Here is a 72,089-nt window from a genome sequence, read left to right on the forward strand (position 1 = left end):
TACTCTATGGCACCCTACTCTTTGCCACTAAAAGCCATAATCCCTTACACCACTCTACTTTATTCATGGCACTCTACTCCACTCCACTCCACTCTATTCTACGCCCTTCCATGCCACTCTACTCTATGCCACTCCACTCCACAACACGCCACTCTACTACAGCTCCAACTTTATGCCACTCTACTCTATGCCACTGCACTTTACTCCACTCCACTGTACGCCACTCTACGCCACACCACTCTACTCTACAGCATTCAAGTCTACTCTACGCCACTCCACTCAATGCTACTCTTTGGCAATTTACTCTATGCCACTGTGCTTTACACCAGTCCAGTCTAAGCCACTCTACCTCTATGCCTCTCAACTCTACATCACTCTACTCTATGCCACTCTATTCTAGCGCAATTACACTCTATGCTACTGCACTCCATGTTACTCTACCCTACACCACTCTATGCTGCTCCATTCCACTCTACACCATACTACTATATTTTACTCTACCGTATGCCACTCTACAGTACTCTACTGTACTCAATGCCGCTTAACTCTATGCCACTTTACTCTATGACATTCTACTCTATGCCACTCTACTCTATGTCACTCCATTCCACTCTATGCAACTTCCCTGTACGCTACTTTACTAATTGCCACTTAACCCCACTCCACTCTATTCCACTCCGCGGCACTGTACTCTAAGCCCCGCCATGCCACTCCACATGTCTCTATGCCACCCTACTATATGTCGCTCTACTGTACACCACCCACTCTACTCTATGCCCCTCCATCCCACTCTATGCTACTCTACTCTATGCCATTCCACAATGCTCCACTCCACTCTATGGCACTCCACGCCACTCTACTCTACATCACTCTACTCGATGCCACTGCAAGCCACTCCACTCTACGCCACTCAAGATCAGTTCAATTTACACCACTCCACTCTACCCTACTCTACTTTACTCCACACTACTCAACTGCAAGCCACTTTACTCCACTCACCCCACTCTTGGCCACCCTACTCTATCCCACTCTACTCCACTCTACTCTAAGCCACTCGATTCAATGCCACTCTACGTCACTCCATGCCACTTAACTCTAAGCCACTCCACTCTATGCCACTCTATTACACTTGCGTGTATCAAGAGGGAGAGAGAGGACCAGAAAGCTAGTCCTTATCCCCCGAATTATATGTCAATAAATCAAAAATGGACTAGCTAAATAATCAAAAGAAAATAAATTATTTTAATTTATCAAGGACTCAAGTATGCTTTGTCAATGGTTTGTGGCACCTGGTAGGTGTGCTCATAAAGCCCTCACCCACCAACCTAGTTGGTGGCATGCTTCATCATCGGGCCCACCCAGTGACACCTAGCGTGTCCCGGGTGTGCTTCGACGCCTGAAGACAGCGGAGCAGGTATGTCGCTGTGTGTGCGGTGAAGACTGTTATGGATTGTGAATTTAAAACGGATTGGCGGGGATCCCAGTGCCCAAGGGCAAATACACTTTATTAGCTGGGTCACCGTCAGCGGTTAAAAAATAAGGCTTATTGGATGTTAGAGGCGAGTTACGACCTCCCACATCCTGGGGTGTGTCAACATGTTTCAGCCAGTGCCTTATTACTATGCTGGCTTTCTTCAGGACGGGTAAAAAAGGTGTGTGCAATTAAAATTAGTGGGTGTATATCCAGACTATGTGTATACACGCCCTAAAGTGTTTTTCTATGTGTGAGTGGGGAATTCCCATCTCAAGAAAACACCTGTACATTAAACATATAGGACAGGGACAAAACATACAAGGGAGAAGGTTAGAGTCACTTGGCTGTATACTATAAATACAGTAGGTTGCCGGCTCTATAGCGGTGTAGGTGCTGGCTATGAGCGGCTAGGGTGTAATGGCACTGGTGGTACCATTAGGGTGGGATTCGCACTGGATTACGGTAGTGGGGTGGCTAAAACACGAATTGTACAAGTTGGTGCACAGTGGTACAAGAGGAAAAACATAAGAATTCAATCTTACGCTAGTTAGTCAAAAGTGCTACTTCATGGTTTGAGAAGTGGCATGGGTTGACCCTGTGGAATAAAAAACATAGGTTTTGCCACAGTTTTTGGGAGAGAGAGAGACCTGTAGGGGAGAAAAACGCTTACCAGAGATGAAGAACCGTCTTAGTACTCACTGAGTTCTTGGTCAGAGCCTGCAGTGGACCTGTACTGCCTCCTTCGCTGCACCGGTAGCGAGTGGCCATGGGAGTGAGCTTTTTATACTGCAAGCTGATTGTTAAATTATTGCCACCTGTGTTTTTCGAAAAAAGGGTGAAAAGACTCGAAATACCGGGTCAGAGCGCTCGCAAGCGCTAGTCATGGTTGGGGTGGCGGTCTGCGCATGCGCGTAGTAGTGTGCTGTTATCGCGCATGCGCATTAGGGTGCTTGTTCTGCGCATGCACGAGTGGGAGGGCCGGTACTACTCGCTCGCGCGTGCGCGGTTAAGGCGGCGCGAGTGAGAACCATCAGGTGCTTTTAACAAAAGAGGTGGGGCAATAGGAAGCTGCTAATAATGGAATTACTAAAGCAGATGTATGCCTCATTGCAACTAGGCAATGGTCTTGTTAGAGTACATGTTTTCATAGCGACCGGGCGATGGTATTACACTTCACACCCCTCTACGTCACTCGATTCTACTCTACGCCACTCTATGCTATACCACCCTACTCTACACAATACCACTCTGTGTAATTCAACTCCAAGCCACTTTACTCTAAGCTACTCTCCTCTACGTCTCTCTAATGTGTGCCACTCTACTGTATGCCATTCCACTCTGCACCACTCCACTCCACTCCATACCAATCCATACTATGCCACTCTACTTCACTCCAGTTTGTGCCACTCCACTCTACGCCACTCCACTCTACACAACTCCACTTAATCCCACTCCACACAAGGGCGCTCTACAGCCCTCTATGACACTCTCCTCTACACCACTCTACTCTACCCAACTCCACAACACTCCACTCTATGCCACTCCATGCCACTCAAACTCTATGCAATGCGACACCATCCCACTCTACACAACTCCACTCTATGCTACTCCACACCACTCTACGCCACTACATTCCAGTCTACTTCACTCAACTCTATGCCACTCTACTCTATGCCTCTCTACTATATGCCACTCAAAAAGTTCAGCAGTCACTTGCTGTTCAACCTCTCCAGAATCACAGCTTTGAAGATCCAAATATGGTTATCTATCTTCCACAGGTATTGATCATCCAGGACACTGCCATGGATTTTATTACAATTACAACTGCCCCAAATAGAATCATCAGTGCTATGAAGTGGCTTCATCACAAGTCAGTGCTTTACAACACAATTTATTACTTAACATTAATACCAATTAAGGAATCTCGAAGACACATACCTCAATTCATCAAACTAGCAGCGGTAATGGAAGTGACACCTTTGACTTCTGAATACATTACAGAATTGACCACAGTGACGGCCGACATGGTCACAGGTGGATAGGGGGCTGGTGCGGAGTATTGTGGGGAGGGGGTCGCGGGGTGATGTCGCAGGGGGGTGTTGCGTGGGGGGGGGAAATAAATAAACTTACCTTGAGGCCGGGACCCGCGTCTCTGCTCCTGCTCTCCTGTCTCCAGGAACAGGAAGCAGGCAGCCAGGCTCCCTCCCCTGAGCCAATCACAACGTTTTGATTGGTCTGAGCGCCATGACACTATACTCAGCAAGGGGCTGGCGGGGTGGTCATGTTCTCCATGCAGCCTGCATGGAGAACGGGGATAGTGTGCATGACTGGTTTGGGCGGCCCGAGAGGATAGACCAAACAGTCATTGTGCACTGAGGAGTGGGCAAACCACTCCTCCCCTGCACTGAGAGCAAGGCAGCAGGACACGAAGCATAAAATGATAATAACTGTAAGTTATTAACATTCTATGGGGCATATTACCAAGGGCATTAATGCCGCATTAGCAGGACTTTTTCCCGCTAATGCGGCGATAATTTTATCGCCCTATTACCAAGCTGTCTCTTGTAGGCAATAGCGGGCATTTAGGGGCCCACTTTGCATGTCAGCGATAATTATCGCTAATGACATGCAAAGTGGGCGTGCCAAGATGTTAGCGACTGAAAACAGTCGCTAACATCTCTAACTCCTATTAACAACTTTTGGAAATATTCGCGCTAAGTGCGAATATCTCCAAAAGCTAACGCCTGCCCAGAGCAGTTCTTAGCCATGTTATCCAATGGGAGGTGGATAACATGGCTAAGAGCATTGTCACGATAATGCATGAATATCGCTGATTTTTCAGCGATATTCATGCATTTCGCAGGATTTTTACCGCTTTTGAGATAAACCTTGATAATATCAAGGTATCTCAGCGGTAAAAATCCTCGGTGCTCGGCGATATTTTTTTCCCGCTAACCAAGCAATAGCGATAATTATCTCTATTGCTTGGTAATATGCCCCTATGTTTCTTCTTGGCACTGCTTAAAAGCAGTGGGGCGACCACTGATTGACCACGTGTTCCACTCAACAGCCTACAACTTGCTGCTCAAGGTTTGTGCAAATCCAAGGATTCAATGCTATTGCAGCCATCTTTTCTTTCTGTGCAGCTATGTATGGAGTACAAAAGGGCAAGCCAGAAAGAGCTGCTGCGACCCTTGATTACGCTGCTAGAAGTCCATCTTCCGAAAAACGTGTACACAGAACCCAACAAAAAAGTTTATATTTCTAGGCTGTTTTTAACTTTCTATTCTGAAGATGGGTGTTCTCATGAAGGCTGTCTTTCAACTACGGTTGCCGCTTCCATACCACACAAGTAAAGCAAGCAAAACCTGTCATATAAAACACCCACAAGGTGAATATATGGGAAACACTGTGCTATACATTTAATCTCCAGAGGCCATTCCCTTTTTTTAGTAGTTGTATAAAACATAAAGCTCACCTGCATTACACTTTTGTACTGTGCTTTTGCTTCAACATAAATAAGGCTATTTCCTCAGAATTGTGAAATCTTTTTATGATTTAGAGAATAAATGTGTGCTACTGTTTGGAACATGAAGTCTATGCTTTGCTAATACAAAGTTGATGGAAAGCAAGAATAAGAATAATACACTGTACCTCTCAAGGCTGCTTGACTACAAAGCACCCATTTAGTAGAGACAAAAGGAAATATGTATTCATTAGTAAACAAAAATTATGTTGTCTCGGAAAGAAGTGGAATTTTTCACCCTGCAGTAGCAATTTCCACTTGGAACCATTCTTTTTGCAATACATGTATGAGCTGTCTCCAGTAAGGAGTTCAGGTAGTGCTTTATTTATGATCCTCGGTGCAGAGCAGGGGCTTCGTTAGCTGGGAAGTAGCCGCATAAGGATCTCTGGCTTCTGCATGCCTAGGCTGGGTATAAGCTTCGTGCAAAACAAAAGGAGAGTGAGGGAAAGACACTCTTAATCCCCCTAGGAATACCATTCATAACAACAAAAGAGTGGCTGAATCCAAAAAAACTACAAAGAAAGTACAATAGAGAAATACAGAATATTTCTTGAAGGACCCTCACTCACCACCTGGGGTGACATGCTTCATCATTGGGTCCCCACCGGAACAACCGAATGCCGTTCCGGTGTGCTACGACGCCTGCAATTGCAGCGGAGCAGGTGATGTAGAGTGAATAAGTGTAAGTGCTATGGTGCAAGGTTAAGAAGTAACCAAAAACTACCTGTAAACAGTATTTATTTCAAGGTGTTCTGGTTACTGATTAAAAACGAGTGACAGATCTAACCCAGCAAAGTTAAGAGGCTGGAAAATCGTCTGTGTGTGGTGTTAGGTCGACATGAACATGTTTCAGCTTATATGATGGTGCATGATTTGCTAAGCATTCATCAGGACCATTTGATCAGTGCGAATGACCATGGCGGTGGTGCACAGACATAATATCGACTCCAAAATATCGACTGGAAAGAATATCGAGTTGTAAATATCGTTTGGAGAAAATATCGACTAGACAGAATATCGACAGTCAAAATATCATTTTTAAGGTAAGTGAAGTAATATCGACTGTAAATAATATAGACAGTGAAAATATCCAAGTATATAATCTAGATAGTAAAAAATATAGTTTTTTAAATAATATTTAATTATTTATAGTGTTTTATGTTATATTATATGTGAAAAGTGTCTTTTTTTAATTATTATTTTTAATTAATAATTTTTTTAAATTATTGTGTAATTTTATTCTGTAGCGGGTTGTGGGTTTATAGGGGAATAGGGTGGGAAGTAATTTAATTATAATAAATTAAATATGTAAATTTATTAATTGGTAGTAATAATTAATTAATTGGTAATTAAATAATATATGTTAATTATTTACAATTAAATTGGTAATTAATTTAATTTAATTGATTAATTGCTAATTATGTAAATTAAAATAATGTATTTTCTGTAGCGGGTTGTGGGTTTATAGGGGAATAGGGTGGGAAGTAATTTAATTATAATTAATTAAATATGTAAATTTAATAATTGGTAGTAATATTTAAATAATTGTAAATTAAAAAATATTTTTTAATTAATTAAAATGTAATTGGTAATTACTTTAATTTAATTGATTAATTGCTAATTATGTTAAATTAAAGGGGTATTTTTAGGGTTCAGGGTCAGTTTTCAGTTTTTGGGTAAAGGGGTATTTTTAGGGTTCAGGGTCAGTTTTCAGTTTTTGGGCAAAGGGGTATTTTTAGGGTTCAGGGTCAGTTTTCAGTTTTTGGGCAAAGGGGTATTTTTAGGGTTCAGGGTCAGTTTTCAGTTTTTGGGCAAAGGGGTATTTTTAGGGTTCAGGGTCAGTTTTCAGTTTTTGGGCAAAGGGGTATTTTTAGGGTTCAGGGTCAGTTTTCAGTTTTTGGGTAAAGGGGTATTTTTAGGGTTCAGGGTCAGTTTTCAGTTTTTGGGCAAAGGGGTATTTTTAGGGTTCAGGGTCAGTTTTCAGTTTTTGGGTAAAGGGGTATTTTTAGGGTTCAGGGTCAGTTTTCAGTTTTTGGGTAAAGGGGTATTTTTAGGGTTCAGGGTCAGTTTTGGGTTTTTGGGGTACATATACAATATTGCCTATTATTTAATTAAATTTTGTTACTATATATATATGTTTTAAGAAATATGATGAATTTTTTTTTATTTTTTTACTTTCATTAATTATTTAATTATTAAAAGTTATTTTAAGTATTGTTAATTATATTTTAGTAATTAATTTTTTATATTAATGTAATTAAACATTGTTTTTAGTAAAGTCGATATTTTTTACAACGATATTTTTGTAAACGATATTTTGTACTCGATATTTTTGTACTTACCTGTTTGTAGATTGGAACTCGATATTTTGACTGTCGATATTTTCTCAACGATATTTTGGGTAGTCGATATTCTGTCAGTCGATATTCTGTCAGTGATCCCATGGCGGTATACGCACGCTAAGGCGTATCCTAACCTCTGGCCAAATATGGGTGATAAAAAACTCACAGTGTTACCATGAATTACGGTCAGCTGGTGTTCTCCAAGCCGGTAATAACCTGTCAAGGAGAGAGTAACACTGAACAAAAATACATCTTCTTGAACAACTCATTACTTCCTCACTTTGGTAACTGCAGGTATGTCTCAGCATTTAGCGTGTTTCAAACATATTCTGTATTTTCTATTCATGTGCATAATGAGGGTAGTAGGTAGAGGGGGAGAAAGGGCGGTCGCTGGCTGCGCATCCCATCCGGGCACACAGTTCTCCCACACCACTTTTAGCAGCCTACTCGGCCAACCATCTGATCTTTATACCCAGGGGCCGCCCCCACCATTGGGGGGAACGAGGATGCACAATCGCACACACCCCCCTTATTACAAGCAGGCATGTTTCCAAACATTAACACCCACTGAATCGTTCTCTTTCAGTGGCTGTTGCCAAACACCCTGCGGTCAAATTTAGCTGACCACGCAAAGGCTGCGGCAGGGTAGAGCTAGAACGTAGAACAAAACAACAGCAAAACGGAAAAAAATTGGCTTACGTGTATCTAGTATTACAGTTACTTCATGGAACACAGGTTGGGGAACCCCCTAGGAGTTCTGGGAACGAGAGAACAAGAGAGGCGTGAGGGGTCACTAGCTACATAGGCACAAAGGTGACAAATATTAGCGAACCCCCCTCCCCCCGGTAACCCGCTCCACTTACTTCCAAAAATGAAAAGGTCCCGCGATGTGCCTATCTGTACGCCTGGTTCCGAATATTGCCGATACTGCGGCAAAACCCGGAAGAAAAGCTTTACTCCCCGGTCACGTGGGGTAACGTGATGAAAACGTCACGACATCACGTCAATCATGGAAGAAAAAGCTAGAACTCTACCAATCAATCACAGCGTAAGACGGCATTGCTAAGCAGTCAAGTTATACTGAAACTGTTCGTAATCTTCAAGCAAACTCGAGTGGTGATGCTCGCCAACTAGAGGTCGTGAGAGGAGCGCCAAGTGATGTTTAAACAAAATCATGCGGAAAGAAACCACTAACCATATTTGAGCCCCCGTTGGGTGACCGCTATCAAAGGGGACGTTTGTTGCCATGATAGAACAAAAAGGGGGGGGAGGGGGGAAGGGGAGTGTAGGTGTAATAATGTATGGAATACTCGCGGCTAATAGCAGCAAAGATATCAGACTGAGGGCTTCGTGTTGATTCTGTCCCCATGCCAACTTCTACTGTTGGTAGCCTGATTGACCTGGACCACTAATCGGCCTACACAAAATCGCTTCGGTGTACAATACTTGGCCAATACACAGGGTCAAATACTACCAGTCAGTATCGGAGCGACCACTGGCCCCTAGTGGAGTTTGCTCTCTATTTGGTTCAACAACGCTGAATACACTACACCAAAGGCTATTCATTATAAGGCTCAGTAAGCGAGAGAGACCGCACAGGATCACTTCAGGACATTAAATCCAGGTAAGCCCTAGAGTGACCAATAGCCCCTAATGGAGTTTGTTTCTAGTGGTTCAACGGAGCTAAGTACACTGCACCAAAGGCTCTTCAGACTAAGACTCAGTGGACTGAGCAGACAGCACAAGATCACTTCAGTACACTGCCCCAAGGTATATCATCGTTCAATCCCTGTTGGTTAGTGGATAAACGGTATATCCACCTTTGTTCCTTTTCGAACAGGGCCTGCTGAGTGTTGGGTCCTGGTCTCAGTTGTTCTATGATTGTCCAGGAAAGATCATCACAGTTGTGGTCAAGGGCTAAAAAATGTTCTGTTAATCTTGTGCTCGCCTTTCTGCACCTGATGTTACTCCTATGTTCCCCTATACGCTGTTTAATCCTTCTTGTTGTCATGCCCACGTAGCGCAAGCCACACGGGCACACAATGAGATAGACAACATTTGACGAGTTACAATTCGTGTGGACTCGCTGGTGCCACGTGCATCCTGGTTCCAGGTTCAGATGTTTGGTGGGCTTCGTCAGGTGGCATACACTACACGACCCGCAAGGGTAGTGTCCTGTAACAGGAGGTAGTCCCCATACCTCAGTGATGGTTCTGTCCTGATTTTGAACTTGTGTCTTTGGGCGAGTGTGAACAAGTGAGTCCTTGAGGCTTCTAGCTCTTTTATACGAGAACAATGGTTTCTCCCACCGATGGTTATTGCTCTCCAGTATCTTCCAGTTTTTTCGGATTGATTTTGCCACTGCGTGGGAGGCGCTGTTGTAAGTCGTTACACAGGTAAGTGGAATCTCATCCTTGTTTTTGACCGTCTCCTCCAAAAGGGCTTCCCTGTTTTGATTTCGTGCGCGCTTACAACTTTTCTTCAGAATTCTGTCCGGATAGCCCCGTGCTTGAAGTTTATTTGTAAGGTCTTCAGCTTGTTCCTTAAATACCGACACTTTACTGCAATTGCGTCGCAACCTCAAATATTGCCCATAGGGGAGATTCTCCCGTAAGGGACGCGGATGGTAGCTTGTGAAGTGCAACAAGTTGTTCTTTGCTGTGGGTTTGTGGTGTGTCTTGGTCTGTAGGCTATTTCCCAATCTTGATATCACCACGTCTAAGAACACCATCTCTTCCTGATGGTAAGTGTGTAAATTTTAGGTTGGGGTCACAAGTATTGATCCAGTCAAAAAATTCCAGTAGTTTTTGTTCAGGACCCTGCCAGATGATAATGACGTCATCAATATAGCGTCTCCAAAAGTTCAAATAGAATAAGAAGGGGTTGTCTTCCGCTAGGATGAATTTTTTCTCGAAATTGAAGAAATATAACCCCGCCACACTAGGGGCAAAGGTGCTGCCCATCGAGGTCCCTCTAATCTGCAGAAAGTGGTCTCCATTGTATTCAAAAAATTTTTGTTTCAGAGCAACCGAGGCACAGGAGATCACGAATTCCTTGGGAGTCACATATTCCCAGTCCGAGTCCTCAAGTGTAGCTTCCAAGACCCTGATAGTATCGTCTTGGGGAATACAAGTATATAGACTTTCTATATCAAGAGAGACCAAATAAATGGGACCCTCCTCAAGTTCCATATCCTGTAAAAGAGCCAACAGGCTCTTGGTGTCCTTCAGATATGTGCTCGTTGCTTGTACTAACGGTTTCAGGAAGAAATCACAGTAACGTGATAACGGCTCAAGAATTGAGCCGATATCCGAGACGATCGGTCTCCCTTGAGGAGGTAGACGGTTTTTATGGATTTTGGGTAAAGTGTAAAAAAAGGGGGTAATTTCCTTGGTGGTTGTTAGGAGATCAGCCTCATATTTGGTGATGTAACCACAAATTTCTGCCTCCAATACCATCTCCTGAATAGTCGCCCGCAATGTGGGTGTTGGATCTTGTGAGAGGCGGGCGTAGCTTCCTTCATCTGACAGGAGGCGACGACACTCCCTATCATAGGCCTCGATATCCTGCAGCACGATCCCTCCACCCTTGTCGGCAGGTTTAATAACCACACTGGTATTCTCCTTCAGGGAATGGAGTGCCTGAAATTCACTGGTGGTCATATTTTTGTGTCTTTTCTTCAAAGGCTTCGATCTCATGAAAAACCGCCTTTTCAAAGGCCAGAATTTCTGGGGGAACACAGTGTGGTGGTGGAGTAAAGGTCGATTTTAAGTGTAACCCTGTGTCACCCCCTACTGTTGACATCTTCTTCGGTAGTTGAACGCTCAAAGAAGCTCTTCAGCTTGAGTTTACGGAAGAATTCCGCCAGTTCGCAGTGCAATTTAAAATGGTCCAGCCGGGCCGTAGGAATGAACCCCAATCCCTTTTCAAGGACAGCACTCTCTGCTGGAGTTAGAACAGTTTGTGAAAGGTTTGTGACCAGACTCACAGGTTGTTCAGGCCTGTCCGTCGTTCCTGCGTTTTGCTTCTGGTGTTGTTTCCCACCACTTCGTCCTCTTCCCAGTGTACTTGATTGCTTCCTTTCGCCCGACCTCGGCCCCTCCGGCCCCGTGATAAAAAAGGCGGGCGATACATGTTTTGTTGAAAGACCGGGGGTGGGAAAGGTAAAGAATTCCATCCCATCATTGGAGGATATTGGGCTGGAAAATATGGCCCTTGGTAGTTGCCCATATCTGGTGGTTGAAAGGGTTGCCAGTTTTGTGGGAAATTAGTCTGTCTTCTATTTCTCCCTCTACCTCTCTGTCATGACCTGGTGCTGTCCCCACTAGAACCACTTGACAGTGAGTCATTGCCTGAGCCATTTGAACTCTCAGCACGTCTGACTGGGGGGGTATAAGTAGCACTCGCATAGGGATAGACTTTGTCAAAGGACCAGTTGGCTAGGCCTTTCTGGAATTGTTGAGTCTTAGACTGGGCCAGGGAGTCCTTATACTCGTTCATCTCTTTATTGAGCTCATCCAGACGTTTTTTATACCTTGTTAGGGTCGTCTTAAAATGAGTCTCTGTCAACTGTATTTCTATGAGAATTGCCTCTGACAGTCTAAGGGCAGTTTTTATTATGAGGACTAACCAGTCGCAGGTGCAATGCCACGCGATCTGGGCCCAGTCCTTTCTAAATTGTATATCATCCAGAAAGATTCGAGGGGCGTTGGTCACCAACAAACCCTTAGGAGCGACGTTGTTCCGTAAATAGGATGCAAGGATAGTACCATGTAGAATAGTTCTGATCTTATTCTTCTTTTGTTCTGTTAATTTGTCCCACTCGGTGGTTTGGGAAATAGTCTGTGCAACTGAGGGGTCAGCAAACAGGTTGGGATCCGCCAGAAAGGCGTCCACCTCAGCGTTTGAAAAAGTTAGGCCAAAATTTTCCATTCTGCCAGTTCAGCGTTCTCACTATTAAGACCACGTTGGATCTCAAGACAATTTTTCACAGATTGAAAAACACACAATGCAAGCTCTCACAGCTGTGCGCTGCTAAATTATGCAAAACAAAAGGAGAGTGAGGGAAAGACACTCTTAATCCCCCTAAGAATACCATTCATAACAACAATATAGTGGCTGAATCCAAAAAAACTACAAAGAAAGTACAATAGAGAAATACAGAATATTTCTTGAAGGACCCAAACTCACCACCTGGGGTGACATGCTTCATCATTGGGTCCCCACCAGAACAACCGAATGCCGTTCCGGTGTGCTACGACGCCTGCAATTGCAGCGGAGCAGGTGATGTAGAGTGAATAAGTGTAAGTGCTATGGTGCAAGGTTAAGAAGTAACCAAAAACTACCTGTAAACAGTCTTTATTTCAAGGTGTTCTGGTTACTGATTAAAAACGAGTGACAGATCTAACCCAGCAAAGTTAAGAGGCTGGAAAATCGTCTGTGTGTAGTGTTAGGTCGACATGAACATGTTTCAGCTTATATGATGGTGCATGTTTTGCTAAGCATTCATCAGGACCATTTGATCAGTGCGAATGACCATGGCGGTATACGCACGCTAAGGCGTATCCTAACCTCTGGCCAAATGTGGGTGATAAAAAACTCACAGTGTTACCATGAATTACGGTCAGCTTTTGTTTTCCAAGCCGGTAATAACCTGTCAAGGAGAGAGTCGAAGTGAACAAAAATACATCTTCTTGAACAACTCATTACTTCCTCACTTTGGTAACTGCAGGTATGTCTCAGCATTTAGCGTGTTTCAAACATATTCTGTATTTTCTATTCATGTGCATAATGAGGATAGTAGGTAGAGGGGGAGAAAGGGCAGTCACAGGCTGCGCATCCCATCCGGGCACACAGTTCTCCCACACCACTTTTAGCAGCCTACTCGGCCAACCATCTGATCTTTATACCCAGGGGCCGCCCCCACCATTGAGGGAACGAGGTTGCACAATCGCACACACCCCCCTTATTACAAGCAGGCATGTTTCCAAACATTAACACCCACTGAATCGTTCTCTTTCAGTGGCTGTCGCCAAACACCCTGCGGTCGGATTTAGCTGACCACGCAAAGGCTGCGGCAGGGTAGAGCTAGAATGTAGAACAAAACAACAGCAAAACGTAAAACAAATTGGCTTACGTGTATCTAGTATTACAGTTACTTCATGGAACACAGGTTGGGGGACCCTCTAGGAGTTCTGGGAACGAGATAACAAGAGAGGCGTGAGGGGTCACTAGCTACATAGGCACAAAGGTGACAAATAATAGCGAACCCCCCTCCCCCCAGTAACCCGCTCCACTTACTTCCAAAAATGAAAAGGTCCCGCGATGTGCCTATCTGTACACGCCTGGTTCCGAATATTGCCGATACTGCGGCAAAACCCGGAAGAAAAGCCTCACACTCTAGTTGGCGAGCATGAGCAGTAGAGTTAGCTTGAAGATTACGAACAGTTTCAGTATAACTTGACTGCTTAGCAATGCCGTCTTTCGCTGTGATTGATTGGTAGCGTTCTAGCTTTTTCTTCCATGGTTGACGTGATGTCGTGACGTTTTCATCACGTTACCCCACGTGACCGGGGAGTAAAGGTTTTCTTCCGGGTTTTGCCGCAGTATCGGCAATATTCGGAACCAGGCGTGTACAGATAGGCACATCGCGGGACCTTTTCATTTTTGGAAGTAAGTGGAGCGGGTTACTGGGGGGAGGGGGGTTTGCTATTATTTGTCACCTTTGTGCCTATGTAGCTAGTGACCCCTCAAGCCTCTCTTGTTCTCTCGTTCCCAGAACTCCTAGGGGGTCCCCCAACCTGTGTTCCATGAAGTAACTGTAATACTAGCTACACGTAAGCCAATTTTTTTCCGTTTTGCTGTTGTTTTGTTCTACGTTCTAGCTCTACCCTGCCGCAGCCTTTGCGTGGTCAGCTAAATCCGACCGCAGGGTGTTTGGCGACAGCCACTGAAAGAGAACGATTCAGTGGGTGTTAATGTTTGGAAACATGCCTGCTTGTAATAAGGGGGGTGTGTGCGATTATGCATCCTCGTTCCCTCGATGGTGGGGGCGGCCCCTGGGTATAAAGATCAGATGGTTGGCCGAGTAGGCTGCTAAAAGTGGTGTGGGAGAACTGTGTGCCCGGATGGGATGTGCAGCCAGTGACCGCCCTTTCTCCCCCTCTACCTACTATCCTCATTATGCACATGAAAAGAAAATACAGAATATGTTTGAAACACGCTAAATGCTGAGACATACCTGCAGTTACCAAAGTGAGGAAGTAATGAGTTGTTCAAGAAGATGTATTTTTGTTCACTGTTACTCTCTCCTTGACAGGTTATTACCGGCTTGGAGAACACAAGCTGACCGTAATTGAATGTTAAATGTTAAATGTCGTATACTTGTAAAACGCACAGCTGCCCCTGCAAAGGGGCGTCCCGGCGCTGTATACCGCTGGGGAACCCGTCCTGGCTTTCCCTGTGGGATGGTCCCTACTGGGAATCCCCAAGGTGGAGCCAGGCATCCCCGGCGTTGATGGGGCCGTTGTGGAGATTAGGCAAGCTAATGCCCAGAGTTGCCGAGTGGGACCCCAGGTTAGAGTAGGCACCGAGGCGAGAATTGTCGAGTCCGCTGACCCTGGTCCACGACCCTGCCGCGTCGGGAATTGAACCCTGGTCCCAGGCCGACTTCTGCTCCCGGGTCTGCCGCTCTAACCAGTGAGCCACACCACTCCACATTCATGGTATCACTGTGAGTTTTTTTTATCACCCACATTTGGCCAGAGGTTAGGATACGCCTTAGCGTGCGTATACCGCCATGGTCATTCGCACTGATCAAATGGTCCTGATGAATGCTTAGCAAAACATGCACCATCATATAAGCTGAAACATGTTCATGTCGACCTAACACACAGACGATTTTCCAGCCTCTTAACTTTGCTGGGTTAGATCTGTCACTCGTTTTTAATCAGTAACCAGAACACCTTGAAATAAAGACTGTTTACAGGTAGTTTTTGGTTACTTCTTAACCTTGCACCATAGCACTTACACTTATTCACTCTACATCCCCTGCTCCGCTGCAATTGCAGGCGTCGTAGCACACCGGAACGGCATTCGGTTGTTCCGGTGGGGACCCAATGATGAAGCATGTCACCCCAGGTGGTGAGTGAGGGTCCTTCAAGAAATATTCTGTATTTCTCTATTGTACTTTCTTTGTAGTTTTTTTGGATTCAGCCACTCTTTTGTTGTTATGAATAGTATTCCTAGGGGGATTAAGAGTGTCTTTCCCTCACTCTCCTTTTGTTTGGCATAATTTAGCAGCGCACAGCTGCGAGAGCTTGCATTGTGTGTTTTTCAATCTGTGAAAAATTGCCTTGAGATTCAACGTGGTCTTAATAGAGAGAACGCTGAACTGGCAGAATGGAAAATTTTGGCTTAACTTTTTCAAACGCTGAGGTGGACGCCCTTCTGGCGGATCCCAACCTGTTTGCTGACCCCTCAGTTGCACAGACTATTTCCCAAACCACCGAGTGGGACAAATTAACAGAATAAAAGAAGAATAGGATCAGAACTATTCTACATGGTACTATCCTTGCATCCTATTTACGGAACAACGTCGCTCCTAAGGGTTTGTTGGTGACCAACGCCCCTCGAATCTTTCTGGATGATATACAATTTAGAAAGGACTGGGCCCAGATCGCGTGGCATTGCACCCGTGACTGGTTAGTCCTCATAATAAAAACTGCCCTTAGACTGTCAGAGGCAATTCTCATAGAAATACAGTTGATAGAGACTCATTTTAAGACGACCCTAGCAGGGTATAAAAAACATCTGGATGAGCTCAATAAAGAGATGAACGAGTATAAGGACTCCATGGCCCAGTCTAAGACTCAACAATTCCAGAAAGACCTAGCCAAATGGTCCTTTGACAAAGTCTATTCCTATGAGAGTGCTACTTATACCCCCCCCCCCCAGCCACACGTGCTGAGAGTTCAGATGGCTCAGGCAATGACTCACTGTCAAGTGGTTCTAGTGGGGACAGCACCAGGTCACGACAGAGAGGTAGAGGGAGAAATAGAAGACAGACTAATTTCCCACAAAACTGGCAACCCTTTCAATCACCAGATATGGGCAACTACCAAGGGCCATATTTTCCAGTCCAATATCCTCCAATGATGGGATGGAATTCTTCACCTTTCCCACCCCCGGTCTTTCAACAAAACATGTATCGCCCGCCTTTTTTATCACGGGGCCGGAGGGGCCGAGGTCGGGCGAAAGGAAGCAATCAAGTACACTGGGAAGAGGACGAAGTGGTGGGAAACAACACCAGAAGCAAAACGCAGGAACGACGGACAGGCCCGAACAACCTGTGAGTCTGGTCACAAACCTTTTACAAACTGTTCTAACTCCAGCAGAGAGTGCTGTCCTTGAAAAGGGATTGGGGTTCATTCCTACTGCCCGGCTGGACCTTTTTAAATTGCACTGCGAACTGGCGGAATTCTTCCGTAAACTCAAGCTGAAGAGCTTCTTTGAGCGTTCAACTACGGAAGAAGATGTCAACAGTAGGGGTGACACAAGGTTACACTTAAAATCGACCTTTACTCCACCACCACACTGTGTTCCCCCAGAAATTCTGGCCTTTGAAAAGGCGGTTTTTCATGAGATCGAAGCCTTTGAAGAAAAGACACCATTCAAAAATATGACCACCAGTGAATTTCAGGCACTTCGTTCCCTGAAGGAGAATACCAGTGTGGTTATTAAACCTACCGACAAGGATAGAGGGATCGTGCTGCAGGATATCGAGGCCTATGATAGGGAGTGTCGTCGCCTCCTGTCAGATGAAGGAAGCTACGCCCGCCTCTCACAAGATCCAACACCCACATTGCGGGCGACTATTTAGGAGATGGTATTGGAGGCAGAAATTTGTGGTTACATCACCAAATATGAGGCTGATTTCCTAACAACCACCAAGGAAATACCCCCTTTTTTTACACCTTACCCAAAATCCATAAAAACCGTCTACCTCCTCCAGGGAGACCGATCGTCTCGGGTATCGGCTCAATACTTGAGCCGTTATCACGTTACTGTGATTTCTTCCTGAAACCGTTAGTACAAGCAACAAGCACATATCTGAAGGACACCAAGAGCCTGTTGGCTCTTTTACAGGATATGGAACTTGAGGAGGGTCCCATTTATTTGGTCTCTCTTGATATAGAAAGTCTATATACTTGTTTTCACCAAGACGATACTATTAGGGTCTTGGAAGCTACACTTGAGGACTCGGACTGGGAATATGTGACTCCCAAGGAATTCGTGATCTCCTGTGCCTCGGTTGCTCTGAAACAAAATTTCTTTGAATACAATGGAGACCTCTTTCTGCAGATTAGAGGAACCTCGATGTGCAGCACCTTTGCCCCTAGTGTGGCGGGGTTATATGTCTTCAATTTCGCGAAAAAATTCAAAAGACAACCCCTTCTTATTTTATTTGAACTTTTGGAGACGCTATATTGATGATGTCATTATCATCTGGCAGGGTCCTGAACAAAAACTACTGGAATTTTTTGACTGGATCAATACTTGTGACCCCAACCTAAAATTTACACACTCGTATCATCAGGAAGAGATGGTGTTCTTAGACGTGGTGATATCAAGAGTGGGAAATAGCCTACAGACCAAGACACACCACAAACCCACAGCAAAGAACAACTTGTTGCACTTCACAAGCTACCATCCTCATCCCTTACGGGAGAATCTCCCCTATGGGCAATATTTGAGGTTGCGACGCAATTGCAGTAAAGTGTCGGTATTTAAGGAACAAGCTGAAGACCTTACAAATAAACTTCAATCACGGGGCTATCCGGGCAGAATTCTGAAGAAAAGTTGTAAGCGCGCACGAAATCAAAACAGGGAAGCCCTTTTGGAGGAGACGGTCAAAAACAAGGATGAGATTCCACTTACCTGTGTAACGACTTACAACAGCGCCTCCCACGCAGTGGCAAAATCAATCAGAAAACACTGGAAGATACTGGAGAGCAATAACCATCGGTTGGAGAAACCATTGTTCTCGTATAAAAGAGCTAGAAGCCTCAAGGATTCCCTTGTTCACACTCGCCCAAAGTTCAAAATCAGGACAGAACCATCACTGAGGTATGGGGACTACCTCCTGTTACAGGACACTACCCTTGCGGGTCGTGTAGTGTATGCCACCCGACGAAGCCCACCAAACATCTGAACCTGGAACCAGGATGCACGTGGCACCAGCGAGTCCACACGAATTGTAACTCGTCAAATGTTGTCTATCTCATTGTGTGCCCGTGTGGCTTGCGCTACGTGGGCATGACAACAAGAAGGATTAAACAGCGTATAGGGGAACATAGGAGTAACATCAGGTGCAGAAAGGCGAGCACAAGATTAACAGAACATTTTCTAGCCCTTGACCACAACTGTGATGATCTTTTCTGGACAATCATAGAACAACTGAGACCAGGACCCAACACTCAGCGGGCCCTGTTCGAAAAGGAACAAAGGTGGATTTACCGTTTATCCACTAACCAACAGGGATTGAACGATGATATACCTTGGGGCAGTGTACTAAAGTGATCTTGTGCTGTATCCTCAGTCCACTGAGTCTTAGTCTGAAGAGCCTTTGGTGCAGTGTACTTAGCTCCTTTGAACCACTAGAAACAAACTCCATTAGGGGCTATTGGTCACTCTAGGGCTTACCTGGATTTAATGTCCTGAAGTGATCCTGTGCGGTCTCTCTCGCTTACTGAGCCAAGTAAAGAGCAAACTCCACTAGGGGCCAGTGGTCGCTCCGATACTGACTGGTAGTATTTGACCCTGTGTATTGGCCAAGTATTGTACACAGAAGCGATTTTGTGTAGGCCGATCAGTGGTCCAGGTCAATCAGGCTACCAACAGTAGAAGTTGGCATGGGGAGAGAATCAACACGAAGCTCTCAGTCTGATATCTTTGCTGCTATTAGCCACGAGTATTCCATACATTATTACACCTACGCTCCCCTTCCCCTCTCCCTCCCCTTTTTGTTCTATCATGGCAACAAACGTCCCTTTTGATAGCGGTCACCAAACGGGGGCTCAAATATGGTTAGTGGTTTCTTTCCGCATGATTTTGTTTAAACGTAACTTGGCGCTCCTCTCATGACCTCTAGTTGGCGAGCATGAGCAGTAGAGTTTGCTTGAAGATTACGAACAGTTTCAGTATAACTTGACTGCTTAGCAATGCCGTCTTACGCTGTGATTGATTGGTAGCGTTCTAGCTTTTTCTTCCATGATTGACGTGATGTCGTGACGTTTTCATCACGTTACCCCACGTGACCGGGGAGTAAAGCTTTTCTTCCGGGTTTTGCCGCAGTATCTGCAATATTCGGAACCAGGCATGTACAGATAGGCACATCGCGGGACCTTTTCATTTTTGGAAGTAAGTGGAGCGGGTTACTGGGGGGAGGGGGGTTCGCTATTATATGTCACCTTTGTACCTATGTAGCTAGTGACCCCTCACGCCTCTCTTGTTCTCTTGTTCCCAGAACTCCTAGGGGGTCCCCCAACCTGTGTTCCATGAAGTAACTGTAATACTAGATACACGTAAGCCAATTTTTTTCCGTTTTGCTGTTTTTTTGTTCTACGTTCTAGCTCTACCCTGCCGCAGCCTTTGCGTGGTCACCTAAATCCGACCGCAGGGTGTTTGGCGACAGCCACTGAAAGAGAACGATTCAGTGGGTGTTAATGTTTGGAAACATGCCTGCTTGTAATAAGGGGGGTGTGTGCGATTGTGCATCCTCGTTCCCCCGATGGTGGGGGCGGCCCCTGGGTATAAAGATCAGATGGTTGGCCGAGTAGGCTGCTAAAAGTGGTGTGGGAGAACTGTGTGCCCGGATGGGATGCGCAGCCAGTGACCGCCCTTTCTCCCACTCTACCTACTATCCTCATTATGCACATGAATAGAAAATACAGAATATGTTTGAAACACGCTAAATGCTGAGACATACCTGCAGTTACCAAAGTGAGGAAGTAATGAGTTGTTCAAGAAGATGTATTTTTGTTCACTGTTACTCTCTCCTTGACAGGTTATTACCGGCTTGGAGAACACCAGCTGACCATAATTCATGGTAACACTGTGAGTTTTTTATCACCCACATTTGGCCAGAGGTTAGGATACGCCTTAGCGTGCGTATACCGCCATGGTCATTCGCACTGACCAAATGGTCCTGATGAATGCTTAGCAAAACATGCACCATCATATAAGCTGAAACATGTTCATGTCGACCTAACACTACACACAGACGATTTTCCAGCCTCTTAACTTTGCTGGGTTAGATCTGTCACTCGATTTTAATCTGTAACCAGAACACCTTGAAATAAAGACTGTTTACAGGTAGTTTTTGGTTACTTCTTAACCTTGCACCATAGCACTTACACTTATTCACTCCACATCACCTGCTCCGCTGCAATTGCAGGCGTCGTAGCACACCGGAACGGCATTCGGTTGTTCCGGTGGGGACCCAATGATGAAGCATATCACCCCAGGTGGTGAGTGAGGGTCTTTCAAGAAATATTCTGTATTTCTCTATTGTACTTTCTTTGTAGTTTTTTGGGATTCAGCCACTATTTTGTTGTTATGAATGGGTATAAGCTTCCTCTGCTCTGCAGAATGGCCACGCCTACAGGTGAACTCCTCTAGCTCACCACTTCTTCGTGAGTTGCGGGTAGCACTGGGTGAGATGTCAGAACAGCGGGCAGCATTCGGGCATTCTACATTGCTGGAAGTAGGAGAAGCGTGGAGTCGAACACATACCTTCCAACTTGAACAAAAATCTCACCGTAGGGGGCAGGGCCTAGGAAGGGGGGGGGCTTGTGCCGAGAAGTATCCATGAGGCACTTTTGAACCCCACCCTGCCTCCAAGACCTCTCCCCCCCAAATAAAAGCTTGCTGATGCCCTTATTGGGTGTTGGCAGTTCAAAGCCTCAGAAAATGAGGTGGAAAACCACTATTTACAGAGGTTTTAAGCTTGCTTTCCCTGCTACTGTGTGGTATCGGCTCCTGACTGGGCGACCGTGCGATGGGAGCTGATGTCGTGTGTCACACGGTGGCACCGCTTGATTTGGCAGATATGCAAACAGCAGTTATTTAGAGGAAAGAAAGGTGTTAATTGACAGGGGTGGTTGAGCAATGCATGCCTTCAGGTAAGATCCCATCTTGATTCTGTAATTGGCACCACAAATACCCTGACTTCTCAGATGCGTCATGCGCTCAAGGAGACAACATGAACTAACAGATGAGCTTGCCCAGCACAAACTGTATCTTTATATTGCAACCTATGCTATTAGTCTGGAACCTCTAGAAGTGCGGTACTTCTGAACAGGACTGAACAACCTTTTGACAAGAAAATATGGCACGTCTTTGAAAGAGGAGTCAGTGGAGTAATGGTACTTCCGTATTGAAACGCAGACTTTATTAGGAATGTACAGTGCTTCTGTGCATGTCCTAACAGTGAAGCAGGGTGGGTCAGATTGACAAAATAATCGAGACAAAATCCTAAACTTACTACTTTTGGTATTCCCAGATGGCATTTAGTAGTAGTAAAGTTAGTATTTTGTCTTAAGTTAATATTTTGTTTTAAGTTGGTATTTTGTGTTAAGTTGGTATTTTGTCTTAAGTTAGTATTTTGTCTTCAGTTAGGATTTTGTCTTAAGTTTGGATTTTGTCTTAAATTAGGATGTTATCTTAAATTAGTATTTTGTCTTAAATTAGTATTTTGTATTACGTTAGTATTTTGTCTTAAATTAGTATTTTGTCTTAAGTTAGGATTTTGTCTTAAATTAGGATTTTGTCTTAAGGTTGGATTTTGTCTTAAATTAGGATGTTATCTTAAATTAGGATTTTGTCTTAAATTAGTATTTTGTATTAAGTTAGTATTTTGTCTTAAATTAGTATTTTGTCTTAAGTTAGGATTTTGTCTTGACACCAAAACTCTAATTTAAGACAAAATCCTAACTTAAGACAAAATCCTAATTTAATACAAAATCCTAATTTAAGACAAAATACTAATTTAAGACAAAATCCTAACTTAAGAAAAAATCCTAACTTAAGACAAAATCCTAACTTAAGACAAAATACTAACTTAAGACAAAATACTAACTTTACTACTACTAAATGCCTTCTGTGAATACCAAAAGTAGTAAGTTTAGGATTTTGTCTCAGATAAGTTCTCTGAATCGGCCCCGGTAATTCTAAACAGGACCGCACAACCTTTAACAGAAATGTGCAGTGCCCCTGCGTGCAGGCTTCAGCAATAACGTGCAGTACTTTTAAGCAGGACTGCACGGCCTTTAAAAAGAACGTGCAGTACCCTTGTGCAAGCTTTACAAATGAGGTGCAGTACTTCTGTACAGCGCTGCCAAACTTCAACTAGAATGAGGGGCACATCTCTTTAGAGTTACAAGTATGGTACAGTACTTTTAAAGTGGACTGCATGGCCTTTAAAAAGAATGTAGGGCACTTAACTGCAGGCAGGCTTTATAAGTAATGTACAGCACTGCCAGACTTCAACAAAAATGTTCACTACCCCTATGCAGGCTTTAAGAGTAATGTACAGTACTTCCATACAGGACTGCACGGCCTTTCACAAGAATGCGCAGCACTTCTATACGTAATGAATGGAATTTAAGATGAAATTCGTTCTATCCTGACCACCATGTGTGAACTGAGATGCAGCACTCCTGACCCACATGTTGCACCCAACATTAGACATTGATTGGTGGAAGTGGATGAAAGAGGCATGACATGGAATCAAGGCCACATAGCCTTGATAATCAGTACGGACCCGACGCTTCTGAGGAAAAGTTTGGAAACCGGCACTTATTTCATGTATGCATGTTAGCTCACATGTGTTCCTGGCAGAATTTACTGGTGCTACTGTGTAAGCGTGTTAGGATACTACCTGCTACATCGGACTGACGTTAGTGTCCCAGCCAACATTCAATCATTCGGAGTAGTGGTGTAAAAAAAAGAAGTGCAACTTTTTGTTTTAAATTTTCATAAAGTCAGTGGAAAATGTCGCCATACCCAAAGGTTGCAGATTACTGATCTTTCCTCTTCCAAAAAGGCTCTTTGCAGGGTGGAGTGAGTGTCCTGGCTCTGGTAGTAGTAGCACTTACTTATCACTTTAACCATGTGCGAACTGGGTCCACGCCCAGGGCGCTGACCTTCAGAGAGGTGCTGGAGAGCCTGTAGCATTCTCCCTATAGCTTAGGTCCAAAGAAAAGTGTGTTAAGATACTTTTTTCTGTAGGTTGGTGGCGCCCTTGTCTGCTTTTTAAGTCGCATGCGCTGCTCTGAGAGGCATGCTGTATTAGAATGTGGACTTGAAGCTCCACCCACTCTCCGCTCATATTTTTAATTGGCTTGTATCATTGTCCTATGTAAATGCTGGCTTCTGATTCGTTAAAAGGCTTGTTAGTCCCTCCTTAGTGCTGCCTTGTCTTCATTTGTAACCTCCCATGAGGACTGGCGCTTTTACTTCAGTTGTTACACGGTATTTCTTATTTAGTCTGTAAGCACTATTTTCTTTAATGAGTTTCTCCTACTGCAGGCATGACATGCTTCCCTGCAACATTCAGCCCGCAATGCGCCCTTTTACTTTCCAAGCAGCCAGGGACACTGGCAGATGCTTCTTTGAAATGAATTAGTTCTCACATTTACTATAGTTTGAGCTATTGGCATTGTAAATGACAATACCTTGTATTTATGTGTTAATTATCAAAACAGATAAAAGGCATTTCCATTTACAATGCCAATAGCTTAAACATTCGCAAATGCAAGACCTATTGCATTGCAAATGCTTGGTGTGTAGGTTAGCAGTCCAGCTCTCTCACCTGGCTGCTATTTATTCACAACGGCGACGTGGATGTGAAGCGGACGCGTGCAGCGGGCACGCAGCTGGCAAAAGGCAAGCACTTGTGCACCCGTCTTCATCTGGACCGCTGCCAGCACCAGCCATGCTGCCCAATTTGACATTGACAGGCGGGTAAGATGACAGACGGGTAAGATGGGGGTGCAAGGAGCTGCTGGCTCTTAGGCCAAACAAATGTATAGGTATCCCTCTAGTTGCTGGGGAGCAGGGTGACAAGGTGTACTGCTACCCAGTCTGCAACCACGCCCTTAAGCTCAGACCTACCCCTCACAGCCCCAAATCTGGTTGCAACCTATCCCAGACTCCCAGCCCCAACACAATTAAAGCCTGTCTAATTGACTGCAGATCCGTACCTATGCATGCATTGGAGGTCTACCAATCCCTGAGGATAACAATTGGGATGTCATGTTCCTCACTGAAACCTGGCTAAGGGAGGACACAAACCCTGCCTTAGCCCTGTCGATATCTTCCGGCTATTGCATAGCCTGTGCCACTAGAGGAGGCGATAGGCAGGGAGGTGGGGTGGCAATTGTCTATAAGGAGGCCTGGGAGATTACCACCTCCATCCCCGATCAATTGAGCATTATTGAAGGACTCTCCTTCTGTATTAAGCTATCCCCCTCTTTCGCCTTCTGAGGGCTTCTGCTTCACTGACAGCCGGATTGCCGCCATTGCATGACGCCGCTACTGGCAGACTACATCACCCAGATATCCACTTGCTACGCCAACATCACCGTCCTAGGGGACCTCAATTTACACGTCCATGACCCGGATTGCACTCACAGTGCAAACTTCATAATGGCCTTTGTGTGCTTTAATCTGGCCCAGCTGGTCGCATTCCCCACACAGAAAGAGGGCCATACACTTGACCACATCTGCACAAACACGCAGGAGCTGGTCAGACCACTGCCTGGTCCTTTTTCGTTTCCCCATGAAGACCATCCCGATGGCCTCCGCCCGACCCATGGCAGTTAAAAGGAACTGGGACAGGGTCACCCCTGAAACTCTAGGCCCTGTACTAGCTGGCGCTAGGCTCCCCTTCTCAGACAATCCCAACCAGGATCACGCAAGTTTTAATTTATGGCTGATGAATGTGCTTGATTAAGTCGCCCCTCTGGAAACGGTTTGCCTAGCCATATCCACCCCATCTGCCCCATGGTTTACCAAGGAAGTCAGATGCGAAAAGAGTAAGTGCAAAAGATTAGAACGAGAATGGAGAAAGTCCTACTCCCAAGACGCCAAAAACATCTACAAAACTGCCTTGAAAGAGTACCACAAATTGCTCAACTCCAAAAGAAGGGATTTTCTGGCAAACAGTATCAACAGTGCTAAAAACTCCTCCAGGGATGTCTTTAGCATAGCGAAACCCTTCACTAACCCTGTAGCTTTCGAACACAGTTTCCATCCATCTCAAGACCTTTGCACTAGCCTCTCGAACTTCTTTGAAGAAAAGATCACGCAGCTCTACTCCTTTTTCCCCGGCGGTTGAGCCCAAATCAATGGGAGACATTCTCATCCCCCTTAATAACCAGCCGGTCTTTACTTCCTTCCTCATGAAACCCACAGACGTATCATTGGTGTAACTACGGAAATGCAAGTCGGGGTCACTAGGTGATCCCTGCCTGGTGCAACAGTTCAGGCTTCTGGCTGAATGGCTAAACCAGTTCCTAAACCACATTTGGAATATCTCCCTTAGGACGGCTATTTACCCTGCCTCGTGGAAACAAGCCTACCTTTTACCCCTCTTAAAGAAGGCCAACGCTGACCCAGAAGTACCCAGTAACTTCAGGCCTATCACCCTACTATTGGCACCTACTAACATTTTCGAGAAGCATGCCCAGTTACAGTTAGCCAACTTTGTGGAAGCCAATGAGCTGCTACATGACTCTCAATTTGGCTTCCGCACAGGATACAGCACGGAAACAGCACTGCTTGAAGTTGCTGACTTCATCCGGCTATCCGTGGACCGTGGCTCATTGACCATGCTGGTGCTCTCAGATCTGTCCGCAGCATTTAATAGTGTTTCACACACAATCTTGCTGCACAGACTGAAGCATATTAGTGTGCAGGGGACCGCACTAGAGGGGGTTGCGTCCAATCTCTCTGACTGAGGACAACAAGTTCACCTTCGCCCGTTCATTTCCTCAGTGAAACCACTCAAATGCGAAGTGCCCCAGGGCTCAGCCTTAAGCCCGCTGCTTTTTAACATTCACATGACTCCACTGGCGGCTCTCATTGCTAGGAGAGGAATCAAGGTGATCTCCTTTGTGGACGACACCCAGCTGGTGTTTTCTTCAATGATCACTCTGCTGCAGCGTTCGTCTCATTCAAAGTCAGTTTACTAGACATGGCAGGTCGGATGATCGAAAACCGCTTGAAACTAAATGCTGATTTTATTTTTTAATCAGGCCTCCCCCCTCCATAGGGCCTATGTGGCAGGTTGAACTTGAGCAAAAAAACGATGGATTTAGGCCCAGATCTCTGTACTGAGGTGAATGTATGATATTGTTTTGCATTCTGTCCATCAACTATTGTTTTTGCATTTGTCACCCCGAGTGGGACGGGTATGCTCAGACATGAGTCCTGTGCTCTACACGCCGCTGGAGTCAAACTATCCTGGCTGAAGACGGCTGATAGCCAGAAACCGGTCCTAGGATGCTTGTTTCCGGTCCAGGGAAGACATGGCTTGGCAGTGCGGGCTGGACTGTTCCCATGAGGCACAGGGTCAAGGCTGATTTGCATATCGCCATGTCTGAACTGGGGTGGTGTGGTGAGCAAAAAAACGATGGATTTAGGCCCAGATCTCTGTACTGGGGTGAATGTATGATATTGTTCTGCATTCTGTCCATCAACTATTGTATTTGCATTTGTCACCCCGAGTTGGACGGGTATGCTCAGATGTGAGTCCCGTGCTCTACACGCCACTGGAGTTAAACTATCCTGGTTGAAGATGGCTGATAGCCAGAAACCGGTTCTAGGATGCTTTATTCCGGTCTAGGGAAGACAGGGCTTGGCAGTTCGGGCTGGACTGTTCCCATGAGGCACAGGTTCAAGGCTGATTTGCATATGGCCATGTCTGAACTGGGGTGGCGTGGTGAGAAAAAAACGATGGATTTAGGCCCAGATCTCTGTACTGGGATGAATGTATGATATTGTTCTGCATTCTTTCCATCAACTGTTGTTTTTGCATTTGTCACCCCGAGTGGGACAAATATGCTCAGACGTGAGTCCCGTGCTCTACACGCCACTGGAGTCAAACTATCCTGGCTGAAGACGGCTGATAGCCAGAAACCGGTCCTAGGATGCTTGATTCTGGTCCAGGGAAGACATGGCTCGGCAGTTCGGGCTGGACTGTTCCCATGAGACACAGGGTCAAGGCTGATTTGCATATGGCCATGTCTGAACTGGGGTGGTGAGCAAAAAAACGATGGATTTAGGCCCAGATCTCTGTACTGTGGGTGAATGTATGATATTGTTCTGCATTCTGTCCATCAACTGTTGTTTTTGGAACTTGGCTCTTCACCTGTACCGAAAAACTCGGTAAAAAACCTGGAAGTCAGGTGGGCCAAGGATTTAGCCCTCTGGCCCAAGTCAGGCAAGTTGTGACCGTCTGCTTTGGAAAGATGAGAACCATCAGAAAATTTCTGGGCTTCTTGCCGGAAGAAAGCAGAGAGACCACGGTTCATGCCCTGGTGATTTCTCACCTCGACTACGTGAAAGGCCTCTATCTGGACCTTCCTAGGTTCTTGATCAAGAGGCTCAAAATGATACAGAACGCAGCAGCCAGGCTAATCTGCAAGGTCCCTCTGCGCCAGTACATTTTCCCGCACCTCAAACAACTCCACTGGCACCCTGTAGCCAAGAGGATTGAAAACAAGGCCCTAACAATTGTTTCCTGAGCCTACCAGGGCATGGGTCCCGGCTACTTGAGGAACAGACTCAGGCCGTACAGCCAAGAGCGGTCCTTAAGATCCAACCTCTGATGTTACCTCACTCTCCGAAGTCAGGCAGGGGGGCAGGTCTTTCTCGGTGGGGTCTGACAAGCATTGGAACAGCTTGCCTCCCCACTTATGCATGCTGAACTCGGAGTGGGAGTTCAGAAAGGTGCTGAAAACCTGGCTCTTTGAGCAACAGGATTAATTGTTCCTTTTCTGTCTTTCTCTCTTTTTAGTCTGGGTCAAAGTTTGATGATAAAAAATATGTCCATGTGCCTAATAATGAGTCCAGGTGTCCACCACCTACTGCCACCTACACAAGTTAATCACGGTGTCCAATGCACTATAATGAATGCTGGGTGGCTGCCTGGCTAGTTCTTACTCCTGTGACTAGTGGAAGTTGGTGTATCACAACAATCACACCCTTAACTGTGTCCATACTCCCCCCAAGCACCCTATCCCTACCTTGTCTATGTGTCCTACCAACTGCTCGATTGAGGTCTCAGGCTCTGGAGCAATGTACGGTTAGTGTATTGATTGATGCTCCTTCCCAATAATTATGTTAACATATCCATTCCTTAGGTCCAATACTGAAAAGTGGCAGCTTCCAGCAATGTAGTCCAGAAAGTTGTCCCTTTTTGAAAGACGTATTGTTCTAGAATTGTGTTTACTGTTGAGACACATTCTGATGTTGTTGTGTTTCTGCTTGCAACCACAGTGAGGTATACTGACGCAGGATGATCCTTCCTGCCTACAGGTTTTCTAAATATTTTTCCATGCACTTTTCCTCTTCTAGTGCGAGAAACTTGCGGCACTCTCAGACATGAGCAATGTTCTTCAAATGGATGTTGTGTTCAAAGCCACTGCCTTTTCCACATCCTACTAGTCTGGCTTCAGGTGCAGTCCCCTCCACCGTATTCCAGATCAATCACTCAGGGGTTGGTAAAGTGCAACTACACACCCGTGAGGGTCTCAAGGCACTGGAAAGGAATGTGGGCAGCTCAATGAGTGCTGGGCTCATCCGAAAAGTCAGGTCTTGAGGTCCTTCCTGAACTTGGGCAGTGTGGGAGATTGCCGGATGTGGAGTCAAGATAGAGTATTCGCTTGACAAACATAGGGTGCACAACTGGAGCAAGGCAAGTCTCTGCACACTGTAAGTCCACCAAAGAAAGGGGAGTTTATTCTGATAAGACAGGAGGCAAAGTGCACTTAAGGACGAAAGTTGGTCCTGGTTGATGGTAACAATTATTTTGTATTTCAAAGGTAAACCTGAACATAAGCGAAGTACACAGGCAGGTGTGTGCCTGAGGTTTTGTAGTGCTGGCCTTGAAACTGATGCAGGTACTTCCTTTAGAACGGCTAATAAATGATTGTGACCAGCAAACCACTGCCCATCATACGAGTGACACACTGACCCCGAAGTTTGCTGCCATTTACAATCATGGTCAAATCAGAGCTTCAGTATTAATTTGCACTTTTGAGACAGCTTGTCTGTCTCACAGACTATGGTGGAATGAGTTTGCATACATTCCTTGGGCCAATGCTACATCTCTGTATGGAGCAGGCAATGTTCACAGCTCCCTTCTCTTCTTGGATTTATTGATACCCCAATGCAAACTATATAAGAAGTTCATTCTGAGCCTCTACGTAACGTGCAGCAGAAGATGCTTGAGATGTCTTTATGTCCTACTTATCTAAAAGCACTTGTTGCGGTACTTGAAGGGAACAGTCTGTTATACCAGACCCATATACTTAAATTGTTGCTGCGGTCTGCCCATCAAGTGAATCTAGATTTTCCCTGTCCTACTGGGTGGTACTGTCCCCAGCCATTGTACGACTCGTGCTGACTGTGAGAGCCCCTATCATCTAGTTTGGTTTTTCTAATTTGTATCAGAATGCTTATGTTGACTGTTCTTCTGCTTCCTTACATTGGCATAGAGTTGTGAATTCCATATGTGGAGTCTTAGTCAAATGTGCAAGTAGTAGCCAGAGTAACATAACTTGATCCTCCTACCCCTGGAGAACCTGCTTCTTGAGGGCCTTGTATTGCCACATCCTTCCTGCTTTAGGCCAGTTGCAGAATTTCCTCAGTGGAGGTCCCATTCTTCAAGAGTTTCTCTCCCTTTTCACATTTCAGGCTGCTTATGTAGTGCAAAATTACCTACTATCCAGACTCAGAGCTTGTGAACAAACACTTCTGTATGGTGAGCACATTTAAAACAGTAACATCTGACTTTGGGATTGTCAGTCAGTGACTGACTTTTTTGCTGGTCCTCTCAGGGATTCGATATTCCAAAATCAGTTCTGTGAGCAGGTCCACTCTCTTTCCAGTTGAGAGACTGTCAAATAATTTGTCAAATATATCTTCTTTTTTTGGGATGGGATGAGTCCCTGGAAAGACAGCCAGCTACTACAATTAGAAGCTTTGCCCTGGGATTTTGCAAGGTTGGCCATTCTTGGCCAGTTACTGTGACATTACAGGTGTAATAAGCAGGGGCATAGCTTGGTGAGTAAGATTAGGGGTGTCTGAGCTTTAGGTTTTCCAACAACCATACTGGCATATCACGTTAAAATACATTATAAGAGAAGCAGTGCAGAAAAGAAGTATACGGGCAGCGGGAAGAGAGCTTAGTGCAGATTGTAAGGGGTACTTAAAACAAAATATTTTGTAAACTAACCAATATTTTTCAAGCCCTTTAAAACAGCGACGAGAGATACTGTGTGTGTGTTTTTGTGTTTTGTCTGTGTGTGTATGTACAAAGCCCAGGTGAAATCTGACAGACTCCTCGCCATGTCTGACTGAAAACACCTGTACCCAACTATTTAGTAGAGAATAGATTTTTTAGGGGAGTGTATCACCTCCAAACACCCCCATTGAAGCCATGCCCCTGGTAATAAGATGTTGAACCTCATGCTGAGGGTGGCTGGGATGATTCTATTCAAGTTCTGGGCATGTCTGCCTGTTGAGATTGCAATTTTGATTGCTGCTGTGATGAACACCTTGGGGCTTATTTATGAGCCCCTGCGTCACTTTTGCGCCACTGGTGCGTCACTTTTTGTGACGCACCAGTGGCGTAAAAAATGAGCCATATTTATGAAGTGACGCATCTATGTAGATGCGTCACTTCGTAAACCCCTGCGCTACATTATACCTGCGCCAGGTATAATGTATAAATGATTGAGAGAGACCCCTTAGCACACCAGGGGAATAGGGTACTTGCAAACAGTGAAAAAAACGGGTGTAACCCTTGGCGGGCGAAATTTGAGAGTCAATCATGTACTATATTACTGATACCATAGGTAGCCCATGTATTAGCAATGGTTCCTAACACTATGTAATACACACACGAAAAATTCTATGAATCACTTTTTTATTTTTTGTTAAAAACACATGTCATAAAAATACACTTAATTAAAAACAACAACATATAATTTCATTTAAAACATATACAATATCATCACCAAAATACTCATATGAATTTCATAAATCTAATACTGGTAGACAATATTTCAAACAAGAGCTTAAATTCACACTATCACTTGAAAAGGAGGGAAGAAAAGAAAAGGGAGAGACAGATACAGACACTTCTATTTGTCATAAGAGTTGCACATCTGGGAACCCAATATTCAAAAAGAGAGCTAATCCTGGACCCGCTTAATTTATCTTGTCTGCAGGATAGACTTGGTCCCTTGATTGTGCAGATGTAGGCGTCGACGCGTTTCGATGGCTTTTAACAGTAATCTACCATCTTTTTCAAGACCGAATGTTATGTCTCTCCTACTAAAGGGCACTGGTTGGTTACCACTTTAAGGAATTTCCTGTAGATAAACATATTTATATAAGTATCATGCATTGATGTCACAATCCCATAGTTTTACATCTTATACATTTTGATTATACCTCTAAGTGCCTCAATCATATCTGAGTGCCTCGACAGGAACCCTTTAGATCCTATATGCATCTCTTCTGTATTTATTTGCACAGGTGGCTATTCCTTGTTGCACATCCTTAAGATCTAATCATTGATTTCACTAGTAACACACATATATGGATAGTACATGGATCATATATGTATTTTCTGCACAAATAGCTACTCCTTGTTGCATCTCTTTGGGATCTGATCATTGATTTAACCAGTAGCATATACCATTCTATTCAAAACCAGAATTGTTCAGCATTTGGCTTCTATACACATGTAGAATCATACTTTTCCAGTTCTAATATATGGGCTTTTAGTACCGTACTCCACAATGCTATAAGCTCCTTTTAAAGGATTATGCAGGTATACATATCCACTATTTTCTCTACCTGTTAGGTTGTAACACTGTAATTGGGACATAGCAGGAAGTATAATTGAATTTGTATCACTAAGCCTCTTTTTGGGGGAGATTTCATTTAGTGATTATTTTACCTTATTGCATATTCCTGTTCTGCATTTTTCAGGATTCTCTAATTTGTATATATGAAACCACCATATTATTGCGTTGATTCTGTAACAAGAGTGGATTGTGTTATTTATATTGTTGTTTTATGACGGCTCTAATTCTAACTCTTTATGGACTTAGTCAGGTGTTTACCTTAATGTCCTATACTTTTTGTTATGTGGGGCGTCTTCTTCACCGTCTGCAATCTCCTTTCATATTATCTGGGGAGAGAATATGAAAATTGGCCTTCATTTTAGCTCTACATCACATGTCATTGTACTTTAGGCTCGCCCTGTGGTGTTACTGGCATACCTACTTTAAAAACACAACTACCCCGTTTGGTCTATTCTTTTTCGCGGAAAGATGGGACGCTGCACCGGTAGTTCGAATTTTCTGCCAACTTTTTAAAAAATTTGGCCCTATCTCACTCATCTAAAGGGAAAAAGAGAGGGACTCTAATCATTGTAGGCATATCAATATATTGCCACGTTGAGACTATGGCTCCAACATATTCCTTACCAGTAGTCCAAACATTCTTCGCATCACTGGGGTGGATTTCTACTTCTGATTTTTTTTGTTATTTATGGGTCTGTATAAAGAAAAAAATAAATACGCAGGGTCCATATTACTATTTGATCTACTGCCCCAGGGTTCTAAGCCTTAATCCACCACTATTTGTACAGAGTTTCAGTCCTCCTTACCCTATGGTTGCTGGAACCTCTCTCCTCACACCCCAACCGTCTGCAGCAACGTTGTCTCCAACCAGAAAGATGTGCGGCTCGATTTGTTCAGTTTCTGGTGCTGTTTTAAACCGCTTGGCCTGAACCTTCATTGGTCAGTCCTAAACGGTTCCAGGTGAGCCTCCTTAGTTTCGCGCGCTTGCTGCCCGTTCTACCTGACAACTCGGTAATGCCCGAGCTGTATTCTATTTCCTCTTCTGCGTTTCAAGCCTCGGTTTGAAGCATGAAACAAGGCGGGATCCAAGCCTCGCTATGGCATTGATTTATGCCGAGTTTCAAGCCTCGTTTACGTGGTGGGATTATAGCCAATCAGTAGTATCCCGGCTGCGTTTTTGATGTCGCACCACTTGTTATTCTATTTCGTGATGTATGTTTATAATCACATTTGCATCACACACATTTTGGGGACTAAATACCTACTTCTTAACTCACTTCCTGCCACATTGAAATGTATATTATATTGCCATTGAGCTGTTTTGTACGAACTCGGCAAGTGTCTCGCCCTTGACTCATTGTAAAATTCCTGGACTGCTCTTTTGTTCATTTAGCCTTTTACCAGCTAAATAGCATATTAAAAATATTAAAAAGACAGATACATATGTGTACCATAGTCCTATCACTTCACTGTTTGTCATCGGAGGAACCTATATATTTCTACTAAAACTCATGCGTCACCACCGTAATTTTTGTCTGTGTTGTTCTTTATTAACCTCATCAGTGTTGGTTTGGCCTTATTAACCCGTGGCTTCCCGCCAGATAATATGCACTCATTTTTCTTGTGGCTGCTTGTTAATAGACATTGTATTTCTTTTCTAACCAGGTTATTACCAAGTTCTTCAACAGTTTCTTACTGGCTGGCCACTAACTTCATCCATTCTTCTCTGGAATTGAGGCCTTTATCTATTGTATCAAGGTAACACATGAACCATTGTTCACGTGTCTTCCTTAATGCTTCTAGGTCCCCCCCTCTCCTACTTATAGTTACCTTTTCCAAAATGAACCAAGTGAATTGGCTACACCCATGATTGTATTTCTGGAAAGGGTCGGTGAGGGGCGCATTCTCTTTAAGATTTTTTACTGATGATCTATGTTCTAACAGTCTGATGCGCAGTTCCCTGCCCGTCTCCCCCACGTAGCCTAAGCCACAAGGGCAAACAAGCAGTATACTATGCTCTTGCTTTTGCAGTTGTTAAGACTTTTTGAAACCAATACTTTTCCATTGAAGTTTAATGTCTTGGTTTCTATACAGTTTGGGCAGATGGAACATGAGCCGCACTAGTAATTCCCTATGGCTTTTCTGTTATCTGTCAAAGTCGTTTGAGAAATACTAGCAGGATTTTTGTAGGTACTCACTAGGGCATTTCTGATTGTCTTGTTCCGCCTGAATGAAAAAAGCGGTTTAGGTAACGGTGTTGTTAAACCGTTGTTGATGATTTTCCAATTCCGGTTTACGATGTTTTTGATTTTATTGCTTAATCCAGAAAACTGGCTAACAAACCTTTTTTAGGGGGTTGCCCCTACAGGGGCCAGAAAGGTTATCGGAACTACCCTCGAGAGGAGCCTATGAGGAACCATCCACCTCCAAATCAGGCGACACCAAATTACCTGAAAACCAGGAGAGCGCAATATTGGAGGTGAATGAGTTTCCTATTATTAACCTTTCAGATAGGATATTACCAGAAGAGGAACAGGAAGTTCTCAGATTTGGGTTTAGTTTTGCTCCTACTGCCCCACCGAATAAATTTGAATTGGAAAAGGATATGAAAAGTTTCTTTAGAAAGACCAGACTAAATAGATTTTTTGCAGACAGAGAATATGAACCAGCACTGAATGTAACAGGTTTTAAACCTAAATCAACTTTTACCCCAAACCTAAGTCAGGTAGAGAAGAATGTAGCACTATTCGAAAGAATCGTGGAAATCGAAATTAAGAATAGTGTTGGCTCCACACAGGGACAGACTAATAATCTGTCTAAATGCAATAGATTAGCCCTTAAAAAACTGCAAGAATGTGAGCAAATAACAATAAAACCCGCTGACAAGGGGGGTGGGGTAGTGGTCCTCAGTAGTATAGACTATGAGAACAGGATGAGGACACTTTTAAACGTAACGGATCATTATACCCCCGCCTCATTTAATATGATAGACAGACTTAAGAAAGAGGTTTCGAGATTTTTAAACCAAGGAAAGGAAAACAATTGGATATGTGAGGATGAATACAGCTAGTGTTGAAAAATAATATTTTTCTGTTTAAGGAGGAACTCTACAAACAGGTGAAGGGGACCAGCATGGGGGCCACATGTGCCCCAGCCTGGCATGCCTCTATGTCAGTCATTTCGAGCAAAGACATATTTATAACGAAATGGCACCATATTTCGAAAAAGTCTCTCACTGGCACCGTTTCATTGACGATATCATTTTCGTTTGGAACGGTGCCAGGGAGGAGCTAGTGTCATTTTTGGAGTGGCTCAATTTAGGTGACAAGAATTTAAAGTTTACGGCACACTACAGTGACAGCAGTGTAGATTTCTCGGACATCAAGATCAAAGAATCAAAAGGGTTACTCAAAGCCAACAGACAAGAACACCGTACTCCAATATCAGAGCAACCACCCTCGATCTCAAAAGGACAACATTCCTTTTGGGGAATTCTTAAGGTTGCGGCGTAACTGCACAACCTTGAAAGACTTTTAATGTCATGCAGAAATCATGGACAAAAAACTACGGATGTATGACGTTACAACGCATACTTTTACAACGCAAAAACTTTTACAACGCATACCATTACCACGCAAGATTTTACAACGCATATACCTTTACAACGCATACCATTACAACGTAAGTATTGGTAAGTATATAATAATTTTTTTAATTTAAATTAATTAAAAATATTGTAATATAATTTAATTTTATTTTATTTTATTTAATTAATTTAATTTAAATGTAATTTTATTTTATTTATAAAAAAATACCCCTGTACCCCAAAAACCCAAAACTGACCCTGAACCCTAAAAATACCCCTTTACCCAAAAACTGAAAATCCCAAAACTGACCCTGAACCCTAAAAATACCCTTTTACCCCAAAAACCCAAAACTGACCCTGAACCCTAAAAATACCCCTTCACCCAAAAACTGAAAACTGACCCTGAACCCTAAAAATACCCCTTTACCCAAAAACTGAAAACTGACCCTGAACCCTAAAAATACCCCTTTACCCAAAAACTGAAAACTGACCCTGAACCCTAAAAATACCCCTTTACCCAAAAACTGAAAACTGACCCTGAACCCTAAAAATACCCCTTTACCCAAAAACTGAAAACCGACCCTGAACCCTAAAAATACCCTTTTACCCAAAAACTGAAAACTGACCCTGAACCCTAAAAATACCCCTTTACCCCAAAACTGAAAACTGACCCTGAACCCTAAAAATACCCCTTTACCCAAAAACTGAAAACTGACGCTGAACCCTAAAAATACCCCTTTACCCAAAAACTGAAAACGGACCCTGAACCCTAAAAATACCCTTTTACCCAAAAACTGAAAACTGACCCTGAACCCTAAAAATACCCCTTTACCCAAAAACTGAAAACTGACCCTGAACCCTAAAAATACCCCTTTACCCAAAAACCCAAACATATAACATTTTAAAAATAATTATATACTTACCAATACTTACGTTGTAATGGTATGCGTTGTAAAAGTATCTGCGTTGTAAAAACATGCGTGGTAAAGGTATGCGTTGTAAAAGTTTTTGCGTTGTAAAAGTTTCGTTGTAATGGTACTGCGTTGTAAAAATTGCGTGGTAAACGTTGTATACCAAAAACTACGTGGGAGAGATACCCAAAAAAACTTGTAAAGCAGTCCTTAAAACGGGCAAGATTTTACGATAGAGATCATCTGTTGGACATGAACAAAAAGAAAACCAATAAAGTTCCAGATAGGATTGTTTTTGTTAGCCAGTTTGCTGGATTAAGCAATAAAATCAAAAACATCGTAAACCGGAATGGGAAAATCATCAACAACGGTTTAACAACACCGTTACCTAAACCGCTTTTTTCATTCAGGCGGAACAAGACAATCAGAAATGCCCTAGTGAGTACCTACAAAAATCCTGCCAGTATTTCTCAAACGACTTTGACAGATAACAGAAAAGCCATAGGGAATTACAAGTGCGGCTCATGTTCCATCTGCCCAAACTGTATAGAAACCAAGACATTAAACATCAATGGAAAAGTATGGGTTTCAAAAAGTCTTAACAACTGCAGAAGCAAGAGCATAGTATACTTGCGTGTTTGCCCTTGTGGCTTAGTCTACGTGGGGGAGACGGGCAGGGAACTGCGCATCAGACTATTAGAACATAGATCATCAGTAAAAAATCTTAAAGAGAATGCGCCCCTCACCGACCATTTCCAGAAATACAATCATGGCTGTAGCCAATTCACTTGGTTCATTTTGGAAAAGGTAACTATAAGTAGGAGAGGCGGGAACCTAGAAGCATTAAGGAAGACACGTGAACAATGGTTCATGTGTTACCTTGATACAATAGATAAAGACCTCAATTCCAGAGAAGAATGGATGAAGTTAGTGGCCAGCCAGTAAGAAACTGTTGAAGAACTTGGTAATAACCTGGTTAGAAAAGAAATACAATGTCTATTAACAAGCAGCCACAAGAAAAATGAGTGCATATTATCTGGCGGGAAGCCACGGGTTAATAAGGCCAAACCAACCCTGATAAGGTTAATAAATAACAACACAGACAAAAATTACGGTGGTGACGCATGAGTTTTAGTAGAAATATATAGGTTCCTCCGATGACAAACAGTGAAGTGATAGGACTAATGTACATATATGTATCTGTCTTTTTAATATTTTTAATATGCTATTTAGCTGGTAAGAGGCTAAATGAACAAAAGAGCAGTCCGGGAATGTTATAATGAGTCAAGGGCGAGACACTTGCCGAGTTCGTACAAAACAGCTCAATGGCAATATAATATACATTTCAATGTGGTAGGAAGTGAGTTAAGAAGTAGGTATTTAGCCCCCAAAATTTGTGTGATGCAAAAGTGATTATAAATATACATCACGAAATAGAATAACAAGTGGTGCAACATAAAAAACGCAGCCGGGATACTACTGATAGGCTATAATCCCAACACGTAAGCGAGGCTTGAAACTCGACATAAATCAATGCCATAGCGAGGCTTGGATCCCGCCTCGTTTCATGCTTCAAACCGAGGCTTGAAACGCGGGAGAGGAAATAGAATGCAGCTCGGGCATTACCGAGTTGTCAGGTAGAACGGGCAGCAAGCGCGCGAAAGTAAGGAGGCTCACCTGGCACCGTTTAGGACTGACCAATGAGGATTCAGGCCAAGCGGTTTAAAAGTGCACCAGAAATGGAACAAATCGCGCCGCACATCTTTCTGGTTGGAGACAACGTTGCTGCAGACGGTTGGGGTGTGAGGAGAGAGGTTCCAGCAACCATAGGGTAAGGAGGACTGAAACTCTGTACAAATAGTGGCGGATTAAGGCTTAGAAACCTGGGGCAGTAGATAAAATAGTAATATGGACCCTGCATATTTATTTTTATCTTTATACAGACCCATAAATAACTACAAAAATCAGAAGTAGAAATCCACCCCAGAGATGCGAAGAATGTTTGGACTACTGGTAAGGGATATGTTGGAGCCATAGTCTCAACTTGGCAATATATTGATATGCCTACAATGATTAGAGTCCCTCTCTTTTTCCCCTCTAGAGGAGTGAGATAGGGCCAAATTTTTTAAAAAGTTGGCAGAAAATTCGAACTACCGGTGCAGCGCCCCCCCATCTTCCCGCGAAAAAGAAGAGACCAAACAGGGTAGTTGTGTTTTTTAAGTAGGTATGCCAGTAACACCACAGGGCGAGGCTAAAGTACAATGACATGTGATGTAGAGCTAAGATAAAGGCCAATTTTCATATTCTCTCGCCAGATAATATGAAAGGAGATTGCAGACGGTGAAGCAGACGCCCCACATAACAAAAAGTATAGGACATTAGGGTAAACACCTGACTAAGTCCATAAAGAGTTAAAATTAGAGCCGTCATAGAACAATAATATAAATAACACAATCCACTCTTGTTACAGAATCAACGCAATAATATGATGGTTTCATATATACAAATTAGAGAATCCTGAAAAATGCAGAACAGGAATATGCAATAGGGTAAAATAATCACTAAATGAAATCTCCCCCAAAAAGAGGCTTAGTGATACAAATTCAATTATACTTCCTGCTATGTCCCAATTACAGTGTTACAACCGAACAGGTAGAGAAAATAGTGGATATGTATACCTGCATAATCCTTTAAAAGGAGCTTATAGCATTGTGGAGTACGGTCCTAAAAGCCCATATATTAGAACTGGAGAAGTATGATTCTACATGTGTATAGAAGCCAAATGCTGAACAATTCTGGTTTTGCATAGAATGGTATATGCTACTGGTTAAATCAATGATCAGATCTCAGAGATGCAACAAGGAGTAGCTATTTGTGCAGAAAATACATATATGATCCATCTACTATCCATATATATGTGTTACTAGTGAAATCAATGATTAGATCTTAAGGATGTGCAACAAGGAATAGCCACCTGTGCAAATAAATACAGAAGAGCTACATATATGATCTAAAGGGTTCCTGTCGAGGCACTCAGATATGATTGAGGCACTTAGAGGTATAATCAAAATGTATAAGATGTAAAACTATGGGATTGTGACATCAATGCATGATACTTATATAAATATGTTTATCTACAGGAAATTCCTTAAAGTGGTAACCAACCAGTGCCCTTTAGTAGGAGAGACATAACATTCGGTCTTGAAAAAGATGGTAGATTACTGTTAAAAGCCATCGAAACGCGTCAACGCCTACATCTGCACAATCAAGGGACCAAGTCTATCCTGCAGACAAGATAAATTAAGCGGGTCCAGGATTAGCTCTCTTTTTGAATATTGGGTTCCCAGATGTGCAACTCTTATGACAAATAGAAGTGTCTGTATCTGTCTCTCCCTTTTTCTTTTCTCCCTCCTTCTCAAGTGATAGTGTGAATTTAAGCTCTTGTTTGAAAAATTGTCTACCAGTATTAGATTTATGAAATTCATATGAGTATTTTGGTGAGGATATTGTATATGTTTTAAATGAAATTATATGTTGTTGTTTTTAATTAAGTGTATTTTTATGACATGTGTTTTTAACAAAAAATAAAAAAGTGATTTATAGAATTTTTCGTGTGTGTATTACATAGTGTTAGGAACCATTGCTAATACATGGGCTACTTATGGTATCAGTAATATAGTACATGATTGACTCTCAAATTTCGTCCGCCAAGGGTTACACCCGTTTTTTTCACCAGGTATTATGTATGCAGGGTGGGCATACCCCCGCAAGAAAGGGTCGTAGGAGTGGCGCAGCGAAATCTATGAGATTTCGCTGTGTCACTTCTAGGACGCCAATGCGTCAAAACCTTACACCTGCCTCATGGCAGGCGTAAGGGTGATGCAGGCCCTTTCACATGGGGCTAGCCCCATGTGACAGGAACATTGCTGGAGTTGCGTCAGGATTCTGACACAACTCCAGCAATGCGCGACTTTTTGCGCTGACAGATACGTCAGTATCTGTCCTTCCTTGGGACAGGATGCGTCATGTTGTAAATATGACGCATCATTGGTGTCGCAAGAAGAGCGCACTGGGAAGTGGCGCATCGCTGCTTTCATGCAGCGATGCGCCACTTCTCGTACATGAGGCCCCTTGGGACTCTAATTGGTAACCCACTGCAAGCCTCAAGTCTAGTTCAAGCAGTAGTCGTGCCTTGATTTAATTCCCTTGTCTGCTCCACCATTTTTCACTGGTGCAGATGGCATACCAAAGATCCATAGAGATGTTTGGATACTTAGGGCCAGATGTAGGTAGCCAAATAACGGTCGGTAACAGCCGAAATTCTGTAATTTCGGCCGTTACCGACCGGTATTTGGAAAATGAGATGTAGGAGTCAAAATACTACCGAATCAGTAAAGACGAGTTGGTATTCTACCGATTCGGAATATTCCGAATCCTTATTTACCGAATTCTTAATTACCAAATCGGTAATTAAGAAATGGTAAAAAATGACTATCGAGATGTAGGAAACCTAAAAAATACCGAATTTCATGAAATTCGGTATGTAAGAGTCGGTAAATACCATGGATTGAAAGCAGGTGGTAACCAGGTGCAGGCTATAAAATAAGGACCCAAAATGCAACAGTGCAACCAGAATGGCGGCATTCTACGTCATAGCAAGGCGGCTACGGCTACAGGCAGCAGGAGAGAGGGTATGGAGAACGGAGGAGCAAGTCTACAGGCAGAGGATAACGCTCTTCCAACTGACTGAGCCAGAGATACTACAAAGGTACAGGCCACACCCCAAACCATCCTGGACTCGATCAGGGACCTCCACCCACTCCTGGATCACCCAACACCAAGGGCGTACGCCATTCCACCCCATGTGCAGGTGCTGTGTAGCCTACACCTGCTTGCCTCTGGGAGTTACCAGAGTGTGATTGCTGCAGTAGGTGGTGTGTCCCAGAGCTGCCTGTCCCGTTTCTTCAGGAAGTTCCTTGAGGCCATGATGCAGAGAATGCATCATTATATTAGGTTCCCTGACACACCTGCGGAACTTGCGAAGACCAAAACAGATTTCTATCAACTGGCACACTTCCCTCACATCATAGGCTGTATAGATGGCACCCACATCCCACTCTGCCCACCTGCAGCCACAGAACACATTTACAGGAACCGGAAGTCAATGCACTCAATCAATGTGCAGGTGATATGCAACGCTGGCAACATCATAACAGATATTGTGGCCAAATTCCCAGGGAGTACCCACGACTCGTACATCTTCCAGAACAGTGGGATATACACACGCCTTGTAGCTGGCGATTTCGGGGATGGATACCTGCTAGGTAAATAACTGTGACACACCCTGATACTCAATGCAGATGGATCAATCGTGAGTATGTAACTAATGGCATTCTCTTTTCCACCTAGGTGATAGTACTTATGATCTGCGGTCCTTTGTTCTCACCCCTTATATGAATCCATCTACCAGGAGTGAGAGGCGTTACAATGTGGCACACAGAGCAACACGCAGCATTGCAGAACACACATTTGGACTTCTAAAGAGCAGGTTCCGCTGCCTCCATAAGAGTGGAGGTGTACGGCAGTACAATCCAATCATCTGCTGCAAAATAATAGCGACCTGTGCCATGCTGCACAATCTTGCCACCAAGGAAGGCACAGAGGTGGAGATCACAAATCATTAGGACATTGATGATGGAACAGAACAGGCAGAGCCCTATGGAGCAGGAGCAGCGCCAGAAACAGATGGGAGACTGAGACGGGCAGAGATCACACGCACCTATTTCTAAGTAAGTAAGGAGACACAGGCAGGCTTAGTATTTGAAGTACGTAGTTTAATAGTCACTACAGCACTTTACTGATACCACACCATGGTACTACAATGTCGGTATTCCACACTGGGTGGCCAAAGTTGACCTCACCGTGACCTGTCCTGTGGGTTGAGGGCATCGTTAATGTTTGCGCGCACGCACTACAGTGCGGGATGCACAAGACTGGGTGTCAACGGTTGCAGTGGTGCCTGGTCTGTGTCCCCGACACCTGTGTCTCCAGCAGGGGCTGCCTGGTGTGTGAGCAAAACCTCCATGGCAGAGGTGACTCTCCCCATCCCCCTCAACAAATCCGTGCAGCAGTGCACAATGTCATCCTGCATGGCGACAGAGCGCCGGCATATCAGGGAGGTTGCTGTGGCAAGCGGGTTCATGGCTTTGGTCTGTTGCCACATGCACTAACGATCTCTGCGCCTCTCGGAATGGTCACTATCCTGTTTTTCACAGAGGGCACTCATGCACTGTGTCATGTCCCTCATGCCCTTTGCCATGGAGTGCATGCTCTCGGTCATGGAGCCAATCCCTCTGTTAATGTTGTACATCCTGCTTTTTAATATGCGCACCTGTCTATGCACTGCTAAAATGCCCTTTGCCTGCATTCGCTGGACTTTCACCATGGTGGCCTCAAGACCACAGAATACTCCCTCTCGATCCTGGCCTTCGCCTCTCTCCCGTACCCTACGGCCTCGGACACCGGCACGTACAGCTCCAGATGAAGTCTGCTGCCCATCGTTGTCAGCCAGAGGTGGATTTGTTGGTGTGAGAGCCTCCATATCTTCCTCATCTGACGTCTCCAGGATCCTGAGAGGGGGCACATCATGCCTCCTTGGCCTTCCCAGCACCGATGACTCTGAGGTTGGTGTGGGGGAAAGTGCTGGTGCTTCCAAATGTTGTGACCCAAACAGCAGAGGTGACAGTGGCTATGGTGTGGTGGGTCGCTCCGGTGTAGTGGCTGCCTGCGCTGGGGATGTTTTTTCCAGAACAGTGCCTGGACCTGATCTTTCAGGTGTTTTCTCCCTCATCTCCATTGCCTGTGTCCTCTCCCCCCTTTCCTGCGCTGTACTGCGCGATGACTCTCCTGTGGACAGATATGGACAATGGGTCAGTGGTGTTGTTCACCTGTGTGACATTATTAAATCACATTCCTATCACACAATTGCCTAGTCCTCAACAGCTTTCTATGTTGACTGCATTGATGTATGTTCCTATGACTACGTCTCCCATGATGTATTGCTGGTAAAAAATAAAACCAGTTCTGGAGTGTGATGCAGACACCCACATCGGGGAAGGGGGTCAGGGAAAAGGGTGGGGATTCATGACCATGCATCTTAACTTGTTTTCTTGCAGCTCTGGCTGAGCTGTCAGCATCCCCAATCCCATGGATACTGTCTGGCTCCAGGGTAGATTCCACCAGCTGCTTCAGGTCTGTCAGTCTTGGTGCACGGTTCCTCCCTCCACCTGTGGCTCCGGCTTCTTTCCTCTCTGTTGCAAGTTTTTTTTGGTAATGATCCGCAGATCATACCACCTTTTTTTAGGTCATCTATGTCCCTGTGTATGACCCCAATGGCATTGACCTTGGACTGGATCTCCTGCCAGGTGTTCCATTTTACAGACTCTGCAACATGCAGAGACTGCTTGCCAAAGAGCTGGGTGTGGTGTTTGACCACCTCCTCCACCAGCACCTGCAGTTCTGCTGGGCTGAATTTCATCTTCCTCTTAAGCCTAGCTCCATCCATGTGGCCATCCTGGGACTCCATTATGCAGCTCAGCTATGCTCAGGGCAGCCTGCTCCTCTGTGTTTCTTCCAGCTCTCCAAACACTTCAGTTGCTCTGCACCTGCATGGGTGTGGCCACATCCAGGTACTGGGGAGGGGTGGTTGCATCTGATTGGTTGGTTCCTCTGTTGCTTTGTTCTGGGGTGTGGTGGGTGTTCCTGATTGGTTGACTGGCTCACATGGGTTCTTTTTGTTTTTCCGAATCAGTATTTACCGAATCGGTATTTACCGAATCGGTATTTACCGATTCGGTAAATACCGATTCGGTACATCTCATTCATTCCTATGGGCCTGGAGGACCATAGGGTTGAATGGGAATTGCCGAATCGGTATTTACCGAATCGGTATATACCGATTCGGAAAATACCGATTGGGAAATCCGAATGTTACCGAATCGGTAATTTTTACAGATTTATTTGCTATATCCCGTTTTCCGATTCTAAAATACCGAATCGGTATGATTCGGTATTTAAGAGTCGGTAAACTGGGATTACCTACATCTGGCCCCAGATGAAGTCTCAAGTCGCCTCCTTTCCTACGTTTAGGGCCTTAAGTTATTGTATTGACTGGCCTTTTGTGGTCTTCAACAACGATAATCTTCTCAGCTGTGCAATTCCCTGCCTGAATCCAAGTTGTGTCCATTCCCTGCCCTTTATATTCTTTCCATCTTAACTACATTGCTATTTGACCAGCTGTGCTACCCAAAGCACATACACTTTCTTTGAGGAAAGCCTCACTTACTACTTGACGAAAGTACAAACTTATTTTATTGTGCTGGTCATGCTTGCTCTTCATGAATACATTCTATGTTACACTACTTTTAACACAAATACTTTTTTCATCACAAATGCCTTATAAAACCTATTCAAAACATTTATTCTCTAGAATGTATTGTACTTGAATTCAAATATATTTTGCAATATATCGTGGAATGACCTGAGAAAAAAGCAACTTTTGTATCCCATTGCTCAAAGCTTTATATGACAGGCAATTTCAACAACATGACTAGGGACCTGATTTAGATCATGGTGGACGGGTTACTCCATCACTAGGATGACGAATATCCCATTGCTGAAATATAAATCCCATTACATTATATGGGATATATATTTCATTGGACGAGATATCCGTCACTGTTTTGATGGAGTAAGCTGTCCAGAAAGATCTAAATCAGGAGCCGAAATATAAAAACCTATTACATTCTATGGGATATATTTTTCGTCGGACGAGGTATCCGTCACCGTTGTGATGGAGTAACCTGTCCAGAAAGATCTAAATCAGGAGCTGAAATATAAATCCCATTACATTCTATGGGATTTATATTTGGGCAGACGGGATCTCCATCACCGTTGTGAAGAGTAACGTGTCCGCCAAGATCTAAATCATGCTCTAAGTGAGTCAACCACAGTACTTTTCACAACTACAGTTTAAATCTAAATGTGCATGATTATCTCTCTGTGCATGTTTACTAATGCATGTCTCAGCTAGATGAAATGTAATTTAAAAAAACTGATATTGATGAAATGTATGTGATTTGCCAAACTCATTAGAAACCTGCATCTCCAACTTTTGGAGATCAATTCAATACATACTTACTCATTTGATAACTGTAGTTACAGGAAAGTAACTTATTTCTTGTCGATTTAACACACATTTCCCGGCGATAAATTTAATCAAACGATTTTCACTTTTAGCTTTAGCTTCATCAAAGCAACCATGCTAACATATTTGACAAACCAACAGGAGACCAACAGTCCAGGTTCAGATCTGATTACAGCTATAGGAGTCCCATTCAATACTTACAGTTCTTTCCTGACATGCAATTTATTCAGGTCTGCCATTTGCAATCCATAATTGGGACCCATGTGATATAATAGGCCGAATTTACCTCTAGTAGGCTGCAATCAGTGCCTGCAGCGACCTTCCCCCATGTGATAAGGAGCACATTTGAGCCAATTTGGAGTTTTCACGGCTTTCTTGATTTTCTTCTCAATTTGAAAGGTGTTATCTACAACCTCACTTCAAGATAACAATACACATTTTCAGACTCATAAAGGAAATGTCCTCAGATATCACATATATATTTGTGTAAGCTGCTCAAGACACATAGCTTTAGTTTTTTGAGAAATTCATTATATTGTTATTTTCTTTAACTAATGCAAGAAAAATATTTAACTAACTTTTGAGTGCTACTAGGGTATCAATCAGGCCTTTAGTCCCAGAATGTAACAAATAAGGTATAGCATTATCACTTAAGCGCCTGTGGAAATTATTTCCATTCCCTAAACAGCTTGGAAGGTTAGGGAGAAAGAGAAAGCTTAGGAAGCCTTCACATTGCCAATAGCTCTGGCTTTAAAGTAATGTATAGTAATATGAAGGATTACAAGTGAATAGCATGGGGATGGGTATGTATTTGTGTGTAAGCAAAGAACTGTAGAACAATTTTGGTGTAGGTTAAAAGTTCAGGTGATTATTGCACTGTCAAGCCAGACCTAAAAATCCATGTTGGTTAATAACGGCCCGCCTTCCATGTTGTGCTGCTGCCATAGAAAAACAACAACAATGAACTAGCGATTTAAGATACGTTAATAGCAGTACATTATCATGCCCCTGAACGTTCATGCTCAGGCAGCAGGATAAATAAACAATACGATCACAGCTGTGTGGAGGGCAAGCACTTTTTCTGCCCACTTAAAGAATACACTCCTGGTTCCCAACATGTGGGTGGTGCCAAAGCTCCTGTCCTGGTGATTCTCGCATATTTGCCTGGCGACAGCTGAACTCTCAAGCTGGACCCTAAAAAAGGGGGCATCTTTATGTATAAATCGCAACTATTTGCTTCCACTCGCACTTTAGTTGACATTAAATACACTGTTTTAAGTCAATGAAGCTGAAGTTTCAGCAATTCATCTTCCTTCTTTTGGCTTACCTTGTTAGATCTTCTAAAATCTCTAAACATTCTACCGTCCTGCCACCAGGTGGCGCTCACTCCCAACGACCTATGAAGTCCTGCCTTTCTCCTGGGTGTACAACTGAATTCTACTAGACACATTACAAATCCTTCTTCCCTTCTCGGCTGGTCCTGGTGTTCACACTATATACTGATACATTCAGGTCCATGAAGTAAATTCATTTTTTGCTCAAGGTTTCCAAGATCCAGTCCTGGATGTGGAAAACTGTTTATATCACTGAAGGATACATATATACTTTTTTCACTTTCCTCTGTCTCTGTTTCCATCCACAGTCTGACCATAGCTTCCCCATTCTTTTAATCTGCCTTTTGAGTATGCAGTCTTTCCTCCTCCAAGCCCCTGTGCAGCTTTTACTCTTGAGGCGGAGCTCTAATTCTTTTCATCTGGCTATTTGCACACATGTCATACTTCCTGCGCCCGCGCTTCCCCCTTAGCCAATGATATGTTCCCTCTGGACTTAGTATGCAAACGTTATCACATCTGTATCCTATTGAGGCTCTGCTTTGAAAAGATCTGACCGTTTGCTCTGCTTGAAGGTCTATTCCTGTGTACTTTGCAGATTAATGATTCCTTCATATCAATTACCTACAGCCCCAGCAAGCTCGGGCAAATGCTAACCACAGCACAATACTTGTATGACATTTTGAATATTCCATGCCACCTAACTCTATAAATATTGTCTGGACCCATTGCTTTTGCTTTTTTTAAAGTCAATTGAATTTGTTGTTGCTGAGCTCTACTGAAAAATATACTGATAGCACCACCATGTGGTAGACTGTCATAAATAAGTACTGAAGCTCAGCACTAGCAAACACAGGCACAAATTAGGCACAGTACTATAGCAACCTCTGGTATTGAATTCCTGTGAGCTGTGCTTGTCCATGGTCCTTTGCATCTGTTCCTCTTTGCAAAGCACATTCATTGTCATCGTTCTATCTACATTCTCCCAATGTTTGCTCCAGTTGCTTACCTGTTTTTCTTAATTCCCGGCATCTGGATTACTTTATATGGTTAGGTTGATCTGTCGATTCATTCTGTATGTGTCACGCTTTCTCTGTTCTATGGTTCTATGGTTCTATGTTGCTTTGAATCCAGTCCTTTCTTTCCAGAGCCTTGTTTCTGTCTGCTGTTCCAGTCTGACACCATTGTCCTTTCTTGTGCACGTGTTTAAAAACCTATTTATGCAAGAGTGTGACACTGAACAGGAAGATTTGGTGCCTATGAAGAAAGACGCACTTAGCACTCTTCTTCCAAATGGCCAGCTGGGTGTCGCCTTAGACTCCTTAGACTCTGTGAGAATAACTATTTCTTGTTTTACTGTGACTTCTTTTTAGTTATAGACAGATAATTTTCCACGGGGTATAGAAACTATCATTTATAGTAGATAGTCTGATGTCCATATGTTACATACTTTCCTCTTGTTAATACTGTGACCCTTTTCGTTGGTTTTTGGACTGTATTATCTGTCTTCTTCCAATTTTCTATTTTTGGTATATTTTTTATTGAGAATAGATCAAATTATGGCCACACAATAAATTACTATGAAATGTTAACTTCCCAGTTTTCCAAACACAAAAATCATAATACAGATATAAAAAGATACAATATCTGTGGATCTAGATTCTTCCAATTTTCATCTTCTGCAGAAACTACCAAGTTCCTTCCGATATGTCAGCACACAGCCCATTCCAACTTGTTCTAGTCTTCAGCTCTAGCTCTTCTCTTTACAGGTTTCAGATCTTCGTTCCCTGCATGTTCAACCTCTCCCAAATATTCTTGTCCCTGCAGAGAGACAGCTCTTCCTGGGAGTTATTTAACATCTTGTCTCAGAGAAGGAACAATAGGCCTGATACACAAATCCTTTTTGCAGGTGCAAAGAATGCGATTTGCAAAATCAGAGGCTTTGCAGCTGAAAAAAGAACTTACAAAGTGCAAAGAGTCCCCTGTGAGTCAAAAATGACGGTCTAACTCGCAATGTGCTCTTTGCCACTCAATGCGAATTAGAAAGGGGATGGGACATGAACTACACGCCCCTTCCTTTTTAGATTTGCATGCCATTCGCAATACTATGTATCTGCATTGGGGCATAGACAGCAGTTCATGAGACTCCTGCATGTTCCTCTCAAAAATACTGAGCTAGCATTATTAAGTTTATTACATTTATCTTGGGCGTTACCTTCTCTCATGAATTCTCTTATGTATTATTAGGGCAACTCGATCGAAAAATAAAGAGGGAAGCAGATATGTTTCTTCTGGACTTAATGCTAACTCTAGCTTGTAAACCTATTCTCTCCAATTGGAGGAACTCCAATATTGGATCCTTTCATATGTGGCAAGAGTGGCTTGCGTTTCTTCGAGGAGCAGACAATACCGTGTGGCACCCTCCCAGGAGGTCTATGTAGGGGTTCACTCAACGATGATATCCTATCATTCAAGCCACCTTGGATAGACATCCATTACCACCATGGACTGAAACAGCAAGATGCGCTACGTACTCCACCTTAACTATCTGCTCTTAACCACCAATAATGCAACCCATAGAAACCTAAAAATCAGCTCACTTGGCCTCACTCACTCACTCACTGACGCACTGACTCACTAACTGACTAACTCACTCACTCACCCAATCACTCACTCACTCACTCACTGACTCACCCACCCACTCACTCACTAAAACAACCTATGTAATGGATAATGCATGTTATATGATGTTTTTGTGTGATGTTTTGTGGCCAAAATTGACTGAATGAACATATTTATAACATAATACAACCATTGGTTCACTGTATTTTCAACTGTGCATATACAAATGGCACTAACAAGCTGTATCTACTGAACAGTCTTGCCCTCCTGCCCTATAGGTTGTGTTTCTCTTATATCTGCTCCACTTGCTCTTGTTGATGTATTATGATACTGTTGATATGGATTTTATGGCACAGCACAGTATATTTCTTTTTTACTTGCTTAACTATACTGCGTTTATGTTTGTGTTTGCAAATAACTAATAAAGACAATTTGAATTGAAAGATAAGTTTATAATCGTGCAAATACCTAAAAGGTGTCCTGGCACTAAAAGACTAATGACACCCTACCCAGAGCGCTAATCCAGACATAGGAAACTGAAAACCTAGCAATGAACTGTTCCTCCACATTAAAAACAAATGAGAACTACAAAGGTGCTAAAGAACACTCCCCAGATCCATATGCCCAGTCAGGCTATGTGAAAGAACGGCGTTAAAATTATAAAGCGGCGATAATGGGCTTGATAATATGCCCTTGTGAATTCCCATAGAAACCCAGGTTTACACCAGAACCTGGGCTTCTATGGGAATTCACAAGGGCATATTATCAAGCCCATTATCACCGCTTTAGCCGCAGTTTCCTGCCGCTAAAGCGGCGATAATTTTAACACCGTTCTAGATAATATGCCCCCATGCTTTCAAAGCTTTTCTGAAGGGAAATTTTGTGCGGCATGATTGGAAGGGTACACCACAGTTTTGCGGCGGCCACTGGAAAGGCCCAGCGACCGATACCTTCAAAACGGAATTTGGGAACTGAAAAGAGAAAGGCATCCCGGAAGAAGAGAGTTGGACTTGGGGCAAAGATATAGAATTTTTACTTCAAATATAGTGGTCCTGAATTATGAATGCCCCTGTGGACAAGGCAGAGAGATTTAAATGTTGCAAAGAAAAATTAAGCCTGGATGTCAAAGGAATTATTATGCATAATGTAGGGATTGCTTTGTGTCCCCCCGCCTTTGTACACTGGTCCCTGGGCTGTTATCTTTCGCCCAAGTGATAATTGAAGCTGATAGCATTTTGGGAGCACTTTTTCAGTGCAATTTATAGAGATAATCCTATAGGATGCTAACTGATCACTTTTACCTGTTATTATTGAGTCATTTGGATCATTACTAGTATGTTCTACATGTCCAGTTTTAATAGGCCCTTTAAAAAAGGGTCACAATTTCCGCCCACCACTCAAGGTTTTATTTTTATACTAAATTTGAAAATCCATATAGATTGGATGATCTTTATTCATATATGTTCGACTGGATTGATCCAGTGAAATCAATGTATTAAACATGTCTTCATCAATCTCTTATTGAATTTTTCCCTGTGTTCTCGAGAAAGAAACCCGCCATGAATCTTTCAATTTTAGACCATTAGCAGTTTTTTTTACACCTCACATTGCAGGTAATAAAAACCAGAATCCAATCAAATCCTTCCGTACAATACTTTGCCGCTAATAAAATACTGATAGTTTTATTACACCCAGAAGCTCTCTGTCCTTATACATTATTTTGAAAGAAGTGTAGGTCTGGCCTACTCCCAGAGATAGCTTTACCTTTCTGCTAGAGTCATTCAAATAAGAAAAAATATAATATATGGAGAAGTTCTTTGTGCTGGCCCCCAGCAGCCATTGCTCTCTTGGCAGAACCATTCACATTTTGGATCAACCCGTTGGAGATTATAGTGTCAGTCATTGTAGCATTTTGCCTTCTGACATCTACGTTCTCATCACAAACGAAGGTGGGAGTAGGGGAAGTGGGCAGGGGGTGGGTGGTTTGAAACGCTAATCACAGAAAACATGATCTCAACATTACCTCTTCAGATATGAGTCTCCTGTAGTCTCATTCCACCTTTCTTCATGGTTTAGCTTTGCCACTAACCCATAGCCCTATGCATCCAAAGAAAAGCTGTTGATGTAAGTAACAGACTGTGTAAGTTTAAAACAACTCAGGGATACCCTTCAAAACTTTATTCATGGGTTCCCTGGATAGGATTAAACATTTTAATCTGGAGATGGTCTAGGGGATGCTTTTATCGCGACATGTTTCGGCCACTTTTGCTGCCCAATAAGGGCCGTTTGGCCTTCTTGGTCTTCTTCTCATGGAAGAGGTGTGGCGCAGCGGCCAGGGTGCCTGACTCTAGACTACAGGGTTCACGGTTCGATCGCCGCTGGCAGGTTGGCCCAGCACCATGTGACTCTGGGCCATAGCTTGCATAATTTTCCCGAGGGCCCCCAGCGCCGGGACACCACTTCGGAGGTAGCTGTGTGCTTTACAAATACTGGTATTATTAATATTAATATTATTATTCAGGACAATCGATCCTGTTTTTTACAACACGAAATGCAGCACACAGTCACATGTACACAGTCAAATACAAGAGGTCAGAAGCAAAGCAACAGGGGAAAACACACCAAAGATGCCAGGTCTAACAGGCCCGCAAAAACCTGTTCAGGAGAGGGGTCCCTGAAACAATACACAGACTAAGGGTGGGAACCAGGGTAAGAAGTGGGATCCCAAGAAGGCTTGGTGCTTCAATTGCAAAGCCAATGGGCACCGAACTGGAGACTCTATTTGTCCCAAATAGAGTCTTAATTATGCTCCTGGATGTACCCCTACGGTGGTAAGTCTTCAGATGGGATCCTTTGTGTGCCATGACCAAGTCAGAGAGTACACTGAAGCCACTTTAGTCTCAGAGGGTGGGGTGGATATAGCGGCACTGACTGTCTGGCTCAGTAATCTGGAGAAGTACAGACAACAGTAAATTGCTTAAATTGTAAAATAATAAGTGCAGGTGCCCAACATTTTTCTTAAGCGGTAACACCCACATCCCCCCGCGCCACCCACTTCCTCTAGTGGTTTGACGCACATCCACCACTAACACCGCCGAAAGGCAGGTGTAGTACCTGATCGGAGTTTCTGTGAGCGAGCCTTCCTCAAGTAATGTTTTGATAGGAGGTTGTCACCCTGAGAAAGCTTTGGGAAAAAAATGAAGCAAAAAGTGCATTTAAAGCACAATTTTGGCAAAAAGGTACTTTGGTGACATAAAGCACTAGTGTATGATCACATGATCGGCAAAGCAGGCAAGCTGGGTTTGACCGCAGGTGCTCAAGTTTCACACTGTGCCATTAAGCCAAAATGATTAGATGATTGTCTGTTCCTGACATCAAATGTTAATGCTTTTTCCTTAGTTCATATTGGATGAGATTAGAGCAGGTGTAACAGGTAGAATATGGATTTTAGTTCAGTCAGTTTTACATGGTGCGCACCCGGACTGAGGACAGACAGGCATTTCTCAAAACTTCAGATTACATTAAACTCTTTATCATGCAACAGGAGATTTGTCGGATTCACAAGGTGCTGAGCCTAAGGATTGAAACCTGGTTCCCTATGTATCATGGTTGGCAGCTGCAGTCACTAAGGGCCATATGTAGGTAGCTAAATACCGGTCGGTAACGGCCTGAAATCGATAATTATCCCGTTCCCGACCGGTATTTAGCATTTTCTGATGTAGGAGGCATGTTTTAAGGATTCGGTATTTACCGATTCCTTATTTTAAGGAATCGGTAAATTACCGAATCCCTAAAAGCTATGTAGGAGGCACTCAAGTGAGTGCATTTTTGCATTCAGGATTCGTTATTTACCACCAACTACAAGTTGGTGATAAATACCGAATACCTTTGAAAAAGCAATAATTTGCTTTTTTCAAGGTGCCATGTGGCAGACATACATGCCCTTAGGGCATGTATGTGTGCCACATATGCACTCATGCACGATTCAGGGGTGCAACAGGGTGTCAATGTGACACCCTGCCACCCTTGAAAATGCTCCCCCTATTACCGATTCAGTATTTACCGAATCGGTAATAGTGAATGGCTTCCCATTCATTTCTATGGGCCTCCAGGCCCATAGGAATGAATGGGAATTACCGAATTGGTAAATACCGAATCGGTAATAACGAATATTACCGAATTGTTAAAATTTACCGAATTTTTACCTACATTCAATTTACCGATTCCTAAATACCGAATCGGTAAAATTTGGTATTTAGGAATCGGTAAAATTAAATTACCTACATATGGCCCTAAGACACATGATTGTCTCTCGTGAAAGCTCAGCTTGTTTTGTGTGGGCATGTGGCTTGAGCTTTAAAAATAAAAGAAGTTAACCATCCATGCGCAATACAAGAAGAAAAAGTACTCAGACCCCTTTGCCATGTCGTCCCGAGGCGCTTGGATCCATTGGTTAATAATTTTTAGTTGTGTAGCCCAATAGTACATCTGGAGGTTCGGTAGGGCAATCCCCCCCTCGTACCAACTTCTGTTCAGTTTGATATGGGCAATGCGTGCCGGGCGGTTATTCCACAATAGATTGGATACCAATGCCGTCACCTGCTGAAAGTAGCGTGGTAAGACCGGGTACGGGGTGTTCTCTAGGGCGTATGGAAATTTTGGGAGGGCCATCATTTTTTAGAGCGCTGCTCTACCGAGGAACGTTAGTGGTAATGATGCCCAATGCTTCACATCATTTCGCAGACGTTCCAGGGGTGGTTTCAGATTTTTATCAAAGCATTCTGTTGGGTTGTTGGTGATGTAGATACCAAGGTATTTAAAGGAGCTCGTAGTTGGTACAAGCGGGCAGTCAGCAGCAAGTGAGGGTTCCGGCCCCCTCAGAATGTACAGTACAGATTTCGACCAATTTAGAGTGTAGCCCGACGTTGTCCTGTATGCATCACATAGAGTGAGGAGTGCTGGTATGCCCCTGTCCGGATCCGTCAAATACACCAACATATCGTCGGCGTAAAGTGATACACGATCCTCCCACCCCTCCTTCCAGCTAATCCCTTTCAATAGTGGCGTTGTTCGAATCAGCGTCGCCAAGACCAGGGCAAATAGTAGGGGTGATAGGGGACAGCCCTGAAGGGTCCCCCTTGCCAGTTGGATTGTGCGTGAGATGTGGCCGTTAGCAGTGATCTGAGCCACCGGGTTGGTGTACAGAAGACGTATCCAAGCTATGTACTTGGGGCCAAACCCCTATACGGGACAGGACTGCGAAGAGGTGTCCCCACTCCACCATATCGAACGCCATTCTGGCATCCAGGGAAAGGATCACTGCTGGTTCCACTAATAACGGGCTCGAGCCAGGACTCCATGTACACGCCTGAGATTAAGAGCAGTGTTCCTATGCGGCAGAAAACCCGATTGATCTGGGTGGATCAGCTGTGGGAGATGGGTCATTAATCTATTAGCTAAAAGCTTCGCAAGGATTTTTGCTTCTGCATTGAGAAGAGATATTGGGCGGTAAGATGCGCACTCTGTCGGCGGCTTACCGGGCTTTTGGGATTGTTACTATTGTTGCGGTCCGTTGGTCTTGAGGGAGTTCTGCGTTCGTCAAACTCTCCGTGTACATTGCCAGCAGTGGCGAGCTAAGTGTGTCAGACATAAGCTTGTACCATTCTATGGGGATCTCGTTTGGGCCCAGGGCTTTTCCTGACTGTATCGCATGTATAGTCAATTGTATTTCATTGACCGTGAGATCTGCATCTAGATCTTGGACTGCCTCCGGTGGAAGTGTCTGGGTCACGATGTGGCTAAGGGAGGCTAATGCTGCATTCACCGTGACTTCCCCTTCTGAGGTATAAACTGTTTCGAAGTGATCTGCCAGTGTGTGTACTATCTCCTCGGGATGCGTCTGAAGTGTCCCTGCACCCGTGAGTAACTGCTGTATGCCTCTATTGCCTCCCTTTTTCCTGTCCAACCAGGCTAGCATTTTCCCGGCCTTGTCCCCCACATCATAGATTCTATGGGTTGTTGCCGAGATATTGGCGATTACCTGCATCCTGAGATGTTCTTTATATTGCTGTTGGCGCAACTGCAGAGTGTGCGATGAGTCCGCTGTGGGATTTGCCATATAGGCCACGTTCGCTGTGTGTAATGATATTTCTAACTCAGTGAGTTCCCGTTGTTGCGTCTTCTTGTACCCAGTAATGGAGGCCATTGCTTGTCCTCATAGGACTGTTTTGTATGCTTCCCAAAGAATGGAAGGGGAGGTCACCGACGCTTCGTTTTCTTCAAAATAGTATTTAGTTGCTTTCTTGAGATCTTTCTTAATTTTGGGGACCTTCAGGTAATTAGGGTATATGGGGTAAATCCTTGTACGAGTCTTCCCCCAGCTGGAGAGGGTTAACACTATCGGAGAATGATCCGATATTTCCCTGGGCAGTATATCTATGGTGTCTACGCCGCACCTGCCATCGCCGAGCATCAAGAAATGGTCTATTCGGGATAAACTGTTGTGTACCGCTGAGTGGTAGGTGTATTGTTTCGCGGTGGGGTGTTTTATGCCTCCAGATATCTGTCTGGTTGAAAGTTGACTTTTTGGCGGAAATCCACCCTTTTATGCTCAAATGCACTTTTATATTTTAAGCAAAAAGTGAACCTTCTGCAGCTCATTGACATTAACATTTTAATCAAAATGCGCATCCATTTCATTCTGGATGATTAGTACCTTTTTAAAAGCTTTTCTTTGCTTATGCCTCTCATCACCCCAGCAGCCCATCTTTATACTTTGGTAAAGTCAAAAGCAACCTATAGAGTAGTAACGGCCTTCTCATTTAGGTATCTGCTATTTCTTTCTGGCTAATTCTTCTAATGAATGCAGTGGTGGCTTGTACTATTAGCAGAGAGGGGGCGGCCAGAGCACAAACGCTCACATAACGCTATATGTATCAACAAACCATTTTGCATTTCCTAAATAGCGAATTTTAAGGAATCGCTATTTAGGAAATGCAAAACGGTATGTATGTACAAAATCGCTTTCCAATAGCGATTCCTTAGCATTCCTTAATTTGAGATTAGCAAATTGTCAATCGCAAATTACCCCTTCATTTCCATGGGCCAGGAGGCCCATAGGAATGAAAGTGCAATTTGCAATTAGCACTTTGCTGATCGCAAATTAGGGATGTTTCCAAGGGTGCAGGGGTGTCTCAAGAACACCCTGCTGCACCCCTGAAAAAGACATTTGGGGGCATATGGCGCACATACATGCCCTAAGGGCATGTATGGGCGTCATATGGCACCTTTGGTTTTTATCAAAAAAGATTTTTGATAAGAAATCGCAAATTACCACCAACTAGAAGTTGGTGGTAATTTGCTACTCCTTAATGGCATTTTTTGCATTTTATTTGTTTGATACATTGCATTTAAGGAATCGCAAAATTTGCAATTCCTTAAGTGCAATCGCAAAATAAGGATTAGCAAATTTTGCTATTCCTTATTTTGCATCAAACTAGTTTGATACATTCCATTTGTCTAATTAGCATTCGCAAAGGCCGAAATTCGCAGAATTTCGGTCTTTGCGAATGCTAAATAGCTTGATACATATAGCGGATAGACACTTAAACTCGTGCATTCACAGATGCATGCACAAACACACACATCCATTGACAACACTCACTCCCATATATTCATGCACTACCGCATGCACTTAACATTAGAAATAAAATCAGGCTTACCTTCGCAGCTCTGCCTCAGAGATCCAAGGAGGGTTGAGACTGCTGGCTTTCCTCATTGGCTGATAGCAGCAGTCCCAAATCTCGCAGGTCCCAGAGCAGTTGGGACTGCTGCCTTGGCTCATTGGCTGACCTTAGATCAGCCAATGAGCGAAGGCAGCAGTCCCTCACTTGTCAGATTGCAATGGGATCAGTGAGACTGCTGACCCCACCCCACTCTGTGACGAGGTGTCAGTGATTGACACTCAGCCCTGGGCACTTCAGGGCTTAGAACTGAAGCACCCCGGTCGAAGGCAATCAGTGACCCTCCCCCTGGTCACGAGGAGGAGGAACTCAATGTGCTTTGCTAGGCTGAAGGTGTTATGCCCACTGAAGCTGTGACGTCTTCGGCCCAGCAAAGTTCAGCTCAGGCAGCCAGTAGCCTGCACATTTAGCGCATGCCTAGCTCCCATCTGCATGACCTGTCAGGCTGGACTTTGCTCAGTTTGAAAGACATTCTTTATAGTGGCCCAAAGGTGAGTGGGCATGTCGCCTCAACCCAGGACAGGCTGTGGCTGAATAAATGTGTTCTTGTACCCTTGGAATCCTGTTTCCCCCTTCTGAGGTCAGCAGACAGTGTGAACTGATAACTGAAGAAAATAAATCACACAGTCCTCTTTTTCAAGTCAAACACACACCCACAAGCAAGGGCCCTCATAGCGACAACAATAATTTACTCCACTTACCCGATCCTTGAGGGGTGATGGCTGTTCACAGCGGGTCACCATAGTGCTGCTTGGGTTGGTTCTCGAATTAATTTATGCACGCCAGGTGGGTGTCTATAGTTTAGTATGCCCTTCAGAGCCTGCTGCCCTGCTGCTCTTAGTAATGCTGCCACTGCCAATTAGAGTGCTGGCAGTTTTAAAAGAGTGCAGAGCAGCACATGCACACCGAGGTCCGACAGTGACTGCAGGACCGACAATAACTGCAGTTGGTGGTGGGCCCGACCGCGAGCGCATCAAATGCAGAATTATGGACAGGTCTAGTTGATTTCAGTTCAGTGCAACACACTTTGATTCTGCTATATGACGTCCTGATCTTTCCCAGCCTGCCTTGCCCCAGCTCAGCCACGAGCCCGCCCTCTGCCACAATTATCCAATGGAAATGAGATGTTCCTTCATGAAAGACAGGTGTGCACTGCTGACATCACGAATGTGAAGATAATGTACATTCAACATGCATGGACCAGGGTGGGCCACCATGTGAAGACATATCAGGCAGACACCAAAGGAGGACAGGTACATTTATTTTTAATAAATACCAGCTTACCACCTGTTGTAATTTAACAGCGATTAGATTGAGCATTATCGAAAGACATCTTAGTTCTGGCTGTTAACTTGACATTTAACAGACTCCATTTTGTATTCATGGCAGCCATTTTGACTGCCGCATGCTACCTCGTGCCGACCATGTGTTATGTCCTATCTTCCTGTCCATGGCACTTGAATCTGCCCAGCAACAGGCTATTATTAGCGTCCCCTTGTTTTGCTGCTGACCGTTAGGGGTCACATCTGGTAGTGATTAGCTTTAGATTGGAATGTGTTAGCCGAACCCCCCAGACTGTTAGCTCCTCCCACTGATCGATTGTGCTTCTCAACATTACCTTATATGTACATAAAATGTGCTTTTGTGCTTTGTACCGCCTTCTTCTGAGCCCCTGTGTGGGTATAAATAAACCATGCGTTCTTAACTCGGGTGCTACTTCTTGCAATACCGAAGGGTACTGTTTGAACTGTAGCACCACCTCATGAGGTGTAATAAATATTACGTTTTCTATTTCCAGTTTCTGTGCCAACTTCTTTCAATTGGGTCTGAGGCCTTTGTGCAGAGAAGGGCGAACCCCTTGCACTAGCGGGTCTGGCTGAGGCCTGCACGACACACCCAGTGGGGAATAATCATATGGACCCAACCCTGTGAAATAAGTGCCAGTGTTGAGCACCAGAAACCATCAGCACAAATTAAGCACTGTGTATCATCGAGGGGTGGTGGTAGGGCATGAGTGTGGTGTGGTAAGGCTCTGAATAGAGCAATGGATGGTAGACGTGTGAGTGAGTGTTGTTTTTTCTGGATTGAGTGATTGGTGTATTTGATGAATGGGGAGAGTCGGGTAGAGATGGGTTTGAAGGTGTGTTATTGTTGCTGGTATCCATAGAAAAAAGGATGGGTGTAGGTATGTTGGGATGGTGGGGAGTTTTTGAATGTGTGAGATTGCGTTTAGGTGAATATTTTCTGTGTGTGTTTTGTTTTAGTGGATTTGTATTATCTGATGTGTTGGTAGTGATTTGCGGTGTAGGTTTTAAGGGTGAGGAACTGGTGAATTGAGTATATTGAAGGGGAAGGGTGGTGGGATTATGTTTAACACCTTGGCCCCTGTGCTGGGGAAATAATGAGTGGGCGGGGTTCGGATGCCCCCCGGCCGTCCTCTGCACACACCCACTGTGACGTCGGACAGCCGGGGGCCGTCAAAAGCATGCAAGGGCTTAAGAATAAATTGTCTGTGTAGTGTGAGAGTGGGAAGATATTTGTTTTGAGAGATGGTTGTAGGCCAGGTAGGGAAATGAATGTGCCTTATTGGTGGAGGAAAATGTTGAAAGAGTGGTGTCGTTGGTTGTATTAGGAAAGAAGATGATGGCTGTGTGTTATTTTGGTTTGTTAGATGATTGAAGAAAGGGTTTGGAGGGGTGCTAAGGGGAATGCAAACAGAAGGTAGAGGTTATTTAGAGGATCCTGTCTGGAAAGAGTGGAAGTTTGTGATACATTTTGTGAATGTCTTGTTTTATTGGTATGAAAGGCAAATGTGTATTTGCTTGTAGTGTAGTACAGAGTTGTGCTTTCTGTGTGAGTGTTTGGGTGTTGGGGTGCAAGGGTTCGTAGGAGTGTGTTATACATCTGAATAGTGGAATAACCTTGTTGGTTGGTGGAGAGTGGTGTGTATTTGTTTGGAGCTAGTGTGCATGGCTATGTTTGTGGCTTGGCCTGAAGTTTGCTTGTTGATTGTGAAATGGGCAGCAACTCTGGCCCTGGGACCTAAACAGCTCAAACAGGACTAAACAGGCTCTTGTCCACTACGCCATTAGCCTCCACATCAGAATTGAGATGCCCTGGGGAGAGGACTTGTAAAGGCTGCTGGGTAGGTCAGCTCACTCTCTCTCAGCCTCCTAGGCTCACCTGCAGGCCGTGACAATTGGTCTCCTAGCAACAGGCAAATGATTGCCCCTGGTGGAGGGGCTGTGCAAATCTCTAATCCACAAGCTGTGTCTGGAGAGCAGGTAAGAAGAAGGGACCTAAAGAAGCATTAAAGTTGTGTTAATGGCTGGCAAAATGCACAAAAATCACCAACATTGATGATGTGACTTTTAGAAATAGCACAGTTTAACACCAACAATGCCAGCCTATAGCTCTAAACAAGCACAAGGTGTACACAGCCATTGGGCTAATAGGCAGACTCAGGACCCTGTGAGCAGAGAGTAATGGGTTCAGCCAGAGCAGGTGGGAAAACAGAAAAAGACAGAGGCTGCAGAGAGGGCAAGCGGAGCAAACAAAGGGGTGCAGAACCCCTAAGGGGGGCGGGGGGCAGCGAGAGATCTGGAACGCAGTGCAGGATCAGAGATGAAAAAGAGGTGCAAAGCAGAGGATAAAGAGAGAGAACCAGAGGCTGCAAAGAGGTAAAGCGGAGCAAACAAAGGGAATCAGAATTCAGTTTGCAAAACAAAGCATATACTGTCTTAGATCAAATTGTTCTTCACAATCCAAAATGGTGGAAAATTACTCCCTCTTTACTTTCAATTCCTATTCCAAGACACGGGACTCCTCAGCATATAAAAGGAGACTGAACAACTGAATTGTTGTGTTGCAACATCACTCTCCTACTTGCTGCTCACTCCAGACGGTTCTATTCTTCCTTTTTCTACAGTAACGCAATCCTAATGTCATCGGGCTAATGCTGTTGATTGGCCTGTTTTTCGGTAGGGGGTTTTAGCTACATCAGATTGTTGTCCTGAAAGGAAACTGAATTATTCTTTAGTCTGGTTTTCCTTTTCCTTCTTCCAACCATGTTTCACCTCTTTATTCTGAGGAAGAAAAGGGAAGCTACAGGCCTGCTATTGCCACCATCAGCGTGGCAACAAATAGGGCTTGGCATCCAGCAGCAAACCGTTGGACAGCACGCAATGAGCCCTGGGCACAGATGTGACACTGAGCATGTTGGTTTTTAATTTTTGTAAACGACCCCCTCAGCCTCCAGGATAGAACTTTAAGGCACTTCAATGGTGATCACTGGAGTTCTAGCTAACCACAGAAGGGGTGCCTTACTAGACAGGCACTGCAAATCCTACTGTGAGTCACTCGGCTCATTATTGCTGTTTAGACATCAGTTATTCATGCATTAAATATATTGGAATATTGTTCTGCTATAGGGCAAAATGTTTTTTGTCAGGAGATTGGCGTAAGATCTGCTCCCTTACCTAAATTTGGATTTTGGTTCAAGTGGCAGAGAGGCACCTCTAACCCCCCTCACCCCCGCTCCCTCCCCCTCCACCCCAGCCGATGTCTCTGGTGTCCTGCTTTACCTCCTTCTTTCAACATGGACTAGGACCTTCTCTCCATAATGTGGTACTGGGATCAGCACTGCCCGCGCGGTACCAGATTGCACAGACTGTATTTCCTCACCCGCTTTCACTTGTTCCTGTCACTCCAGGTGGATGGAGTATTCTGCACCCAGACAGGAGACCCACTCTAGCTCTCCACAAGCCAGAAGTGCTGGGGTCCCATCACCAAACCCTGCCCAGTCCCATAATATGCCCCAGAGCATGCCGTCGACACAGACAAGCCACAGTGGGTTAGTTGACAGCTAATAAGTTAGAACTGCGCCCAATAATATTGCAGAAATGTTCATTGGCATGGGACGTGTTAGTAGCGTTGCTGTGAGTGACTCACCCACCCAGTGAACTTAAAAACACGATATTCAGTTATTTAAAGGGTTCCTAATGTTTATTTATTTTCTTCTTCGGCTATTATTATGTTAGGCACCTGTCTGGTTCTTGCTTGATACAGCCAGCACACGTGTCGCTCTGGTGAATTGCACCAAAGAGGTTTCTGAAGGCATCATTTTCTATGGTTCTATGTTTTTTAGTTAATGGGTGCTATTACAGATTCATCCCTCTGTGATCGACTTCGGTTACTACAATGTGATCAATCAAATGAAACATGTTATGAGCTTAGCAGCTGCCCCTTTTCTCCTCAGTTACCCACAGAATCAGCCCGGAGACCCTATGGCTGGTCTGTCCTGTCCCCATCCATCATGAGGATGACTGACGACCAAAGGCAGAGGAGAAAGGGAAGTGTCCACAAATGGGTATCACACTACCCTTAAGGAGCTCTTGCATTCTTCCTGGTGTGCCAAAATGACGAGAGCAGATCACACGAGAAGAGAAACCAGTGAGACCTAGCACCCAGTATAATTTATATTTCCACTTCACATCATGCTACTGTAAATATGGACATACCCTAGTCTTGGCTAATCCAAAGCCCAGGTACTAACCCTGGCACACTGCAGGGGTCCTGGCTTCAGGCGAGGTGAATGCCCACAAAAAGGGGAAAAGGAGGAAGCAGTCAGTGTGTAAGAAAACACCCCCTCCTAGTAAAACGTAAGGTTTTTATAAAAATGCCCTCACTTACTAGATAGTGGCATTCTTCTTCATAGTGCTGTTTTTATTTTTTAACTCTGGGCACTTTACCACTGCTGTTCAGTGCTAAAGTGCAAGTGCACCTTGTGTAAATTTTGATTATGATTGACTAACCATGATTAGCATATTTGATTTACTAGTAATTCCCTAGTAAAGTGAAATGCATGTGTCAGGGGTCTGTAAATCAAATGCTACTGGTGGGCCTGCTGCACTGATTGTGCCACCCACATTAGTAGTCCTGCAAACAGATCTTGGGCCTGCCACTGCTGTGTCTGTGAATGCAGTTGCAAACTGCCATGTTGACCTGGCAAGTGCACCCACTTAAACAAACACAAAAAATGGCAGGATATCCTCAGATAAATGCTGTTTGCTTAATCAGCAAGTCAGTTGGTTAGTACCAGAGACCCAATGAGTTCTCTGTATGCTGCTAGTTGTTTGTTACCTAATTTCAAGGCAATTCCAAGAATTGGACGAGGATGGCTCCCTCACGCAATGTGACATGCTTCATCATTTGCCACTTCATTGCACCCTGGTAAGATGTTACTACCAGGGCGGACTCGACCTCAGAATGAGACTTTTCTGAGGAAGTTCTTAGATATTTCTTCTCTCAGGACAATGGTTTAGGTCCAGTTTATGACTTTAAAAAACCATGGGATAATCCATTAAAGTATCCTTTAATTTGGTGGTGTCCCTGGTTGATTAAAAGATTACCAAGGGGTAAATACAGGATGCATACTTAGGTAGCGTTGTGATTGGTCTAAGACTTGTGTTTCGGCACTCAGAAAGGGATCGGGAGGCTGTGCATGTTCTTCACCCAGGCTGTACAATACAGCCTGCTGGAGAACATGCAAAGTGCGCATGACTGTAAGGCCGGCCCAAAATGGCCGGGTAAATGGTCATGCGCACTTAAGAGAGTGCTCACCACTCCTCCCCGTGATTCTTTGTGACAGTCCAGCCCTCCCCTAACCAGCTGAGTAATGACGGAAAAATAAAATGATAATAACAACGCGTTATTATCATTTTAGTTTTTCCTTTTTGACCTGCTCACAGGGCAGTGGGGCGATGCTCCTCCACCTTATTGGACCGTAGTGGAGGAGTTGCACCTGCAGTGTGTAAACCTCTGCCAACTAGAGACCCCCATTTCTAACATTGCCTTTAGAAGACACTTTGTTTTTATCTTTAGACTTTTCACCATTTTTGCCTTGGGGGGACTCAGCAACCCCTTTCTTTTAATCACCCCCACCATGACTAGTCTTGGTTACCCTAGTATTGACCCAATGGTCAGTCTTCTTTCCTAATTCTTGGGGAGAGGCTGGACCTAGGTCCACCAAGTACTGATGCAAATTTCCAGAAACAAAGTTACTTAACAGATGCTCTTTCATAAAAAGATTATAAAGCTCTTCATAATCTTGCACCTTGTTACCTATTAACTGGCCACCTAGTGTTTTGACTGAGAAGTCAAAATAATCTACCCAGGTCTGACTCAAGGTTTTATAAGTTTCCCTGAACCTGATCCTGCACTCCTGAGGGGTGAGTCCAAAGCCTTTAATCATTCATGAGGACATAGGACTCAGCATCTGCCTCATTCAGTGTCAAGAGCCTATCCCTACACTTTCCTGAAAACAGCTCCCAGCGTAGAGAGCCCCAATACTTCTGGCTAAGTTTCTGCATTTTACAAGCCGTCTCACACACAGTAAACCATTTGATGATATCATCACCCTCTACATATTTGGAGACAATCCCTCTGGGGATTTTAGGGACAAAAGCTTAATCTTTTGCCTTATTTAAAATTCTGCTGTCACCAGAGATGGGTCCTATGCACATCTGAGCTCTGTCTTTTTCTATGCCTAAGAGTTTGGCCTCAAGTGTTATTCTTTTAGCTAGTTTTTGAGGATTCTCGCCCCCCCAACTTTATCTGGGGTACCACTATCAGTTCTCCCAGTAGAGGTACTGCCAGTGGAAGGGTCCAAGGACTCATTATCACTGACACCTGGATCCTCTATGCCATTGTTATCTCCTTCTGTTGGCATAGCTCTATCATGCTCAGCAAGCAGAGTCTGGAGATGGGCATTTGTAGGCCTAATCCCCATGGCAAGGTTCAATGCTTTGCAGAGGCCCTTAAGTTGAGTCAACTTCAGTTTCTTGTATGGACCCAGGTTGAGCGCATGGGTATTACCCTCTACCTTCGACGTGGTTTTAAGATCATTTGGGACCTTTTTTATAAAGTTAGAAAAAATGTTGCAACTATACTTTTGAAAGACCTAGCTTTCAAGGGTAGTCTTAAAATTCTAAAATCATTGGACTGGGGGATTTAACCAAAGCCCTAACAGTACAGTTTTGAAAATGTGGGAAAATCAACAAAATTCTAAAAAATCACTTTTGGACTAATTTCAGTTGTGGATTTACTTCAAGGAGACACCTAATGACCAGTTGGTCTCAGCAAATGCAAAGTCTTGTATCCCACCACTGAACCACTAATGTAGGAAGCTGACTCTTTATATAGTGGGCCAAAAAGAGGTACACTGTGTAGAGTTGGTGTACAGAGGCAAAAATGATAACCCAAAGCTCTCTTTTGTGGTAGTGAGGGCAAGCAGTTAGGCTTGTCAGATGGTAGTGCTAAGCAATTGTTGACACACACACAGACGCAATAAATGAGACACACACTCAAGAACAAATCCAATACCAATTTAGAAAAATTTGTTATAATTTTATATAAATTGTGATACCAAGAACTTCGATAGCAAGTAAGTGCTCTTTAAAAATAGAATTTTGCATGTAAGTAAAATATTCACTTGAATGCGCCTTTACACACAATGCTTTCCTATGGGGGAGAAGGCATAGATAGCATGCAGGTATTTGCATTCAGTTTCTGGGGGTCTTCTCCAGGACTTAGGGTTGTAGGCGACTAAGGTCCAAAGTACTACCAGCTGTTTCTCATTACCTGCCCTGGAGCAACCGGTTGTAGAGGAGCTGGTCGCATTGGTAGCTGTACGTTCTATGCCGGTAAGAAGAAGGGGGACCACCTAGAAGTAGGCTGCAGAGGGGGACTTGGGGACAAATCCAGGAGCTCCCAACAGGGGAGCCTTGGGTCACAAGGGTCCTAAGGACAAGGGAGCACAGTCAGGTTGTCAGCACTTGGGTGATGAGTGGATCCGTCGGCTGGGCCCTCTGCGCCTTGGAACCTTGCTGTCTTTGGTCTTGCAGGTTGAGGGTGCAAAATCAGGCCAGCTGGGCCACTCTGGGAGTGAGTCTCTATTGTACTAATGTTATGTTATATGTTATGTTATATAGTTGCTTGTAACGCGCACTATTAGTCGAAACTGTCCTGGCGCGGGAGAGGATCAAGATGTCAGCATAAATAAAAGCAAATAGTCTACAAGGCTTGTCTGAATAGGTAAGTTTTCAGATGTTTTTTAAAATATGTGAGGTTTGTCGTATGCCTGAGGTCATCGGGAAGATAGTCCATCAATGGCTGCTTTTTCTTAGATTAGTTGGAGTCCTGACTAGTCTCTCACGGTCTCTGCTTGCTGCAAGGGGTCCGGTAACCCGGCTATTGGTCTTGTGCGGCTACGGTTGGTCCTGGTGTCCTCTCACTTGGTGGGGGGGGGGGGGGGGTGCAGATGTGACCTTCAGGAGAACAGGGTACTCTTCCTGGGGTTCTGCTGTGTTGGGCTGGCCAGTGAGCGGCAGCACAGTAAACCGGACTTTGCGTTTCGGTGCCCTCGGAGTTGCTTGGCAATTTGTGAAAGGCTGGGAGTCTCCCAGGGTTCTTGGGAGCTGGTTAGCTGCAGGGCAAGTCTCTGGGCTGCAATTGTTGAGACTTAGTGTGGCAGGCAGGGTTGAATGAATGATTGAATGAATGATTACGTATTTGTATCGCGCATGGCTACCCGAAGGCATCCCATCCCTGGCACCAAAAGTCCACAGCAGTCTTCCGTTCTTGCTTTTTCTGGCGGCTCTCGGTGTCCTTCTCTTCTTGATCCATCCAATCTGAGTTCCTGGTGTCAGGGTTGCCCCTAAATACTCAATTATGGGCCATTAAGGGGAATTACAGGTAGTAGCCAATTGGCAACTTGCCTTTAGGCTGTATACACACTCTATATGACCACCTCCTGTGGGAAGTGGGCATAACCCTAACCCAGAGAGCCTAATTGCAACAAACTCAAGATGGTGGAATTCTAAAAGGCATGTCCACATCAGGTAGCCTACCATGGTACTAGTCTGAGAGGGGGACACACCTCCTAGCTAGTTAATGTTCCTGCCTGTCTGGATGCCAAATGGTTCCAGGGCAAGGGGTGGCATTTCCCCTGTCTGAGGAAGCCTTTGGTCGCATATCAAAAGCAGTAGACGCCTTAGAAGCCTCCTGCTTTGATATGCTGATTCTGCTTGGAGGAGGTGATAATAGCTCTGGCCAAAGCAGGCATTGTTTCTGTCCACAGAGAGGGCAGGCTCTCACCTGCAGGGGGTCAGAAACCTGTCTGTGGTGGCAGGATGGTCTTCACCAGCCTGCCAGCACACTAGTAATTGGTAGGTTTTCAGGGGGCACCAGTAAGGTGTCCTCTGGGTGCATGCATTAATAAATACAACACTGGAATCACGTGTGGGCTTATTAATATGAGATGTTTGGTACCAAACATGTCTAGTTTCAGAGAAGCCATCGTGTATCTGGGGAACTCGTAAACACCAGTGTCCAGCACCTGTTCTTAAAAGGGCTTCACTGGCCACTTGCAGTATCTAAGAACTTACTTAAACATCTTGGGGGCATATCTGCTCATGCAGATATGCCCACTCATGTAGTAGAGTGCACCCTGCCTTAGGGCTGTAAGGCCTGCTGTAGGGGCAGTTTACCTATACTGCATGCAGTGTCGGCAGGCATGGCACACTGGAGGTGTGCCATGTCATGTCTTCACTTTTCTCTGCACCATGGCACTCCGCCTGCATGTTGGTGCTGAGGGGTCTGCTAGGGTGGCACAATACATGCTGCAGCCCTTAGGGACCCACTTTTGCCTCCTTGCCTTAGGTACCAGGGGTGGTTCATTTATTAGGGTCTTGCAAGGCTGCCTAAAGGTATTGCCAATTGGGGAAACAATAGTACAATTTTAGGGAAAGAGAATTGGCACGGGGACCTGGATTGCAGCAACCCAGTTCACTTCTGTCAAAATGACATCAGAAATCAGGCAAAAGAGTGGGGTGAAAATCTGTACAGCGGTGCACAACCCTTTGTCACAAGCAGCAAATCCCATTAATAAGGCCCGTGTCAAGAGGCTGATTTTAAGCCAGCCAGTTCTGGCTCTTTAGCCAGCAGCACTAACCATTCTGAGACACGAAAAATGAAATTACAAGCCCGTCATGCTTAATGGGTGTGATTGAAATTGGCTGAAGTTGACCTGGATGAGAAAACCATTTGAAAGCTTTGCCTTTTCCAATTGGCTGATGAAATTTCTGCAGATGAAAGGTGGTGCAAGCATTCATATGAAAGACACCCGCTTTTTATAATATCATCACTACATGGGTACAAAGATGGTCCATCCTCAGTGAAATGGTAACCTGTGACTCGGCTTTGCAGATTCATACACGCAAGCAGCCTGCTTGTTAAGGCACGCATGCTAATAAAAGGGAAGCAAAATACAATTAACCATATAGAGCCATGTAGATTCTTCAGATGTAAAGAGCAGTAATTTACAAGAAAATCACTTTATTGATCACACTTATTATGGCTCCTACGTATAAAATACCTCTTCAAACTCCCACAGTTGTGGTTAGTCAAATAAATGCACTGATTTCTGCTTGAGGTCACCTCCCCTTTGCCATGCACCAGCACCCAGCTATAGGCCATTCCGGGCCTTATCGATATGGCCTTAAAAGGGTACTGGGACAAGGAGGATCACCGCTTCCTCCTCCCTGCACCTTCACCCTGTCAGAGGTCCCGTCAGGCTTATGGATGAGGCCTTAAAGGGATGCTGGGACAAGAAGGCTCACCACCTCCTCGTCCCTGCATCTTCACCCTGTCAGACCTATGGATGTGGTCTTAAAGGGCTGCTGGGACAAGAAGAGTCATCACCACCTTGTTCCTGGATCTTCACCCGGTTATAGGTCCTGTCAGGATTTCCGATGTGGTCTTAAAAGGGTGCTGGGATAAGAAGGGTCATCCCTTCCTCCTTCCTGCATCTTCACCTGGTTATAAGCCCCGTGAGTTCTAATGGATGCTCGGACAAGATGGGAAGGACAGGAGCGGTCCCCGGAATGCTAATGCATGCAGAGGTTGGTGGCATCATTTACAAAGCCAGCGATCCTTGCAGAGCACACTTAACCTTGCAGCCGGTTTTCTAATTGCATCGAGTTTCCATTTATTTATTATCTTATCTACGCTGTGCCTCGCCGGTTCTTCACCTCCCGCCCCCTTCGTTTGCTAAGACTCACACAGCTTCAGAGTTAAAGAGAGGTCGGCACATTTTGAAGAGGATCAGTCACCGGGGTGGGGGTGTCAAGAACAGGTCCAGTGATTATCAGCAGCAGGTTTTAGCATTACTATAGCTGGTAACAGCAGCTAAAGATCTTTTAAATGCCAAATTACTTTGAGTTTCGGCTCAGTATCACTTACCGTTCGTTTACAGGCCGCAGCCTCAAGCTTTGAATACATATTGGAAATTAACACAGGCATTGTCAAAGCCAACAGTTCTGGGTTCACTGTGCTAGTGCTTAGAGTGTTACCACATTAGAGGGATAAAAACAGGAGGGATAAAGCGACAAGATTTTCAGAGTCAAAAACCAGAACAGATATTGGTCCCCGGTAATGGTCGCTGAAAGACTAATTCCAAACCTCTTTCATAAAAAAAAAGATATATATATCTTCAATTGGATTTATATTAAATAATAACGCCCCTCTAATGCAGCAGTGATGAGTTCCAGGGGCAGGGTGCTGGTGAAACAGGCCTTGGGTGATGGTTTTCCTACAGTCACTCCTCATCAATGTGCTGCTTGCTTGAGGCGAGAGAGCACAGCAGGCAAGCCAAAACAAGTCAACTTCCATCTCTGATGGTATAAGAAGGTAGATGTAAACGTGCGACTGCACAGCACGGATTCATGTGCTTGCTCACCCACCCTCTTTCAGAAACGAGGACATGTATTTATGTGAACAAAAAAAACAGGACAGTCCTGGAATATTCGGGACGTCTGGTCACCATACTCAGGCAGCCAGCAAGAGTGGGCAGAGAGGGCTAAACTATAAAGTAGTTCCCTATGCATTTCAATGCAAGCGCTCGAATGGAGGCGGAAGAATACAGCCACACAGTCAATAACATTAGGTGACAGATGGTTACTCCACTGGGCAGAGCCAAAATGTGATTGAGAAAATCACAAGCCAATGGCTGAAAGAGTGTGGTCGAAGGCAGCAAATGGTTGAAAGGGGTGGACCAAAGCCCACTCTCAGTATATTGTTAGCAATAGGTGTGTCTGAACCAAACCTAACAAGCATTGGCATAGCCAATAGGTCTCGCCTTTGGGACCGTATAAGTATTTAGATATGCACACAATATCCTTACTGCAACAACATCAACTGTTGCATGGCTAAACACTTATAAGGTCCCAAAGGCGAGACCTATTGGCTATGCCAATGCTTGTTATATTTTAGAGCGATGTTCCCACATCCCTAAATACTTGTAGTGGTTTTAGGTAATCTTTACACCATCCGCGTGATCATGGTGGGCTTTGGGATAGATAGTGTTGTCACAAGATGTTGAAATATTTCAAAGGTTTACTCGAAATTGAATAGTTTTATATCAGACATAATTTTGGGGCATACTCACATACGCTCAGCTTTCACATAATGTTTACATAAGGCGCAGGATTATGTACTCATTATGTTGCTGTTACGGGGAGCAAGTGCTCTTGGTGTAGTTTCCGGTAGACAGCATTGTTCTTACACATAACGCGAGCACATGTTTAAGAGCCGGATGTAAACATTATGGGGCAGATGTATCAACATACCCTTTTGTGATTTCTTAATAGCGATTTTTAAGGAATCGCTATTTAGAAATCGCAAAATGGTATCTATGTAGCAATTCGCTATTTTTTAGCGATTTCTTAAAATTCCTTAATTGCGATTAGCAAATTGCTAATCGCAATTAAGAAATAATTTACCGTTCATTTCTATGGGCCAGGAGGCCAATAGGAATGAATGTGAAATTATACTTAATTTGCGATTCGCAATTTGCTAATCGCAAATTGAGAATTATTTCAAGGGTGCAGGGGTGTCTCAGGAACACCCTGCTGCACCCCTGAAAATGACATGTGTGCGCATATGGTGCACATATGCGCCATATGCGCATATGGCATAAGGGCACGTATGAGCGTCACATGCCACCTTTACAAATTGCATAAAGTGCATTTTTAAAAGAAATCGCAAATTACCACCAACAACAAATTGGTGGTAATTTGCGATTTCTTAGCCTAAATTCGCAATTCTTAATTGGTTGATACATTGCAT

Source organism: Lissotriton helveticus, chromosome 10 (assembly GCF_964261635.1).
Source record: "Lissotriton helveticus chromosome 10, aLisHel1.1, whole genome shotgun sequence".
Taxonomy (NCBI): Eukaryota; Metazoa; Chordata; class Amphibia; order Caudata; family Salamandridae; genus Lissotriton; species Lissotriton helveticus.